General features: G+C 36.9%; 5 protein-coding genes and 1 long non-coding RNA gene across 6 annotated transcripts; 3 read left to right on the top strand and 3 right to left on the bottom strand.

Moving 5' to 3' along the window:
* Positions 1-2131: 2131 nt before the first annotated feature.
* LOC113324029 (F-box/kelch-repeat protein At3g23880-like) lies at positions 2132-3343 on the bottom strand. Its single transcript, XM_026572369.1, has 2 exons — positions 2501-3343; positions 2132-2212 (listed from the first exon to the last, which is right to left on the bottom strand). The coding sequence occupies exons 1-2, from the start codon at positions 3341-3343 to the stop codon at positions 2132-2134; spliced, it is 924 nt and encodes a 307-aa protein (XP_026428154.1).
* Positions 3344-19474: 16131 nt separating this feature from the next.
* Positions 19475-20341, bottom strand: LOC113324028 (F-box protein At3g07870-like). Its single transcript, XM_026572368.1, has one exon. It carries the CDS (start codon positions 20339-20341, stop codon positions 19475-19477), a length of 867 nt encoding a protein of 288 aa, XP_026428153.1.
* Positions 20342-20966: 625 nt separating this feature from the next.
* Positions 20967-21662, top strand: LOC113321136. Its single transcript, XR_003346489.1, has 2 exons — positions 20967-21225; positions 21306-21662. It is a non-coding gene; the product is annotated as an uncharacterized LOC113321136 (long non-coding RNA).
* A 12846-nt stretch (positions 21663-34508) lies between these two features.
* On the top strand, positions 34509-37708 carry LOC113324027. Its single transcript, XM_026572367.1, has 3 exons — positions 34509-35685; positions 37103-37372; positions 37509-37708. The coding sequence occupies exons 1-3, from the start codon at positions 34509-34511 to the stop codon at positions 37706-37708; spliced, it is 1647 nt and encodes a 548-aa protein (XP_026428152.1).
* Positions 37709-42628: 4920 nt separating this feature from the next.
* On the top strand, positions 42629-44515 carry LOC113322643 (PAN domain-containing protein At5g03700-like). Its single transcript, XM_026570771.1, has one exon. It carries the CDS (start codon positions 42741-42743, stop codon positions 44217-44219), a length of 1479 nt encoding a protein of 492 aa, XP_026426556.1. The 5' UTR covers positions 42629-42740; the 3' UTR covers positions 44220-44515.
* Positions 44516-47885: 3370 nt separating this feature from the next.
* On the bottom strand, positions 47886-48693 carry LOC113322644. Its single transcript, XM_026570772.1, has one exon. The coding sequence runs from the start codon at positions 48595-48597 to the stop codon at positions 48175-48177; it is 423 nt and encodes a 140-aa protein (XP_026426557.1). The 5' UTR covers positions 48598-48693; the 3' UTR covers positions 47886-48174.
* Between the last annotated feature and the right edge of the window lie 23396 nt (positions 48694-72089).

Genomic DNA, 72089 nt, shown 5'->3' with positions numbered 1-72089 from the left:
AAGGAATGGTTATGCACCAACTCTCATTCCAAAAGCTTATATTAGCTAGGTGCTAATATATACAGTTGGAACTTCGATGTCAGATGCAGTGTAGTTTTTCTCGCACCACCATCGAATAGGACATAACATATAACTATATCATTTTTATCCATATCATCATTAAAAGTTTTCAACCGAACTGTTAAGTTCACATTTGACAATAAATCATGATGTGATGGAGTCAGATCATTCCACTCCAACAAAAACGAAAGTACACAGAAGAATAGGTTTTTAATCACTTATGTTATCAATTGTGCTGTCATTTGACACATTAAAATGCCAGTATATTATATAAAATCAGAGCCAACCATTGGTTAAAAAAAAAGATAAAAAATAATAAAATATATTAGAGAGATTAACGGTTGTTTGCATCGAAGAATGCAAGAGAATTTCAAAAATTCGTGAATATTTACGTTCTTCAATGCAAGCAACCATTTTCTGAAATATTTTATTATTTTTTACCCTTTCTATATTAATGATTAGTTCTTGATTTATGTATGGGTGCACATGATAACAACGTACTTTTTACATACATACATAGACTTTTGAAGTTACTGTATTTTTCTTTCATTGGCGATGATGTAGATTTTTTTTCTTTGCCCTCGTACCTTCAATCGTGAGCCCACCATGGTCCTTCGGGTGAGGCCATTTCATAATTTCATTCATCGAGCTCACCTAAAAGTATCATTTTCAGAAAGGAAAAGTAAACATATAGCCATCTTTTAGTAGCATCTTAGAAAAATGATCGACTTTACAATGTCTAAGTACCAGCAGCTCATTTACAATGCGTAACACCTGAAAACGGATCCTAACTTTTCCATTTTTTTATTATATTTTAAAAGATTGAAAGTAGAGGAAATTGGCTGCTATTTTTAAAGTTACAGACGAATTTGGACAAATCATCTCCAGTTTGAATCTAATGCGAGGTTCTAGTTTTATACTTGCTCAATATCTCCAAGTGGGAAGCTAGTGGGAGTTTTACTAAATCCTCGTTCTGCATGTTGTCTACATGCTGCATAATCTCTTTCGTTCTCAAAATAAATTAAAAAACACTTCTTCAAACCCATAATGCTGTTCTCAACGATGAAAGTTGCAGGGTTAATGGGGTTGCGCCAAGGTATCTGTTAGTGGTCAAGGTCCCCTATAAAGTTCCATGGTTCCAAGTTCAAACCAAGGCAATAAGGGTGCCCTAATCCATAACACACACAAAAAGTGTAATATTTTACTGTTAAATAAGAACGAGATTCAACATTTGATGTAAAAACTTTTGTTGGATGCCTTGGCGGCAATGGTGCCACAGCCACATTGTAATTTGCATAGTGCAAGTGAATTCATTTGGAGTGATGTGTAGCTCCAATAGATGTAAGCACAAAATTTACTTGTAATAATGAAGTTCATCAGAGCAATACTTAAGAATTCGAACCAACCAAACCTACAAATACTAAAATTGACTATTTCAAGTCCATATAAGCAGAGGATACCCTAAAATAATGGTAAAACTTGCATTCATTTATGTTGCTCCTAGGTTTCATCGTATCTTGAAGGCATTGATTCAGTATTATACTCGCAAAATAGTACAACATTTTTGTGAGTATTTTTTAACCATCATAACCAAAAACTTCGTAGAGAGAACCTTGGAATATCAGTTGGCTTGGGTTTAGAGGTTTCAACAAGAACAAGTATGTTTTAGTGTGCTCCTAAATTGCTACCAGATAACCCATCTCTATGAATCAGTGATGGTGGAAATAATTACTTCTAGTACGCAAAATGATGCTATTCAAACTTCAATAGACAATGTCAAAATTCAAATGTAAAAACAAATTCATAATTTTGATTAGCCGGACTTGTCTTCAAGCTAGATAACTTATAGATATTGCAATATACGACGCAAAACGAAACATAAAAGAAATCACGATCTTACTTGTTATGGATGTATAACGATTCTTCATTCTTTTTGCACCTCTTGAACCGGTCCGAAGGTTTGTTTTCTCCTTCATAGTAAACCTTAGTTGTTCCGGTTGAAGGTATATTATGTTGTGATGTTCCTAACAGTCTTTTCACCCAAACCATTTCAACTAACTTGTAACATTAGTTACTCCAAATCCTTCAAAAAAGTAACGTTAGTTTCTCCCAAATCTTTCAAAGAAAGAGAGGTCTGAATGTGAGGAATTGCCTGGATGTAAATACAATTCATATCCATTACCTTACTATAATCCCAAAGATTTTTTGAGATTGAAGTTTTAGGGTCATAGCAATAGAGCATTAAGCCAAAATCGTGGTGGAACCACAATAGAACTTCGTTGTTCCTTGTGATTCCGAATGGCATAAAATATTTATACAACACTTTTGACTGTATGCTAAACTCCTTAATCCAGGGTAACCAGCTGTGGTAGTTTTGTTTCAGATGACACTCTTTCGTTGCGCAATAAGTACCAGAGAAGATATTATTTCTATTATATACCCATATGTCAGTGCGATAAGATACATAGTCTGTAATTGTATAACACAAATACAAATTATTCTTTCCTCCAAGCAACTTTGGTGGAGGTTGATCTGAAAGTGGCAATGCGATGTAACGAAACCTCTCACTCTCCATATCAAGGGCCACAATCTGCCTTTCTTGTCCATAAGGATCACTTTTGTGCAACCAATGAAGTGCTCCATTTGCATAGATGCCTGTAGAACAATCAACTGCATTAGAACTATGGTTGAAACGGCGGATAGATCCAATATATCTCCACTTACCTCCAATGGTATATACTTGAAAATGTCCCTTGTGATTATTCTGATTACAATGTAATGTAACAACTTTGTATTTATTAGTCGAAGGAGAATAACCAAACCCATTTGATACATGACCCTGAGGATACTTAGAGTAACTATAATCGGGAAGAAAGACAGATTCTCTTGTTAGCGGGTTACAGATTAAAGAAGGAAGTAGACCTAGCGCATCTCTATTATATTTGCCAATCAAAACCAAACCATTGCAAGACCCAACCATGATATCCCTCGGGGAGGATTTCATAATGCATTTACCGTGTTGTATCTTTGAAAGTGTCCTGTCAGAGTAATAGTGGTTTATGTTTGCATGATCATAATGATCATACTCATCTCCATAGAATAGTTGTTTCCTAACCTTATTATTACTTTCAGCGTGAAAGAAAGCGAAAAGAAAACCTGACCTTTCAGTTTTCTTACGGAGGATTTCTCTCCAAGTTGTGCATACACGTTTGGCATGAAGAGCTTCCTTAGTAGGTAATCGAGAAAGTATGTTTTCCAAGAAATCACTGTGAAGATTCTCCATATTGCAGCTGTTGCTGTTGATTACGTTCCAACCAATTGTGTCTACTAAATTCTTCTCCTCCGGTATAAATTCTCACTTCTTGTAACCCTGATTAAAACTTCTTCGTAACTTCAGCACAGAGGACCCAATCCCATTGTAAAGCAAGATATTACACTAACCCATCAATATTAGGTAGGCATTTGTTAATAGGTAATACGACTCAATCAACATTCTAGAAAATCAGTCTAGATCATACACTGATACACCTACGTTACTAGCTTAGAAGTCTTTGCCATCCTTATCATCCATATACATTTAATTTCTCCTTGACCTTTCTTGAAATATGGAATTTCCGCAAAAGCTACATGAAATTTCCACAAAAGCTACAAACTCTCAAGCTATTCAATGGAAAAGGGCCGGGATTACATGTATTAGACAAAGATAAATCTAACAAAACCGAAAAGAAAAATAAATATGAAGAAATCATCGTTTACAGATGTATTATGTATTTTGTTGTTTCATGTTACTCGTAATAGTAGGGATTTCGATGATGCATAATAATCATTTTTTCGGTTATGGAGCAGAAGACAACGGAGAGGTCCTCTACAGTCACCACTATCCATCGGCAAGTTACATCCAAGGTATATATGTGTGTATTATTGAGGAAACACAGTTTTAATTGCATTCCTCAATTAGTAATCGATAATTTATTTGCAGTGAAACAATACTTGGACATGCGCTCAAGAAAATTGATTGCCGATAGGCGAAAATTAGGACGGGGGCGATTTGGAGGCGCGCCTTCCCCACCACGTTATAATCCGCCAACACCATACAGCTCCCGCGGGTGAGTGCTCTCGGGTGACTCTCCCATGACTTGTACTATTGATAATCTTCAAAGTTAAATTCACAGTTGTAATAACTCTAGTCTTGGGTGTACTCGATACAGTCCAGAGGCATGCTTGTTGGATGACGCAAAGTGAGCTTTTGAATTTTAATAAAAGCATGCACGTACTCATTAGCTGCTTTTAAATTTTACAACTAGTCTCTGGATCTTCCAGTTATTCAAAAATCTCCATCATTGAGTTTCAACTTTCAAACAGTTCAATACTCGATTTGAATATACCCGTTAGCGTCTGCTGGGGTATGTAGATTTTTCCTAAATCTGCATACCTGCAACAGTTTGTTTTTGTTAAAAAATACTAATGGCGACAAAAAGAAACATCTTCACCCAATCCTGTCATCAGGTTATTTGCAATAATTCGAATCCTTATAGAAATTCTAACATCGATAAAGATAAACAATTTGTTCGGCAAAAGAAGTAGCATGTGATATCTTGTCAGGTATACATACTGATGCTATCGGCTAAGTCTCTGTAAAAGACAAAGATTAACGAAAGACGGCCGAGATTGAGAAATTCTAAAAAGAAAAGGAAAAAGTGACGTACATGAGTGATGTTTTCAGAAATGTTCCTGGATAACTTGAATCTTATCTGAGTGAAAAGTTAGTGAACACAATCAATTTGCTGGTAAACAGTCATAGAAAAGAAAAAAAATATCACCCAGAAACATGAATCCAGAAACATGATAGATTGGCATAAAACAAAATCAGATCCACTAATTATGTCATTCGTATCACTAGAAAATAATATTGCAATAGAATTCCATGTTTACGTTATTACAAGGTTTCCTCAACTATATCGACTTTTTAGTATAAGTAAAATATGTTTAGGGAATATTGATAAAATGCCCCACTTTCAATTTCGGTTTATTAAATTGCCCACGTTTTTTTCAACTTTTCAAAATTGCCCCCACTGTTAACTTTTCCATCTTATTTAGTTTTCCATCCAATTTTTTACTTATTTACCCTTTACTTGTCACGTTTATCTTCTACTTAGTTTTTTCAGGTTCGTCGAGCTCGGTTCACGGATTTAGGGTTCAGGGTTAGGGGTTTAAGGTTCAGGGTTCAAAGTTCATGGTTCTGGGTTCATGATTCACGATATAGTTCAGGGTTCAGGATTAGGGTTCATAGTTCAGGCTTCGTTGTTCATGGTTCATGGTTCACGATATAGTTCAGGGTTAGGGGTTTAGGGTTCATGGTTAGGGTTCATAGTTCTCGACATAGTTGAGGGGTAAATATGACTTTTTAACAGGTGGGATAACTGCCACCTTGCATTTAACGAGATGGAAAGCGTTATTTGAAAAAAAACGGGACAATTTAGAAAGTGGAAAAAAACGGGGACACTTCTTTTAACCCTAATTCAAAACTGGGTCACTTTATCAAAATTCCCATATATTTACTAGAGGAACACCATGCAAATTAACATGTGGCATCATCTCAGCCAAAACATTAATAATAACTACTTAATATTGCAATAGAATGTGATAAAATAATATTATCACGTCTGGAAGAATAATAATTGAGAGCATGCACCTTGAGTAGTCGATTGTCGAGGACTCGCAACGAAACATGAAAGCAATCACGATCTTGCTTGTTACGGATGTTTAACGATTTTCAGTCTTATAGCACCTTTTGATCTGGTCGGCCGGTTTGTTTTCTCCTTTATAGTATACCTTTGCTGTTTCGATGGTGGGTATTATTTTCCTTTATATATGTAACTTATATCGACCGTTACACCAAAACCATTTGAATTAACTTGTAACTTGAGTTCCTCCAAATCCTTCAAAGAACTAATATTATTTTCTCCCAAATATTTCAACGAAACAACACTTAGGATGTGCCCGGATGTAAATACATTTCATACCCCTAACCGTATTAAGATCCCAAAGTTTGTTGAAGGTTGAAGTATTAGGCTTATAACAATGGAGCATTAAGCCAATATCGTAGTGCAACCACAATAGAACTTGATTGTTCCTTGTGACTGCGAATGGTGTAATATGTTTATATAACGGATCTCCCGACTCTATGCTAAACTCCTTAATCCAGGGTGACGAAATTTTACCGCGATTTTTCCTTTCCTGATTACATTCCTTCGTGATCTTGTATTTCTTATATACCCATATGTCAGTGCGAGGAGTTTTATTTCCTGTAACCAAATACAAATTATTGTTCCCTCCAAGCAACTTTAGTGGAGGATTGTAGAAAATCTGATATCAAAGACTTAATGAACACAATTCGTAACTCAAACAAATCTCTTCTATTGATGTAAATAAACTCATGGCTTAACAGCCTATTTATAGTTTAACAAACTTGACTCTCAAGCAAAGACTTTTTCCTAACAAATCAAATTCTAAAACAAGACTCTTCTAGAATATTCTAAGCTCTATATGTAAAATGCTATACCTAACCAAACTTTAAAACTGGCGAACTTGTTTCTCAAGTATACTACACGTTCTCAATAACGCGTAATATCTCCTACTGATTGTTTTCATAGATGACACCAACTTCCACTGGTTGCTTTCACTCAGACAGTAACAACTCCACCTAGTTGCTTCCACAATATCATGTCAACTTCTCTAAGTTGCTTCCACAAACTATATCTTGGTTTAATCTTCAACATCCTCCCTTAAAACAAGATATTCTTTACTAATCATTCCAAGTTTTCCACGCAAATAGATGAAGGTATTAGACTTCAAAGACTTGGTAAAAATATCAGCCACTTGATCTTTACTTTCACAAAATTCAACATCAATCTCCTTATTGCTGACAAGCTCTCTAATGTAATGATATTTGATATCAATGTGTTTACTCCTTCCATGAAACACGGGATTCTTTGTTAATGAAATTGAGGACTTGTTATCACATATTATTGTTGTAGGTGTAATCTGCTCATTGAAAAGAGACTTCAGCATCATCCTTAGCCATACAACTTGTGTAGCATAATTTCCAGTAGCTATGTATTCAGCTTCTGTTGTAGACAAGGCAACAACGTGTTGTTTCTTTGATGACCAAGAAAAGAATCATGTTCCTAAATGAAATGCATAACCAGATGTACTCTTCCTTCCTTCTATGTATCCATCCCAATCACTATCTATATAACCAACCAATTTTGGATCTTCAAAAATTGTATAAAGTATTCCCAAACTAATTGTTCCTTTGACATACTTCAAAATCCTCTTTGCAGCTTGTAGATGTGATTATCTTGGTAACTCTATAAACCTACTAACTAATCCAACTGCATACATAATGTATGGTCTTGTAGCAGTTAAATATCTCAGACATCCAACAAGACTCTTAAAATCTGTTGAGTTCACCAGTTCTCCTTATTCATCTTTTGTTAGCTTCAACCTTTCTTCAGTTGGTGTTAAAATTGGATTACAATTAACTATCTTGAAACGCTTAAGTATTCCTTCTGCATATCTCTGTTGATTAATAAAGATACCTCTTTCTGTTTGTTGTACTTCAATGCCAAGAAAGTATGACATTAATCCAAGATCTGTCATCCCAAATTCTTTCACCATATCCTCCTTGGCTTCCTTGATCATCTCTGAGTTATTGCCAGTAAAAATAAGATCATCCACATACAAACAAACTATAATATGATTGCCAAATGAATCATCTTTCAAATAAAGTGTATACTCATGTGGACATCTTGTAAAACCTTTCTCAATGAAGTATGAATCTATTCTTGTATACCAAACACGTGGTGCTTGTTTTAAACCATACAAATCCTTTTTTAGCTTGTACACTTGATTCTCCTTCCCCTCCATAACATAACCTGTTGGTTGCTCAACATATACTTCTTCTTCTAGTACAACATTCAAGAATGCACTCTTTACATCCATCTAAAATATCTTCTATTGCTTCTGATCAGCTAGAGCAATGATCATTCTAATTGTATCAAGTCTTGGAATTGGTGCAAAGACTTCAGAATAGTCTATTCCTTTTTTTTGTTTATATCTTTTAGCAACTAACATTTCTTTCAATTTACCAACTTCACCATATGATTTGTACTTTGTCTTGTAAACCCATTTGACTCATATTGCTTTCTTTCCTTCTGGAAGTTCTGTAAGTTCCCAAGTATTATTCTTCTTTATTGAGTTTATCTCAGCTTCTATTGCTTGTACCCATCCATTATCTTTAGAGGATTCTTCATAAACAAGAGGATCACAATCTCCATATAAAGCAAAATTAATCTCCTCTTTTCATCAGTATCATCATCTTTTGTTATCACATAATCTTTCATTCTTGCTGGTATAACGTATTTTCTTCTTGGTCTTGCAGTCTCTTGTTGTGGTATCACATTAGTTCTTACCTCTTCAGTTGTTGCTTCTTCAGTTATTCTTTCTTCTTGTTGTTCAATAACTTCATCTTGAGTATTTATTTGTTCTTCAACTGCTATTGGAACTGTTCTGATATTTTCTCTTGTTGAGATGGTTGCATTCCAATTCCACTGAGAGTCTTCATCAAAGATTACATCTCTACTAATAACTATTTTCCCTGTTATAAGATTGAAAAGTTTATATCCTTTGGTTACTGAACTATAACCAACAAGAATACACTTTTCACTCTTATCATCTAGCTTCTTTCTAAGTTCTTTAGGTACATGTGCATAAGAAATGCACCCAAAAACTCTCAGATGTCTTACACCTCTCTAAGCTTCTTCTGGTGTTTTATTATTCAAACTATTTGTTGGACATCTATTAAGTAAATACACTGCTGTATCAACTGCATAACTCCAGAAGTTCTTTGGTAAATCTTTTGTTCTTCTTATAGTTCTTGCCATCTCCATTATTGTTCTATTCTTTCTTTCTGCAACACCATTCTGTTGAGGTGTATATCTAGATGTTAATTGATGTAGAATGTCATGTTCTTCCATAAAACTATCAATAACTGTATATTCTGTTCCTCTATCAGTTCTTAGTATCTTGATATTCTTTCCAATCTGCTTCTCAGCATATGCTTTAAAGCTTCTAAAAGCATGAAAAGCATCACTTTTCTGTCTAAGCAGATATACCCAAGATTTTCTACTAAAATCATCAATGAAAGTTATGAAATAATTATTACCTCCATGTGTTGTTACTTTAATAGGACCACACAGATCACTGTGTACAATCTCCAACTATTGTTCTGCTCTTCTAGCTTTGTTCACTGAGAATGGATCTCTGTGTTGTTTTCCAAAGATACCATTTTCACACCTTGACTCTGGAAACTCTACAATGGGTAGACCTGTCACCATCTCCTTCTTAGACAAAGCTTATAAACTGTTAAAGTTTACATGACCCATTCTCTTGTGCCACAACCAACTTTGGTTTCTTTCATATGTACCATAACATCTTGCACTTTGATATTGAATATTCAAAGGAAACAATATGTTCTTAGTCATCTGTACTCTTGTAATGAGTCTTCTATATCTATCTCTTATTGAACACACTCCATTGAATATGTTCATAGAATAACCTCTTTCTGATAATTGTCCCATACTCAACAAGTTCTGATGTAAACCTGGTACATAGAATATATCCATGATATATGTTTTTGTACCATTCTTAGGAACTATTCCAATTCTTCCTTTTCCCATAACTGGAATGGTAGAATTATTACCAAACTTAACAGTTGATCTTATGGATTCATCAAGGTTATCAAATAGATCTTTTCTTCCACACATTGATTACTGCATCCTGTATCTAAATACCACTTATGATGAAGTTGTTCTTCAGCTGTGTGACAAGCTAGCAACATATTCTCATCTTTCACTTCATCTTCTTCTTTTTCTTCTTCTTCTAATATATTTGCCTTGAAGTTTGATTTATAATTATTAGCAGTTTTCCTTCTAGATTTTGTACATGTAGTTGCAAAGTGTCCAAAAATTCCACAATTATAATACTGCACCTTTGATAAATCTATTGGTTTTCTTCCTTGATAACCTCCATTATTAGGTCTTCCTCCAGTATTTTTTCTTCCTTGAGAACCTCCATTGTTAGGTCTTCCTCCAGAACTTGAGTTTCCTTGTTTGTTATTCCATGTGACTTGACTTTGTAGAGATTCTTCTACTGGTTTTGCAACAGCTATTTTTTCACATAATCTCTGCTCATAAGCATGTAATGAACCTAATAACTCATTGAATGACATAGTTGCATCAATGTTTCACTCCTCAATAGCAGTTACTTTTGCTTCAAATTTCTCAGGTAAGCTTCTTAAAATCTTTTCAACAATTGCTGAATCTTCAATAGTATCACCATTAACTTTCATCTCATTTACAAGATTTAATGACTTTGTCAGAACCTTTGTAATAGTTTACCAATCCATCCCATGCTTCTTTAGCTTGCTTAATATAGATAACTCTATCCATGAGAGATTCATGAACTCCTTGATGAAGAATATAAGTTGCTTTAGAATTGTTCTTCCTATTAAAACGGTTTGTTGTTCTTCCGTTAAAACAGCTCCTTCTGCTAGTTCAGCGTAACCATCTTTTACAATATCCCATACTTCTTGATATATGAAAATATTTTCCATCTGTAACCTCCAGTGTTCAAATTTTTTTTATTCAAACACCGGCACCTTTGAACTTAAACTTGATGTCATCTTCTTAATCAACAACTCATACCCACATCCCTAGAATCTGATACCAGTGCTCTTATACCAGATGTAGAAAATCTGATATCAAATACTTAATGAACATAATTTGTAACTCAAACAAATCTCTTCTATTGATGTAAATAAACTCATGGCTTAACAGCCTATCTATAGTTTAACAAACTTGACTCTCAAGCAAAGACTCTTTCCTAACAAATCAAATTCTAAAACAAGACTCTTCTAGAATATTCTAAACTCTATACATAAAATACTATATGTAACCAAACTTTTAAACTGGCAAACTTGTTTCTCAAGTATACTACACGTTCACAATAACGCGTAATATCTGTTGCGTCTGTAAAAATAAAACACTCAAGAAAGATGTTAGAAAGATGTAAGAATAAAAGGATTAATTTCTGGAAAGTAAATACACACTCAATTGGACTGCAATCAGATGACAGAGTCACGTGTTCAACACGCTGTCCTTAACACGATATTTGACCGGTACGCCTCAAGAATGAGTGATGCCTATACCCTGTGGTCAAGTTCGTATCCAGGATAAAAATGCCCGTTGCAAGCACTGTTAGCACTACAGTACTTGCCCACTCTTACGACCTCAACAACAATTGCGCACGGAAATAAAAATAAAGGACCACACAGGGGGAGAAGACGAAAATAAGAGGATAGTACCTCTTCTGGACACAAAACGAAATGAGAGAAAGTGATCGCTTTATATAGGGGAGAATAGAGAGAGGTCTCATAAACGCGCATTAAAACAATTTCAATTAATTCAGATTCTTTCCAACGGTTTGAAACGTTCACGCGTCGTTATGTTTGATATAAAACGTTCATGCAAATTTAAATTTGAAATAAAAACGTTCATGCAAATTTAAGTTTGATATAAAACGTTCATGCAAATTAATGTTGATATAACGTTCATGCATAGACATAAAGTCGCCCAAAGATTTATTTTGTTTGAAATCTTTTAAGTATTAATTCAAAAATTCAAAAGAAGTTTTGCCAAAAAAGATAAGTCTTGACCCACACCCACACCCACACCCGAACCCGAGCCTGGCCCGGCCCGCCCGCCCGCCCGCACGGACGGACGGCGGCGGCGGCGTGCGTGCTTTGGTGCGAAGCACCGCGCGTGTGTGAAAATGTGTGATTTCACCAACTAGCCCATTGCCTAAGTCCTCTCCCTCGCACAAAAGTGCTAATGACCCAAGGGCCACTCTAATATCAAAATTTTCAATACTTATGGAGAGGTATCATCTTTAGTTTTCCATATGTGGGACTAAAGGTTCATTCACAAATAGTGCAAATGATCTAGTGTCCTTAGTGACCAATAGATCCTAAGTTCCAATCCCACCAAGACCAAAAACCAAACTATTTTATAAACTCATTTTCTCTAACAATCCACCACATGAATGAAATACCGATAAAAAATCAGAAAACGGAAAGCGAGAAATACCACTTAGGCAAGAGGTGTCCATGAGGTCTTGAACCTTTGCTTAGTGAGAAATTGTCGGAACTACTTGATGGACAGTGAACGCGATGTCTTGAACTACCATCGTTTGGTGTAATCCGCGATAATAACCACGCGTGATATCTCTCTAGGTGCTGTCGAGTTCGTGCCGTTGTGTCCTTTTTGGCCCTGGACAAATCCCGTTTCTCCGAATGCTCTAGAGAATCAGCTCTCTTCTCATAGGAAGCGACCCTCTTCCACATTCAGATAGGTGAGTTCTATCAAGAGTGTTTACTGCTACACCCCACTTCAATCTAAAATTGAAACTATAAAACTCATTGAGACTTAATAGAAAGTCATCCTCACATGCAGTCACACTATCACGTCTACATCATAGGGAAGGGGCAAAGAATGAATTCTATGATAGTGTTTACCTTGACCAGCCACAAATTAGTTTCTCATTCGAAACCTTGATCTTGGGATCTCCAGTCAGCAAGGTTGAGTATCCTTCATGGCAAGTTTATTTAATGAGCCTAAGCCCCATCCCCTTAGATGCATTACTAATTATCTCCTTGGACAAACCTTTCATCAAAGGGTCCGCGATATTCTCCTTGGAATTAACCCAATCAATGGAAATAACGCCTTTTGAGATTAGTTGTTTTAGGGTATCGTGTCTTCTTTTTATATGTATAGACTTCCCATTATAGTAGCTATTTTTAGCTTTAGCTATGGCAGCTTGATTATCACAATGTATAGATATGCCAGAGAGGAATGTCTTCTAAAAAGCATCTTAGCCAAGCGGGTTCCTCTCCTGCTTTATCTAGCGCAATAAACTCAGATTCCATAGTGGATCGAGCTATGCAGGTCTGTTTGGAACTCTTCCAAGAAACATCCCCACATGCTAGAGTGAAAACATATCCACTCGTAGACTTAGACTCCTCTGAGTCTGATATCCAGTTTGCATCACAAAATCCCTCAAGGACGGCAGGATACCTTTAATAATTCAAACAAAGGTTCAACGTGTATTTCAAATACCTCAACACTCTAAAAAGTGCATCCCAGTGTTCCTGCCCTGGATTACAAGTATACCTACTTAACCTACTCATAGCATAAGCAATGTCTGGCCTAGTACAGTTCATCAAATACATCAGACTTCCTATAACTCGTGAGTATTCAAGTTGTGATACTCCATTACCTATGTTCTTTTTGAGTTTACAACAAGGATCATACGGAGTATAAGCAGGTTTACAATCAAAATGATTGAATTTTATAAGCACAGATTCAACATAATGAGATTGACTAAGACTATAACCGTTAGAATTTATCCTAATTTTCATCCCTAAGATCACATCTGCAGGGCCTAAGTCTTTCATGTCAAAGTTCTCATTCAGCATGTTCTTAGTGGAATTAATTACATCCATGTTTGTACCAAGTATAAGCATATCATCAACATACAAGCATACAATCACACATGCATCATTTACAAGCTTAGTATATACACACTTGTCAGATTCATTGATTCTAAAACCACTAGAAAACATTACATGATCAAATTTTTCATGTCATTGTTTAGGTGCTTGTTTCAATCCATACAAAGTTTTTTTTCAGTTTGCAAACTTTGTTTTCACAACCTTTCACTACAAAGCCCTCAGGTTGTTCCATGTAAATTTCTTCATCTAATTCACCATGTAGAAAAGCTGTCTTTACATCCATTTGATGTATTTCTAGGTTATGAACCGCGGCTATAGAAATTAACATCCTAATGGAATTAATTCTCGTAACGGGTGAGTGAGTATCAAAGAAATCTACACCTTCCTTTTGTTTGTATCCTTTTGACTACTAACCTAGCCTTGTATTTTTGAATAGTTCCATCTATGTTACGTTTCCTCCTGAAGATCCATTTACATCCTATGGCCTTACACCCTGGAGGTAAATCTACTATCTCCCATGTATCATTTTCTTTGATGGATTCCATTTCACTAATAGAAGACTCTTTCCACCACGGAGCTTCAGAAAAAGTCATGGCTTCTCTATAAGTCTGAGGATCATACTCTGCTAGTGTTATGAAGTCAGGTCCAAAAGAGGTTTTGGTTCTAGCCCTTTTACTCCTCCTAAGATCAAATTCTACTTCATCTTACACTAAAGGTAAGGTCTGACTGGTTGAAGGAACATCTAGGGGATCAACACCTCTCTTACGAGAGTCAGATTTTAAAGGAAAAACATTTTCAAAAAACAGAGCATCCCTAGACTCCATAATAGTATTTACACCAATTTCAGAAACATCAGAATTCACAACCATAAATCTATATGCAGGTGTATGCTCAGGATACCCTATGAAGAGACAGTCAACATTTTTGGATCCTATCTTGGTTGCTTTAGGTTTAGGGATCTGAACCTTAGCCAAACACCCCCACACTTTAAAGTATTCTAAAGAAGGTTGTCTACCTTTCCACAATTCATATGGAGTTTTATCTGATCCTTTAAAAGGTACTCTGTTCAGGATATAGCAGGCTGAGAGGACAGCTTCCCCCCACAAGTTCGAAGGTAATGCTGAACTAATTAACATGGCATTCATCATCTCCTTAAGGGTGCGGTTCTTACATTCAGCTACTCCATTCGACTGAGGTGAATAAGGAGGGGTAACCTCGTGTATTATGCCATGTTCTACACAGAAATCTCCTATAGGAGTTATGTACTCACCACCACGGTCAGACCTAATGGTTTTAATGGTAGTATTCAATTGGTTTTCAACTTATAGTTTATACCTCTTAAATGCTTCTAAGGCATCATCCTTACCTCTAAGCAAATAAATATGACAGTACCTAGTACAGTCGTCTATAAAAGTAACAAACCATTTCTTACCGCCTCTAGTTTGAACTGATTTCATGTCAACTAGGTCTGAGTGAATTAATTATAAGGGTTTAGAATTTCTATGAACATTTTTGCTAAAAGGTTTTCTAGCATACTTTGATTCTACGCATATTTCACATTTGTGTTCCTTTTCCAAACTAAATTTGGGTATGCAGCCCACATTGGCTAGTTTAAGCATTGATGTATAATTTACATGTCCAAGTCTACCATGCCAAACGTTCAAAGACTCACAAACATAAGCAGAAGAATCATTATTATTCATTACAGCAGAGTTTACATTAAGCTTATACATACCCTCAGTCTTATAACCCTGCCCCACATAATCCTTACCCTTAGTTACAACACATTTCCCAGATTCTATTACAATTTTAAAACCCTTATCATCTTAAACAGCACACGAAGCAAGATTTTTGCAGATGTCCGGAACATGAAGAACTTCATTCAAAGTGAGAGTCTTGCCAGAAGTGAGCTTGAGCCCAACTTTGCCTTTTCCTACAACCGCAGCTGCAGATGAGTTACCCATATAGAGTTTCTCTCCTTCCCCTACCTTACTGTAGGAGGTGAACATTTCTTTGTTCCCACATACATGTTTGGTAGCCCCAGAGTCTACCCACCAGTCTCTCACATTTGTTACCAAATTTACTTCAGATACCGTGCCAGAAAATTCATCTTTGTTGTTTTGAACCAAGTTAGCATTATTTTTCTTTTTAAGGTCCTTACGGTTTCTACAGTGAACCGCCATATGTCCAGGATTTCCGCAAGCATAGCAATCACCCTTAATTTTATTAATGCTAGATTTAGGTTTCTGAAACATACCTTTCTTGCCTGGAGGTTTCTTGGAGTTGTTTCGGTTCTTATCAGCATTGGAACCTTTGTGTTCAGTCACATGAGCTTTGTAAGACATGTCCCTTGAAGAAGATACATTTTTGTCCTTGGAGCACAACAATTCTTCAACTTGAATTTTCTTACCCAGTTCAACCATAGTAACTTCAGCAGTTTCATGTCTCAGTTTCTTCTTGTACTCGGACCAGGAAGTAGGCAATTTCTCGATAGCAGTAGACACTTGAAAGTTTCATCAATCACCATACCTTCGACAAGAATTTCATTCATAATTTGATGGAGTTCAAGGAATTGATCAACCACAGATTTTTCATTCACCATTTTATACTCATAAAGCCTAGCTACCAAGAATTTCTTACTTCCGGCAGTTTCAGCTTGGTATTTCGCCTCCAAAGCAGCCCATAAATCAAAAGCATAGAAGTTTTCTTTAGCATTGTAAAAATCATACAAAGCATCCTCCAAGCAATTCAGAATATGATTTTTAGACATGTAATTGTTCCTCTTCCATTCTTCTAAAGAAGACTCATGACCAGCATCATTCAGTGATTCATCAAAAGGTTTCAGAACATATGAATCGAACTCATGGTAACTTAGAAAGAATAACATTTTTTACTGCCACCTCTTAAAGTCTTTTCCAGAAAACTTTGCAGGCTTTTCACCATCGTTATTACCCATTGTTACAGACAGAAAACAGAAATATCGTGTTAAGATTGTTGCGTCTGTAACAATAAAACACTCAAGAAAGATGTTAGAAAGATGTAAGAATAAAATGATTAATTTCTGGAAAGTAAATAGACACTCAATTGGACTGCAAACAGAGGATAAAGTCACGTGTTCAACACGCTGTCCTTAACACGATATTTGACCGGTACGCCTCAAGAATGAGTGATGCCTATACCCTGTGGTCAAGTTCGTATCCAGGATAAAACTGCCCGTTGCAAGCACTGTTAGCACTACAGTACTTGCCCACTCTTACGACCTCAACAACAATTGCGCACGGAAAAAAAAATAAAGGACCACACAGGGGGAGAAGACGAAAAGAAGAGGATAGTAGCTCTTCTGGACACAAAACGAAATGAGAGAAAGTGATCGCTTTATATAGGGGAGAATAGAGAGAGGTCTCATAAACGCGCATTAAAACAATTTCAATTAAACGGTTTGAAACGTTCATGCGTCATTATGTTTGATATAAAATGTTCATGCAAATTTAAATTTGAAATAAAAACGTTCATGCAAATTTGAGTTTGATATAAAACGTTCATGCAAATTAATGTTGATATAACGTTCATGCATAGAATGAAGTGCTCCATTTGTATAGATGCCTCTTGGATCATCAAAATCGTAATGGTTGAAACGGCTGATACATCCAATGTATCTCCACTTACCACCGCCAACGGTATAGACTTGAACTTGTCCCCTTTGTTCCTTTTGATGATAATGTACTGTTACAGCCTTGTATTTATTACTTGAAGGACAATAACCAAACCCACTTGATAAGCTACCACCAGGAAATTTAGAGTAATTATATTCGGGTAGAATAACAGATTCTCCTGTCAACGGGTTACAAATCAGAAAAGGAACTTCGCCTAGAACATCTCTATTATCTTTTCCAAAACAAACCAATCCATTGCAGGACCCAACCATGATATTGTTTATCATGGATCTCGTAATAAATCTGCAGTGTTCCATCTTCAAAAGTGTCTTTTCAGAGTAGTAATAGTTTATTTTTGCATGATCATAATGATTATACTCATCTCCATAGAAAAGTTGTTTCCTAGCCTTGTCATCGATATTAGCATTAATCCCAGCATGAGAAAAAGCGAAAAGAAAACCTGACCTTTGGAGGATTGCTCTATAGAAAAGTTTTGCATACACGCTTGGCCTGTAAACCTACTTGAATAGGTAATCGACAAAGTATGTTTTCTAAGATATCACTGTGAAAATTCTGCATGATGATGTAGTTGTTGATTGATTTCTAACCAATTCTATCTACAAGATTCTTCTGCTACGTTTTTGTTACTTTGCTACACGGTGAGGCGAGAGAAGCAACCAATTTAACCCTAAAACTACTGTGAGGTCGAGGCCCTAAATAAATGCGTAATATAGGGCACCTTTTTGCGGGAGGCCCCACGGGGAAAATATCTGAGAAAAATACCCTTTCTGGGGCATTAGTATCACATGACAGCCATTGGATCTGGCCACAAGATTTTCCACGATCAATCGGGAATTAGTGGAGGAGTGTAGCAGCTGTTGCTTGCACATTGTAACCAACTTAGTGAACAACAAGTGATGTTGCCTGTCAGCCTGTGTCAGTTGGCTCATTTCCAGACTCCAGCAATCATTCACAATAGTATATGGTGACAGTTAATATACAAATTGTGCACTCATGTCTTGGGTGTACTTACTAGAATCCGGAGGCATGCGCACACTAAAATGGATCTTAGTTTATTCTCAGTTCTCAAGTGATTTAATTTTTTTGCTTCTAAAACGAGACTTATTGGCATTGGAAATGTTCCTGATTTACTAAACTGGGCAAATCTTCTTGGGTGTGCTATAGATCAGCTTCCATTCTCATATCTCGGCATGCCATTAGGAGCTAAGCAGGGTCTAAAGCTTTATGGGATCCTATCATAAAAAAATAAGCTTTATGGGATCCTATCTTCAAAAAATTTGATACTACATTGTCTTCTTGGAATCAATGTATATTTACTTTCTAAAAGAGGTAAACTAGTGCTTCTCAAGTGCATTCTCTCGTCCTTGCCACTTTACTTCTTTTCCATTTTAAGACTCCTGCCGCAGTTACAAAGATTTTATTAAAGAAGATGAATTGAAAAACAGTGTGTTCACCTAAAAGCAATTTAGAAATGAAAGACAGTGATTATAAGCTAGATCAGTAGTAAATATTCCAATAGAAAACATTAATATTATCACTGGAAATTTAAAGTTTTTTTTTAGAGCATTCACTTAAAGTAAATGTCGGGACGAACTCCGAAACATAAAAGCAATCATGATCTTACTTTTTTGAATGTTTAACAATTCTTCAAACTTTTGGAATCTCTTAATCTGCATGTTCTTCTTCGTGGGATCCGTTCGCCATGATCGTTAACATTATAAGCTTGAAATATTGGTCTCCACGAATCCTTCAAAGAAGTAACATTAATTTCTCCCAAATCTTTTAAACATACAACGCTCTGAATGTGAGGAATTACTTCAATGTAAACACATCCTGCACCATATTCCCGACGTTCCCAAAGTTTGTTTAAGGTTGAAGCATTGGGGTCATAGCAACAGAGTCTTAAGCCTAAAGGTGCCTTGAATTGTCCATACAAGGGAAAAGTTGTGAAGTTTTTTTCATCCCATCACAGAACTTCATTGTTCCTCGTGATTGTAAATAGTGTAACATTTGACTCTTCATACGAATCATACCGTATGCTGAACTCCTTAATCCAGCCTGCCGAACTATTGTTGTGTTCGTTTTGTTTCCGGTTACACACTTTCATGGCTTAACCAGTACCGGAGTTCTTGTATACCCATATGTCGATGCAAGAAGATTCACAGTTTGTATAGACCAGATACAAATTATTGTTCCCTCCAAGTAATTTATCTGGAGAACCAGAATCTGGCAATTCAATGTGACGGAGCGTCTCCCCTTCTAAATAAAAGGCCACAATCTGACTTTGTTCTTCTTCTTGTAAACGACCACTAACGCATTCGTGCAACCAGTAAAGCGCTCCATTTGCATAGACACCGGAAGAATAATCATATCCGTCACGATCGAAGCAGCTGATAAATCCAACATATCTCCACTTACATCCCCCAACGGTATATACTTGAATATGTCCTTCTTGATTCATATGATTAAAATGTATCGTAACAACCTTGTATTTATTAGTCTTAGGGAAATAACCAAACCCATTTGACACGCTACCACCAGGATATTTAGAAGTGTTATACTGGGGAAGAAAGACACATTCTCCAGTTAACGGATTGCAGATTTGAGAAGGCACTGGACCTAGGTCAACAGCTTTGCCAAAACAAACCAAATAATTGCAAGACCCGACAATGATATCTTTTGGATGGAATGTCGACGTAAAAAATATGCCATGTTCTATCTCCGAACGTGTCTTGTCAGAGTGGTAATAGTTTATCTTTGCGTGATCATAATGATCATACTCATCTTCATAGAAAAGTTGTCTCCTAACCCTAACTTTACTTTCGGCATGAGAAAAACGGAAAAGAAAACCAGACCTTTCAGTTTTCTTACGAAGGATTGCTCTCCAAGTTGTGCATACACGTTTGGCATGTAAAGCTGGCTCCGTAGGTAATCGAGAAAGTATGTTTTCCAAGAGATCACTGTGCAGATTCTCCATAATGCATGCAGGTGTCGTTGTCAGTTATGTCCTGACCAATTGTGTCCACTAAATTTTTCTCCTCCGGTATACATTAGTAAATTACATATTTCTTGTAACCCTAATTAAAACTTCTTCAAAACTTCAGGACAGGGACCCAAGCGGCCAAGGTGATGCTGCTAACACATGCTCCTCAAGGAGAACCGAGAAAAATCCAATGAATCTACACGACAGCCATGAGATTGTAGACTTATATTAAGTACAAAAGCTTACAGTAAAGTTCCGGAAGTCCATTTGACTATCCATGACCAGACCTGAAGCCTCTTGGATTGTTTGAATATGACCCAAACTGCGTAACTTGAAAACTGCCCGGCCCTTGAAGTATCTGGATTCCGGATGGAAGACTCTTTCACATCATTGCAAGTGCTGGCTTGATTGTTACTTAAACGTATTCTAATTCATTTTTGTATATAAATCAACTCTCTAAATTAAATGAACCAATCAATGTTGTGCATTTGCTGATACGACTCAATCAACATTCTAGAAAATCATTCTAGAATATGTAACTAGTTTAAAAGTCTTTGCCATCCTTATCATCCATATACAATTTCTCCTTGACCTTCCTTGAATGAAATTTCCGATGAAAGTTACAAACTCCTAAGCTATTAATGGATGAGGATATTACATGTACTAGATAAAAGCGAACATAAACTGAAGGAAAGCCAAAAGAAGATAAATGAAGAAATCATCGTTTAGGGATGTATTGTCTGTTTGCTGTTTCGTGGTACTAGTAATAGTAGAGATATCGATGATGCATAATAATCATTTCTTTGGTTATGGAGTAGCAGACAACTGCGCCGAGGTCCTCTCCACTTACCACCGTCCATCGGCAAGTTTCATCCAAGGTATGTGTATATGTATGATTTAGGAAACACATGCATATTTTTAATTGCAATCGCCAATTTAACTTGTTAATAATAACCAGTGAAACAATACTTGGACATCCGCTCAAGAAAGCTGATTAGTGGCAGAAGGAAGTTAGTGGAACCGCCGAAGACAGGAGACCCACCTCCCCGTTCTAATCCGCCAGGGCCCGTGAGTGCTCCCGTGGACAGGTGAACTCTCCCATGATTAGTCTTGAGTGTATTATGTACATGTCGGTCTCTTGGGGTGCAAATTACTAGAAACCAGAGGCATGCACACCTAATAATGCTTGTTAGATTGAATAGAGTGGGCTTTCAATTTTACAGAAAAGCATGCGCGTACCCATTTTTAACATTGTATCCAAGTACTTAGTTGTTGCTTTATTTATTTTTGCATGTTGAATTGTTTCATTTTCTAATTGTAAGCATCAACTTCAGTTGTTGAGGCTTCTTGGAAACTAAAATTCAGTACCCCTCAAACTTGGCCCAACAACTAAAATCCTTATTCTCGGATTTATTTCATTGGAATTACGAAGTTTTCGGTAATATCCACAAAAATATAAAAAAATTGATTACCAGGATAGAGAATATTCACAATTCGGGAAATATTTCTACCAAGATAACAATTCTCAAGGATTTACAAGAGGAGCTTGGGAAATGGTATGAAATTAAAAATAATTATTACCACCAGCTCTCTCGTGATAAATTTTTCAAGGAATACGATCAAAATACTGAGTATTTCCATGCTTCAGCTTCCAGTAGGAAAAAAATCAATGCAATCCACACCCTCAGAGAACCCTCAGGTCTTTGGATCTCAAATAGAGAACAACTAAATTCCCTTCTTATAAACCATTTCACCCAGATTGGAACCTCGAATATGAGTAATTTATAATGTCGTTTTGTCGGAAATAATTAAACCTTGTATCTCCAATGAAGAAAACTTTACCTTAACTCAAATCCCATCTCGAGAAGAAATTTGGTCTACTCTATTCAATATGAATCCTTGGGTTGCTCCTTTCCCGGATGGTTTTCAACCGGGCTTTTTAAAAGCAAATTGGGAAATTTTAGGGCATGATATCACCTACACGATCCAGGAGTTTTTTAATACAGGAGTTTTTTAAAACATGAGTTTTTGACCAGGATTTAAATCACTCTTTCATTACCCTTATCCCAAAAACCACCACTCCTCAAACTCCGAGCGACTTTAGACCCATCAGCCTCAGTAATACGGTCTACAAACTTATCTCAAAAATTCTCGCAAATAGATTAAAGCCCATTTTAAACAAAATCATTTCCCCAAACCAATCCTCTTTTCTTCCAGGAAGACAAATCACCAACAACATCATCATTGCTCATGAGCTAATTCACTCGATGAAAACATCAAAGAAAAAGAATGGTTTCTTAGCGCTAAAATTAGATCTTTCTAAAGCGTTTGATAGGGTTGAGTGGCCACTTATAAAAAAGGCGCTATCCTCGTTCGGGTTTAGCGATACCTGGGTCAACCTAATTTCTCAATGCATCTCCACTACTTCGTTTGCAATCCTCCTAAATGGCTTCCCAGGTCCAATTTTCAATACCTCAAGAGGTCTCAGACAAGGGGACCCTCTATCCACCTATCTTTTCCTCATTAGCATGGAGATCCTCTCCAGAATTTTAGAAAAGGCTACCTTAGAGAAAAAATAATCAGCGCTAAAAATAAACAAAAATGCACCAACCATCTCGCACCTTTTCTTTGCCGATGATTGTTTCTTCTTCACCAAAGCCGACCTGGGAGAAGCAAAAAATCTTCTAGATATCCTATCCTCATTCGGGGAGAAATGGTAAACCTCCAAATGGTAAACCTCCAAAAATCCGGAATTTACTTCAGCCCAAAAATCCATCCCAAACATGGGAAAATAATAGAAAAAATTCTAAAAGTTCCCCTGATGACGAAAAAAGATAGATACCTTGGAACCCCCTTTATTTTCGATAGAAATAGAAAAGATAATTTTGAACCTCTCCTACAAAGATATTACAACACCCTTCAAGGTTGGAAGGCAAAATTGCTATCTCAAGCGGGAAGAACAGTTTTAGTACAAGCTACTCTTCAATCTTACCCCACTTACCAAATGCAAATGTTAGCTCTTCTCAAAGAAACTTTGGATAAACTAGACAGAATTCAGAGAGATTTTTTGTGGAAAAAAGGCGATTCCAAGAAGAAAGGTGGATATATATAAGGGCGTGGAATAATATGTGTAGACCTAAATCTCAGGGAGGATTGGGCATCAAGAAACCACACAAGTTTAATATAGCTCTGCTCACAAAGCTAGCCAGTAGATTATTAATTGAAAAAGACCAATTATGGGTAAAACTTTTAGCAGCGAAATACTTCGATAACGGAAACCCAATGGAACCAACTAGAAACTATGAACTTTCTTGGATATGGACAAGCATTCAAAAAGGTCTGAATATTATCAAAGGAAATTACACTTGGCAAGTGAAAAATGGAGACCAGGTGAAGATTTGGGAAGACAATTGGATACCCAATAAAGATATCGTGAACCAACCAATTGATAAAGAAGAATCCTTACCACAGAAAGTCAAAGAGCTATTAAATGCAAAAGGAGAGTGGAACTGTGATTTAGTAACTAACTTATTCACCCCCGAAATAAAGGAAAAGGTTCTGACAATTCCCCCTAGAATAGAAGATTCGGATAAAATTAGATGGAAACACCATGATTCAGAGGTCTTCTCGGCAAAAAATGTATACAATTTTTTGATAAATCAAGCCCAGGATAATGAGAACGACAAGGATTTCCCCTGGAGATCTTTATGGAAAATACAAATTATCCCAAGAATTAGACTATTCATCTAGAAGTTAATTCAAAAGGCCTTACCCACAAAAAGTAGACTGGCAGCACACAATTCGGAAATCTCGCCAATTTTCCCCATGTGCAATTCTCAAAAGGTGGAAACGGAAATACATCTTTTCAAAAATTTCCCCTTTGCGAGGGCCATATGGTTTGGGTGTTCTCTAGATGCAGCAAATACGCAAATTTTCACAGCTTCGATTGAGGAATGGGTTAAAACTTGGATTGAAGACCCAAATTTCTCACAGTTCAAGGAAAAATATCTACTATTATGTGGTTTATTTGGAAATACATATGTGAGGTAGTTTTTCAACAAACAAACCCATATCCCATAAGACTGATCGAAAAAATCAAAAATTATATGAAAGAGGCAAACACAAACGACAGTCCTTTAACTAAAAAAGGAAATAAGACTAATAGATCATCTTGGTCGGACTTCAATTCAGATTGGATAATATTTGTTGATGCTGCTTTTAAAAAGGAGGATCTTTCTATGGGGTACGCTTTCATACGTTACTCAACTGACCAAGAAGCGTTCATGCATATATCAGTGGGTTCAGAGTTGGATTTAACAGCCGTCCATGCAGAAGTAAAGGCGCTCCTACGAGCTTTGAAATGGTTAGAAGAAAATCTCCTCTCAAGTGTTACAATAGCTACAAATTGCAAAATCTTGGCTGATTCTATCAACAAATCCGGTGAGGTCACTTCTTGGGTTACTGAGAATACTGTTGAAGAGATTATGCAAATTCTAAAAAGACTTCCTCAAGCAAAAATCAGGCAAATAATTAGGGACCATAATGCTGCGGCGGACTCGATAGCTAAAGAAACGAGGATTTCGGGATCCCAACATAAGACTAGCCACATTCACTAGAAAGTCAAAAAGGAGAGTATCATCTCCAATATATTTGCAAAAAATGAAATTGTAGAATTATTGTACAATATCTTTTAGTCTTTATATAATTTCGTTTTCCATCAAAAAAAAAATAATTGTAAGCATCAGCATTGTACCAAATTGTGCCCTTATATACCCCAAAATCTACCAAGGTACAACCTAAAATTAGCCACATCCAATGATCGATAGTTAAGAATATGAGATTAAGATCCAAAATTTGTCCTCTCCATATGGCCCATAAAATTGACTTGTACCCAAAGTTTTCCAAATAATCCAAAATCTGCCATGCCGCCGCTTGACCTAAAATTCACTAGGAACCAACGATTTGATTACTCGATACGAACCAAAATCTGCCACACAAATTACACAAAACTTGCGAACAAAAAATTGTTCAAAAGAACTGAAATTTTTTTGGCGGCTTAATATTTCTAAAAATTTTCTCAGTGGCTTTGTGATGTCAAACCAATACCATGACCAAAGTTTTTCCTGTGACGTCAAACCAACACGGTAATTAAGCCAGGTTTTCCTCTCTAACATAAATTACCATGAAATAGCTCAGAATTATCCCTGTGATCTATGTTTGTACCCATAAATAATTCCGACCTCTAAACACGATGATTTTATGATGTTGAGGAAAACAGGGTTAATGACATGAAACAAGCATGAAGATGAGAGTCAAGAATTTTACGTGGTTCGGCAAGTTTTGCCTACATCCACGGACGAATTTTCCTAGGGAGAGATATTTTATTGGTCTGATTACAATTGGTTTTTGATCCCTTTTAGGGTTTGTCCTCTATCTTTTTTCCCCCACTTCTATTAGGATTATAATTCCCCTTATTTACACAGTTGTGAATTCGGGTCTCCCCTTAAATGCCAGGTAGGCATAAATTGTATTAAGTTTCCCTTCATGCCTCCGGGCCATACCATGCATGCTTCCTGCATTAAATTGTATTAACCTACCCTGCATGCCTCCTGGCATAAATTGCATCAACTTTCCATGCATGCCTCCTTGTATTAATTCTGCATGTCTCCTTTCTGTTGTTTGACTGCGACTGTCAAGCTTTGAATGGTGTGACCTGCTGGCAGACTGGCTTAACTGTTTGACAAGTATAACGAGGGCTGGAAGTATGGATGGAGGATTCCGCCTATGTACATGGCTGAGCAACATGGACGAGGGACATGCCCGGGGGAGATGGCCGAGGACATGGCCGGGGGACATTCCAGGGGAGATGGCCGGGAACTGGTTGGCAGCATCGCTGGTAACATGGACTAAAACTGGCAAGAAGCGCGACTGGAATTTCGGTTTCGATGGTTGACTGACGGCTGAATTTTTCCATTGACCGTATTTTGACTTTGTCCACTGACCGGTCGTTGACTTTACGAAACGCTTGGACTAGCTGGTAGCTACGTCGGTTGGCTGGATAGCAGGCTTGGATGACGGACAGAAGGTGATTCAAGTAGCAATTTGTCCCATTATGTGGAATTTTTACTCAGGTACAAACATCGCCCCCTCTTAACCTCCAACTTGTTGGGGGTTAAGAAAATTTCGTTTTCCTTGTTCAATGACAAAATTCTCCCCCAAGTGTGGATTATTGCTACTGAAGTGAGTCTATTGTGATTGGAAGATCGGCGGGGAACAGTTGAGCATGAACCATTGTTGTATGTAAAAAATAGAACGAAGCGTTAACTGGTCTGCAACGGAAACGTGATACTGGAGCGGAGTAGTGTTGAAAGTGAGTTGTAGTTGTTGATGTAAAACTAAATTGTGGCAGTTGCGTAGAACTAGACTGGTGATAGTTGTTGGAAAAGACGAGCTATATTTGAATTCAATCAGCTGGAATCTGTGTCAGCTGTTGTTGTAAGCGAAACTTGAATTTGCATATTGTCAGTAATTTCCGACCAAACTGGGTAGCAGTAGCTGTTGATACTAAACTGCTGGAAGCTACAGGCTGAGATGCGACAATCACGAACGAAAAGGAAGCAGCCATTAGTGATACCCTTCAATCATTAGGATGGTAAAATAATTTGTGCGCCGCTAGACCTTCTAGCGATCTTGGATTTGCTATCGGCTTTGACAGCGATCTTCATATGTCGTTAATAGTTAAATGAATCAGGATAGCAGTGATGTAAAACTAGACCACAACAGTTGATGTAGAACTGGAATGCAATGACTGTTGTAAAATGGACTGCGACAACCATATAAAATTTCTCTGCATCAGTAATGAGAAAAACAGGATTGCAACATCTTCGAGCAAAGTTGGACTGCAATATCTATGATCAACTGGACTGTAGGAGATGTGGCTAAGTTGCACAACGACAGCTGTGATCAGCTGGACTGCAGGAGCTACGAACAATGATGGAATGTAGCAGCTTCGATCATCTGGAATACAACAGCAAAGAGAAAAGATGGAGTGTAGCAGCTTTGATCTGATGGACTGCATCATCAATGAGCAAAGCTGAACTGCACAAGTTGCGGGCAACGCGACACTATATCAGCTAGACAACAGGAGCTGCGAACAAAGCTGGACTGCAGCAGCTTCGATCAGCTAGACTGCAGCAGCAACGAGCAATGATGTTGTGCATCATCTTTAATCAGATGGACTTCATCATTAATGAGAAAAGCTGCACTGCAGAAGCTGCTATAATCTAGACTGCAGGATTTGCGAGTAAAACTGGACTATATGAGTTGCGTCCAACTGAGTGCAGCAGTTGCGAGCAAAATTGGACTACATCAGTTGCGTGCAACTGAGTGCAGCAGTTTCCAGCAAAAATGGACTACAGCAGCTTGATCAACTGGACTGTAGCAGTTGCGGGCAACGCGGCACTGCAGCAGCAGGAACTTAGGAATTGGACTACAACAGCTTGATCAACTGGACTGTAGCAGTTATTAACGTTTCTGTTTGCGATAATTTCATCAAAATATTAGGGTGTATGGTCGCCCCCTCTTAATCATGTAACTCGTTGAAGGATTAAGAAGTTTGGGTTACCTTTTATTTCGATTTCCAGCAGCTGAATTTCGCATCGCATTTACGTGCTACATAACTCTCCCCCAAGTGTGTGGAGTAATACGCATCTCGCTTCAGAAGAGTTACTTTAGACCATGAAGTGTTACATATCTCGCCCCCAAGTGATGGTCAGTCACGTTGAAGTGACATGCAACTCACCCTCAGAAGATAGTGATTATCATGCTGCGCAATGCTCGCACAAGGGTGCACTTCCTTGCTGCATCTCGCTCGCGCATGAAATTTTGAAGCTGTCTGCTATCTGTAATTCGCACGGGGGCCAATCCCACTATTCCAGATGCGCGTAGAATTGAGATGTGTGCACCTCCTCGTGATAAAATTCTCGCCATATTATAGGTGTCCCATTGAATAAAAGTATGAATGATTAGATGGAAAGATGCAAAAATATGTAAATTGTATACGCACCATATTAAAAGTGTTATTGCGACTTCATTTATGAGGTGATTAGGATTTCCACTGGCTATGTTGATGTTTTCCAGCGACGATGACTAGTGCAGTTGGCTTAGCGTCTTGGCTTGTTGATGAAGGATTATGGTTTGCGTCATAGCTTGACTCAGCAACTAGATTTGTCTGCGGGACTGGAATGCACCACTTGAATTAAAACTGGATTGAAGAAAGTTTCCATGGAAATGTATTTCAGCATCTACGATCAGCTGAACTATAACAGTTATAGGTAAAAATGGACTGAAGCAGTTGCTGAGAAACTGGACTACAAAAGTTCGATCAAATGGACTGTAGCAGTTGTGAGGAAAACTGGAGTGAAACCGAATAATGGCTTCATTTGGTGATTAAATACGTCATCTTCGATGTCTCCGCCCCAATCTCAAAACATAAGTGTTCTGTAATCGTTGAAATTTCACCCTCATGATGTTGGAAATTTATATGCGATTTCAACGAGACGAAAATCGCTCAATTTGGACGTACGATAAAGAAGTTATCGAACAAACAAAATTGCATGTGGAGTAAGTCGGGTTGAATAGATTGTTGTCGGGGCAGGATTGGTGCAACTTCTACTGACATGGCGGTAAGTTGCTAATGTGGAAACTTGTATGGAAAGAAGTTAGATGACGTGGCACCCGGTTGACGATGTGGTACTAACATGTTGATGATGTGATCCGTTTTTTAATGGATTTGCTCGGTGAGCACATTGCTCCAAAAATGTTAATGATGTAGTTGCTCCAAAAATATTCTCCCTTAATTATAGAAATTTTACCTTCTTGATGTAGGATATTGAAATACGATCGCAACGAGCCAAAATCATCCAATTCGGACGTCATATGAAGGAGATATCAAATAAACAAGATTGATGACCAAGCCCAAAAATGGGTATAGTTGGATAAGCCCATGAAGTGCGGCCGAAAAATCCTCAAGCCAACTAAACTGGGCTGACAAATCCATCGCGTCAATAGCTCGAATCGGCTGGTGGATCAGTTTGACTGGCTCGCTTGGGTGTAAATATCCAACAGTGCAAAGTGGTGGGGCTGAAATATCATAGGGCTACTGAAGTAAGCTACCTCGCGAAGCACAAGATTTGTGATGCCGGAATGAGATGGTCAGACGGAGAGTAGGTCGCCGGGTCGAGCCGCCGGTGTTGGCCGCGGACGATACCGCTGGGGCGAGCTGCCGGAAAATTCCGCCGAAAATTGTCGTCATTTGACTGTTGTTGTTCACGTTGTCGGAGAAGTGGACCGGAGCCGGAGAAGATGACGGAACCGGGGTTGTTGACGGCGTTGGAGCTCTAGTAGATAGCATCAACGTCTGCTGATGTCATGGTGATGCTGGCCCAATGACTTCATGATGAAGTAGTTAACGGCGTCATTACAACGTTAATAAATATGTGACGACGTTATGTAAGTAACGGTATATGCTGACGTCGTTGAGAATATACTGACGTTAACGGAAGTGAGTGATCGAAACTTCCAACGTGGGTGAACAGGCCTCTGAAGTGGGTTAAAGCAACTTAATGTGGGTGAAAAACACCGTTGATAGAAATTGGATGTGGGTGTACGGAACCTCTAACGTGGGTGAACAGCAAAGCTGCCGAATTTGTCTGCTCGGGCATGGCTGCCGGCTTTTTCTGATTTTTTTTTTTTTTTGAAACTTTCCGCGACGTATTTTTAGAACTGTGGTCTTTGCCTTCGGATTTGTTGTTACAAATTTTGGGAAATGTTATCTTTTCCATCAAAGCTTCTTGCAACGGTGTTCTACTTGAACTTTCAACAACAGTTTTCTGTGTCTGTTACTATCTCTCACGAATCTTTCTTTGGACTTTTAGCAACGGTTCTGGACACTGTTGTCGTTTCTCATGAACTCTTCCGCCACTGTTTTTACTATACTTTTGTTACTATTTCTGGAACTTTTTTAGATTCTTTTCCGGGGATCTTCCTTAGGGTTTTCCGCTCCCATATCTGTCGTACATGCAGATGGCGTTATTGATGTAGATAGGCGATGCATGCGGATAGAGATGTAGGTATATAGACATCCTTGCGAACATGGTAATAGTGATTTCAACAAACTTCACACTCGAGCATGTTACCGCTACATTACCTGGCAATCGATTTCTTCAAACTTTTGACTTGTACATGTTGCAGATCGAACATCCTGGCAACAATTTTGATGATGCTTTCACTCAATCTTTTCTACGTACCAAGCGTCCTGGATACAGTTTCATCGAACTTTGTAGTGATGCAGTTTTGGTAATAGTTACAGCAAACTTCGAACCGCGAATTAGGACTGCAGCAGTTGCGATCAATTAGACTGCAGTAACTGCGATTTACTGGATAGCAGCAGCTGCGATCAGCTGGACTGCAACAATTTCAATCAAACTGTACTGCAGCAGTTACGATCAACTGGACTATAACAACGATTTTTGACGACGTTCAAACTGCTTTTTCACAGACACGATTTAGAAGCTTTCTGTACTACTTTTCTCAACGGGAAAACATGATTCCTTTTATCGTAAACCCCTTAGTCGGCGCCAATGTTTGTACCCAGAAATAATTTCGGGCACTAAACACGATGATGGTGAGGAAAACAGGGTTAATGACATGAAACAAACACGAAGATGAGAGACAAGAATTTTACGTGGTTTTTTTAGCCGGGGACATGGCCGGGGGAGATGGTCGGGGGACATGGCCAGGGGACAATGCCTGGGGGAGATGGCCAGGGACATGACCGGGGGACATTCCCGGGGGATATGGCCGGGAACTGGTTGGCAGCATCGCTGGAAACATAGACAAAAACTGGCTAGAAGCGCGAATGGAATTTCGGTTTCGATGGTTGACTGACGGTTGACTTTTTCCATTGACCGGATTTTGACTTTGTCCACTGACCGGTCGTTGGCTTTACGAAATGCTTGGACTAGCTGGTAGATACGTCGGTTGGCTGGATGACAGGCTTGGATGAGAACCAGAAGGTTATTCAAGTAGCAATTTGGCCCATTACGTAGAATTTTTACTCATGGTACAAACAATCTAAAATCTGGCTCATAACTAAAGTGCATATCTATACCATGAAAGATGTACATAACTTCCTTGAGTGTATCCTGAGCAAATGCTACGGAATAGAACTATTTTCATACATACGTGCGAATATTTACATTATCCATTGGCGAATATTTGGAGCATATCCCATTGATTAGTTCATGGCAACTTAATCAGATGCCCATAACGGCTAGAAGGCTAGAGAGGATTATAGAAGTAGTGAAAAAAATACAGTATGATTTTAGATAATGGATTAGGTTAATTTAGCTACCAAAACATTAAGTAATACTAACTAGGGGCGGTTCTTCTTGTCCTTTTCCATTCATCTTGTCTGAGATGTCTGCCGTTTAACTAGACCCCTTGTTTAGTAGGTCGTTTGTTTAACTAGCTCTTGATTAATTCAACATTACACTAAAATCGAAACTAATAACGAAGTTTTAATCATTTTCAAAGATAGGTTTATTCTTTCCTCTTTTTCAAGATCTATTTTTTTCTTCTTTTGAGGTCTTTTTAAATCGGTATGTCCAGATTCCAGCATTGTTCTATAAATTAATTTAGGATGAGGGGATCTTAATTCCACGTAAATTAGGTTATCAAGTCTTGGATTTCAATTTTTTAAGTAGAATATCTTTTAAAGAAGGTCTAAGAAGTTCTCTCTTTCTCCTTCTCCCTCACCTTCACAGATGAAAAATCTAACAACCACGAATGGATCTTTGCTAAGATGATGGAAATGAATTATCATATATATACTTTTTCTTCAGATTCTCGTGTTTTTCTTAATCTTCTCAGTTTTAATTGATCATGATTAATTATTAGTCATGTTTTCTCTTCTTAGATGAACTTTGTTTTGCATATATCATCTAACCATACTCCTTTGATAATAGTCTTAAACTTATAGTTCCTTTTCTGTGTCACTCTTTTTGGTCACTACTCACTATTCTTCTCTTGTTTGTTTCTTGTTTCACATTCCTTATGGAGTGATTTCTTACAGGGCCTCTTTTATTCATCACATCATGAGGGTCATCCATTTTTGGACTTCAATCTCGATAATACTCCTTCTTCTTTCAGTATGGTGATCTTTGAGTGAAGTTTCGTCAATCCAGTATGCAGCAGTATTGCCAAACATCTTAACAAAGATGGAGAATTATAGTATGTACCAGTATTATGTTCTTTATCATGTTTATGATTTAAATGATAACTTCAAATACAACCTACTTCAAAATCCGATTCAAAACCAATGTGTTAACCCAGTTCGCCCAAAATTCAAATCTCTAAACTTTCCCTCTTTGAAGGTCAGTTACAGCCGGATTATTAGTCTCAAGCCGAAATTAGCTCCTTTGAGAATCCATTCTTGGTCAAATCCCCCGGATACTGAGTCTAGTAGAATAATCTCCTTAGTCTATTCACAGAAACTACATTATCCGATAATAACTACTATACTCCATTTTAACAGAAAGTACCCCTATAAAGTTATTATCCTAACTTCATTCTCAAACCCTATATTTCACCACCAACCGATAATGGTTATTATTCTTCCAACAACTAAATCACTACTATACTGGCAAGATGCAAAACACCCAAATCAGAGACATTGCTGCTAGGAACTTTAGAAAAACTGTAGGTTCCAAAACTTCTATCTCCAAAGCTAAAGATGAATGGAATACTACTCCTATTGGGAAAGTTTTTGCGAAAGATCCTATGGAAACTGATACAGTAAGAAAAGAAGTTATTATTCTCTGGAACAGATTCAGAGTCAAAGATGTCCGCGATGTTGATAGAAATCTCATCTTATTCAAGTTTTTTACTGAAGACACGATGAATCACATCCTAATTAAGGGTCCTTGGAATGTCAACAAAAGTCATCTTTGTCTCCACAAATATGATGCTGCTATCCCTATCAAAGACTAGGTGTTCAGGCATCAAGAGTGGGACATCCAATTCAAAAATCTTCTTCCAGAACGCCACTCCATTGAAGTTGTCAGTGAAGCAATTGAGGAATTGGGTATTAAAATCTCAACAGACCCTGTAGATTGCAAGACTAAATCTGGATCTCAAATTAATGCTAGAGTCAGAATAGATCTCACCAAGACACTACATAGAGGAGGATGGTGGAACACTACTGCTGGTGGAGTTACCTGGGTTAAATTTCATTGGGAAAGACCACCACATAATCTTTGACCAAATTTTTATGTAATATACCATGATGAAAACGAATGTGCTAATGCATCTCATGATTTGATGTTAAGAGGCTTCACTAATGAACAATACATTAAATACTTTCATGAACTAGCTGCTTCCTATGAAGTAGAAATCTGTGAAGACTTTGATACCCTGTTGGAAAAAATTTGTGAAGCTACCCGTAAAAAAAGAAGAAGAGGATGCTGAAAAAGTTAAAAATATGGAAGAGGAGGAATATAGGAATGCCAAAGGTCTAGAACTGAAAACCTTACTGAAGTTATCATGGAACGCAATACTGGTAACATGCAACCTGCTAATAACACCGATGAAATGGAGCATGATCTTATAGAAGGAGTAACAGGAGATGGAGAGAACCCCCATGAGATGAATGAGGCCCATAACAACTCGGTATATTTTCGAAATCACTACTCTTTCATAAATTATTTTCTAAACCCTAAAAACAACATTTATTGCTGTGTTTTCCATAATTTTTCTTTAGACATCCGTACTGCATGGTTCTCCTACGTAGATATATTTAGATTTAACTTGATATCTAAGCTAAGTAAATCCTACATAGCTATAGTCATGAAAACTCTAAGCTGGAATAGTCATGGTATTTTAAGCAAAGACACTAAGGATTATTTGAATCATATAAATATCACTCATTCTCCTGATATAATATTTGATGGAAACCAAAATTAACGATGATAGGATTTTGGTTATCACCAATTTCCTCCAGATGCCTAATAAGTGTTTTGTCCCATCAGTAGGTCAGGCAGGTGGTATCATCTTGCTTTGGAAAGATGGCTTTACTGTAGAAATTTGAAATACCTCAACCAACATGATACATGCTCTAGTTAAAAATGATCCTAGTAAAGAAGAATGGTTTCTTTCTTGTGTTTATGGAACCCCTTATAAAAATGATCAGCCATCCCAGTGGAGATACATCCAAAGATTAAGTACTTCAGTGAATGTCCCTTGGGCACTCTTAGGAGATTTAAATATTACCATGAATGCTGCTGAAAGAAATACTTATTCTGAACCTTCCTCTACTGAAATTCTAGAGTACATCAAGTATTCTGACCTTCATGATCTAGGATATAGTGGAAACATGTTCACATGGATTAGTAATAGCCATGGAACAGGTAAAATAAAATCCAGACTAGATAGATCTCTAGTTAATAGTGAATGGATGTTATCCTACCCTAATACTACTCATCTTCCTATTAAAGGTTCAGATCATGCTCCCATCTTGTTAACTATGTATAGTAACTCTAGAAATTCTAGAAAATGTTGGAAATTTTTTGAGCATTGGCTTCAAAATGATGCTTGTAAGAATGAAATCTTGTCTTCCTGGAAAACTAACCTTTCAGGTTCTACATCATTCCTCTTAATTGATAAGCTCTCAAATACAAGATGTATTCTTTCTAAATGGAGTAAGGCAACTTATCGAAACATTCAGGCTAAGATTACTTTACTTCAAGAAGAATTGCCACTTCTTCAAGCTTCAGATATACAGGGCAACAATACTGAACAAGTTAAAAACTTGGAAATTGAAATAGATAAGCTTAATGAAATCCAAGCTAGTTCAAATATGCAGAAGTCAAAAGATCATTTTTACAATCATATGGACAGGAATTCTAAGTATTTTCATACAAGAGTTAATCACAGAAGAGACAAAAACAAGATAGATTCTCTACTTGCTCTAGATGGCTCTTGGTATCAACATAGAGCTTCTATAGAGAGTCTTCTCATCACACATTTCAAAAACATAAGTACTACCTCTCAACCAACTGATTGTTATCAATTCTTTCAATATATTTCTTCATGTATTACAGACCAAGATAATGAAATGCTGGCTAGGATTTCAGAAGATGTTGAAATTTATGATGCTCTTATGAAAATGAAACCTTGGACCAGTCCAGGGCCTGATGGATTCCCACCTGGCTTTTACCAAACTCAGTGGCAGATTGTGAAGGATGATGTTTGCAAGATGGTGAAGTCTTTTTTCAGCTCAGGTTATTTGCTCAAGAAAATAAATAATACAAGAATCATACTCATTCCCAAAGCTAGTGGATCTCACAAACCTGAGGATTTCAGACTTATTTCTCTCTGTAATACAATCTACAAGTTGATATCAAAATTTATACACTAGTAGAAAAATGATGATCCGTAACAGTTAAAAACTGTTACTGTATTATTTCCGTAACAGTTTTAGTTTTTTCTGCGGTGTTACTAAAGCCCCTGTTACGGAAAGTTTATAAAAGCTGTTACGGAAAGGCTATTGAAAAATGACTCATAAATTCTAAAACTATTATTGTTGGTAGTTTTCAGTAACACTTTATCAAATATATGTTACTGAATAATTTCTACTGTAACTATTTTACATAAAACCGTTACCGTTAGAAGTTTATTGTAACATGTTTGGGAACAAACTGTTGCTATTGTTTGAGTAACCGTAACAGTTTTTATTGAAACTGTCATAAAAACTGACAGTTTTTACTGACTACCATTACCTCCTCCACTAGCGCCACCACTACCTCCACCACCAGCACTGCAACAACCATCAACACTAGCATCTCCACAACCGTCACCACCATGTCCGCCGCGTCCACTACCATGAGTTGGTCTTCTTGGACATGAAATATAAACTCCATAAAAGTACACTTCACAAGATTCTACCTTGAGACCTATTGCATTAATTATAACTCTTGAACCACTCTTCCATGTTTTCCTTTTGTTTAATGTTATCCAAATAAAATATTTACTCTCATAAGACAGTAAACTATACCTCCACCACATTCGTCGTCACACCACGCAACTACAACACAATTTATATTTTTAATATTCCTACATATTTTTACAACTTGTTTATTATTTTGTGTTATATTCGATTTTTTCTCAAACCTTAGATAACAATCAATATGAGCCATGGCTAGCTCTCGTGCTTAGAACTTAATCAAGATGTTAAATTAATGTCAGTCCATAAGTAGTTATTTTTTTGAACCGGATACCCAAAAACTAGTTATACAAATAAATAATTTACATAAATATCACGATAATGTCAACTATGGTAACATATTAAACATGTTGCAGTAACATAGATATATAGTAACATTTAGTTTAAAAAACGTTACGATAATGCCAACTACGGTGACATATTAAATATGTTACGGTAGCAAAGGTATATAATAACAGTTGGTTTAAAGAACTGTAATGGAAATGGCGACATACGAAATATGTTACAGTAACATGGGTATATAGTAATACTTACTATAAAAACAGTTACAGTATACAACCTGGATGACATTATGTAACAGTTCTTACGAAAAGTGTTACTGTTATATTTAACTATCTAACATTTAGTAACAGGCATTTTACGAACTGTTACTTTATAAAAGTTTGAACTGTTACTAAATGTCACTTTTCTACTAGTGATAGCTCTCAGACTCAAGCAACACATGGTACAAATTATTTCTCCAATGCAGTCTGCATATGTGCCAGGTAGACTAATATCTGAAAATATTTGTCTTGTTCAAGAACTAGTAAAAGCAATGAAGAAAAAAGGAGGTAGAATTGGTCCTTTACCCTTAAAAATGGATATGTCTAAAGCCTTTGACAGGCTAGAATGGGTTTTTCTTGATGGGGTGTTAAAACAATTTGGTTTCTGCGATAAATTATGTCATCTCATTCATCAGTGCATCAGTACTACCTCAATTGAGATTATGATTAGTGAATCACTTTTTTCATCTTTCATTCCCACAAGGGGTATCAGTCAGGGAGATCCACTCTCTCAAGATTTCAAGATCTTCTCCCAAGATAAATCACCTTCTTTTTGCAGATGATTGCTTATTGTTCTGCAAAGCTAATCTGGTTCAAACAAACAAGTTGCTTCAAGTTATTGAAGACTTAAGTGCTTGTTCTGGTCAGCTTATTAACTTCCACAAATCAGTTTTCTTCTTCAATAAGAATACAAGTACTTCAAGTGCTCAGATTAGCAGTGGAAACCTACAAGTTAGACAGCTGAGTATCAGTGAATAAAAATACCTGGGATTACCTTTCTTTGCTGGTAGAAATAAGAGAATCCCTTTCTCTAATATGCAAGATAACATGGAAAATAGGTTGTCCAGGTGGGTGTCTGTCAATGTTTCTGAGGCAGGTAGGTTTGTTATGATCAAGAATGTGACAAATGCAATTACAGTGCACCACATGATCATCTTTAAACTGCCAGATACTACAATCAATTGTTTAAACTCTTCTCAACATAAATTTTGGAGGAATAAGAAAACAAACAAAGGAAATCCTGCAATTTCTTGGAAAAAGGTAAGTAAACCTAAAGAAGAAGGTGGTTGGAGATTTAGAGATCTCAAACTTTTTAACAGATCTTTACTGTCTAAATCTTCTTGGAAATTATGCACACATGATACCTCTATGTGTGCATTGTCTCTTAAAGCTAAATATTTCCCAGATGGGAAAGTTTTCAACATTAAAGAGAATCCTAATTCTACCTGGTCTTGGAGGAGTATAATCTCTGAGCTTATGTTTATCAAAAAATACAGCTGCTGGAGTATTGGGAATGGTCATAAGATAATGATATGGAGCTATAGATAGATCCCAGATCTACCTGATCCACCAACCCCCAAAGATGGTGCAGTTAACTATCAAAGTTGTACTTATCTTCATCAGTTGTTCACTGATTCTGGAGATGGAATTACTCTCTGATTTTCTCTTTATTTGAAGATACAACAGCCAGGTTGATTCTCAAGTTATCAATACACCCACAACATGAAGATAGGCTTGTTTGGACTTTAGAAAGAAGTGGGAAGTTCACAGTGAAATCTGCATATAGAAGAATGTTTGAAGATCAAAATGTTGGACAATCTCTAGATCAAAGGATGAAGAATATTTTCAAAAGAATGTGGAAACTCCCTATTCTCCCAAGAATAACTCAATTTTTCTGGAAATGTCTTCTAGATATCTTGCAGACAAGAGATAAGTTGTTTTATGAAATTCAGGATGGGAATTATGATTGCCCAATGTGTTCTCAAACCCTGGAGACATCTTCACATAGTATCCTGCATTGCAATGTTTCAAGAGAAGTTTGGTTTGCTGTTCTTGGCATTCATATTCAAGGAGATGCTAATTTGGTTACCTGGTGCACCAGCTGGTTTGATAAACTATCAGCTAATCTAATTCAGCAAGAAGACATCTGCAAAATATCCATAGTATCCTAGTGTTTATGGAACATAAGATGTGACACTCTGTTCAAGGGTTTGAAGATTTCTTTAGATTCAATCATTCACAAGTGCAAGCTGGAGATTGAGTTGTTTCAGAAGAAATCTGCAAAACTTCCTTCACAATCATCTAAACAGTGTAGAATTAATCTACACTGGAGTCCTACCCCTTTAGATTCCTTTAAAATAAATGTTGATGGTTCCTTTAATTATGATACTAAAAATGGTGGCATTGGACTTATATTGCGTGATTTTGCAGGTGAACATAGGGGATCCAAATGCATTTACTTAGAATCGGCATGGAGTCCAAAGCATGTAGAATGTAAAGGTCTCTAGGAAATTGTCAAGTGGACTGAAGATATGCAACTAGTGAAAGTTTACTTTGAACTGGACTCTCAAGTTGTAGCAGAAGCAGTTAACAAAGACAACAACAATGTGGACTGGAGGATTCGAAATATGCTTTTGGATATCAAAGCTTTCTTCTCTAGAAATAATTCTTGGCAGTGCAATTATGTACCCAAAAAAAATAAATAAGATAGCAGACATATTAGCTAAATTTGCTAGAATTTCTTTCATCAGTAGTGTGTGGTTAACATCTTCCCCTGATGCATGATGCATCCCACTGGCACCCAAACAACATCACTGGAAGCCGATATATCACCTAATCTTACAGACGACCTTATATCAGTTACATCCAAGTGATCCCATCACTACCTATTCTTTAAAAATTACTCCCACAGTCCCACTCCCTGAAATAGACTTGTGAGATTTTTCCACATGGATTGAGAAAAAACAAGTAACCATAGGTTACATGGCGAATGCTACAGGAATACGGTTACTAGCGCAGGAGCACCGCACACTTTACACTCTTATGGGCATTGTCATATATTTTACACCCGACCACCCACTACTCGCCAAACAAAATATCCAACTTTTATAAAGCTAGGGAGATGCGGTTGGATAATGGGCACTTTTAAATATTTTACAAAGTGCACGAGCAAACTTTCCCATCAAAAAACGTCACGGCTTACGTGAAACATAAACAAAGCACTTATTAGATTATTCTTCTCCTTTCCCTAAAGAATCGCCAATAAGCAATAAATACAAGAATGTGAATCATGATACATACATATTCAAGGTGGTTAGAGAGCCGCGACGCGATAAGGTTGGTTTTGGTTGTTTGGTCGGATGCAGCATCCAACAAAGTTAAAGTCAAACCCATATGCATCTAAATCTCATCAAGCCTAAAGCAATAACTACTATCCTATTCATTTGCCCAAAAGAGCCTAAAGGGGACAAACTCATGTACTATTTGATTAATACCCAACTTGGACTTAAATACATTCATTCAAGGCAAGTCAAAATGATCTATCTAGACTAGAGACACTTCCAATATAATAAGTCAAAATCATTTATAATAAGGAAAAAAGAAACAACGAAACTAAATTTTTAATTTCATTTTCAAGCAATTGAATTACAAAGGGAAAAAAAATGGCTGGAAATTTATAACACAATCAAAGTGAGACAAGAAGTCAACTAAATTCAGCTGCAACCACCAAGGATCTTCTGGATTTGGAGAGTCAATTGTATTGAAAAATTGGAGCCCCTAACAATTAAGTTCTGATGCATAAGTACTAGTAACTTGAGTTCCCATTGGTTAGGTGGTGTATAATAGACCAATAAAACCTTCATTTTCCTCTTCCATGAAGGTAGGATTTAAGTTGAAAATTCAGAAGAAAACATATAAGATTTGAATTTTTGCATTTTTAGTTTCAAATGGAGACTAAGTATGATATAAGTCTGTAAAAGTTACTTTTAAAAGTCTAAATTAGCTGATAAGATTTGTAATTTTGTTCCACAAAGGTAACCAAAACGCAAGAAGTAAAACAGGTTATGTTATTTATTAAGGTTTGACATTTCTCATTGCATGGTAGACATATTAGTAAACTGATTATACAGTTAAATGAAGTACAAAATATCTATATAGCTTAATTAATGCATGTAGTACGACTAAAAGTGAAAGCCGAAAGGGATTGTCATTGTACTACAAATCTTTTAATTGCCTTTAAATTCCAAAAAGGAAAAGTTGCACAACTAGAATTAGAATGGAATCAAATGCGATATTGTCTATCATTTTCAATTACAGTAAAGGTAGCAAAAACGGATATGGAGCATGCATATTACTACTTTTTACCTAATTTATTCTTGCCATCCCGCTATAGTTTTTAGACAGAAAGTTGGGTGGGAAGTGACCTGTCACATGTACAGTGCCCAGGTCGGTATTTCTGTGATAGAGTGCATACTGCTCCTTTTATGTGAGCATCCTAATCATCTTTGATGGGAAATTTGTCTGACTAATATTGATTTACCAAAGAAATAACTTTAGAAAATACGCCACCCTGCTGCCAATAAGTTAAGATGTGTATTTTCCAGTATCAGTTTTGCTAATCCCATTCACGAAGTGAATTGGGATCTCTAAAATGTCAGATGTTGATTTACCAATGATTGTCGGCTTACTTGATTTTGATAGTGATAACATGGATTAAGAATGACGTCGTGTATAAGAGTCACCCTTAGCCAACCTAGATCACTGTATATCTTAAAGCATGCAACAGTGCGAGTGTCCGACTACTTTGACCAAATTTCTCACAAACCCATGAATCAAGAAAGTAAATTACATTATTAAAATAAAATTACGAGCAAATCTAGATTGATTTTCAGGTATTACGAATATCTCATTCTTCTAACCATCAAACAAAAGAAAAGAAACTTTCTAACCAGAGACTACAATAAGTTTTCTTTGTTTTCTTTGAGCAGATCAATACGAAGATCCAGCTCTCAAGAATTTTAATAATTCTTCCAAGGAATGTAGTACTGGTAAATCAAAAAGTGACTACATATCCCCCTCTAGGTGGTAGTAAATGTGAAGAAGAAAATTTTCTCAAAACCCAAACCCAAAAGAATCAACAGTCCTCCTTAAACATGATAAGTACTGTCGGTTAGTTATAAAAAGTACATAAGTACGGTGATTTAAATGTTCGAAGAACGGAAGAAGGTTCCGTTGATCACATACATAAAAATAAAATGAAGTTTCTGGTACTATATTTGGGAACTCACATAGAACTGAATCATAGTTTTAATTTCTTAATGATAATAGTTTTAGTTTTTTATCATGTAGATCATTAATTACATTGTTTCTATTTTACACTGAATATGAACATAACAAATACTAGGTGAGGTACCACTTGATTTACGAAAGGACCTGGGATAATAAGATTACCGTCTATGGCCCTCTTTGGTATGGCCTGTAAATTTTCACATTTACAGGTCCATCGGATTTCAGCTTTCGGTAAGTTCAAAGTTTGCTGCTAGTTTATTTTATTTTTTTCAGTAATTGCGAAAACTCAGAAAAACAAGTTACAAAATAACTGTGAGTTTACTAATAAAATTTATCACATACCAAGCAATATGCGTCGAAATTTAATGGCTTTCGTATGATTCATCGTTATAACAGGATTCACTATCTCTGGATCAAGAGTTTATAGTATATAAGCCTAATGGTCGGTCTGTATTTGGACTAACAGACGTAGGTGGTCAATGAACCCTATGGTCTCTACCCTCTTTGGTTTCTATCTTATTTGAATTGTTTTGTTTTTTATCTTCAACCTTTAAAAAAGGTTCTAAACACTTGAAGTAAGAGAAACTATATTTTTCCTCTTTAAATATTGCCCATAGCCACATAAACAAATGTCTCTATCTCCTCTTCTCAAGTGCATCATCGTCTTCTTATACTATTACATTTCTTATCTGGTTGCTCATAGTTCTTAATCCGTTCCACCATGAAAACACTCACTAGCTCCTCCGGTCAAATTCATCTTCATCTTCTTCTTATCACTATTCTTCTCTCTTTGAACATAGTCATACAAGTAAGATCAGAAACCCCACAAGAACTACTCAAAGGTTTCACAGCAACACCAGACTCATCCATAACTTCATTCCAACAACTTCTTAATGATCCAACAGGTGATTTCTCACTTGGGTTTCTTAGAATTGAGGACTCCAAACTGGCTCTTGCTATATTACATGTACCTTCTTCTGAACCCATTTGGTTAGCTAATACAACTGGTTCACTAAGATGGCATAAAGCTACCCAACTTTCCTTTAATGGAAGTCTAGTTTTGTCTGATTCACATTCAAATATATTTTGGTCAACTGGAAGTGTTGGTGATAGAGTTCTACTTATGCATGATTCAAATCTTCAAGTGCAAAAGCTTTCAGGCAAGAATGAGCAATCAATTGTTTGGCAAAGTTATGACTTTCCATTTGATACACTTATTGAGAGTCAGAATTTTACAGTGTCCATGTCTCTTGTTTCTAGAAATGGGTTGTATTCTATGACATTAGGAGATACTTATTTTGGTTTATACTCGAAAGTTAATACGAATTCGACACAGCTGTATTGGAAACATGGAGCTATGGAAGCAAAGGCAGAGATTGTTGTAGGAAACGGTCCAATTTATGCAAGAATTAGCTCAAATGGATATCTGGGTATGTATCAAACTTTAAAAGCTCCAGTAGATATTCTTCCTTTCGACAGTTTCCAAAGACCGGTACCGGGAATTCGAAAACTAAAGCTAGAATCAGATGGCAATCTCAGAGGTTATTACTGGAGTGGAACAACTTGGGTGTTGGATTTTAAAGCAATTTCTGACGTCTGTGAGCTTCCGAATGCTTGTGGTTCTTATGGTCTTTGTCAACCGGGTAAAGGTTGTTCATGTCTGGATAACAAGACTCAGTACAATTCAGGAGAGTGTTTTCCACATAAAGCTGGGGATTTCTGTAGCAAAAATGAAGTGTTAGGGAAAGGATACTGGATTTTAAGAAGGAAAGGTGTTGAAGTGCCTTACAAAGAATGGATGGGGTTTGAAAAGATGGAAACATTAAATGATTGTGAGGATTCTTGTGAAAGAAACTGTAGTTGTTGGGGAGCTGTTTATAATAATGCAACCAAGTTTTGTTACAAGATTCAGTACCCAATTAATAGTTTAGTTAGTGATGGAGATGAAGGTAAATCAGGGTTCTTTAAAGTGAAGAATGAAGAGAAGAAAAGAGTTGTTAGCGTTGCAGTTGGTCTTGGTTTGATAATTGGAGCAATAATAGTTTTAGTTCTAGTTATTGGGTTTGTAATTTTCAGTATTTGGAGAAGAAGAAAGAACCATAGTGATAGATTATTGGAAGATGGATTATCTCCTGGTTCTTACAAAGGTTTAGATTCTGAGAGTTTTCGATCGGTGGAGCTCAGTCAACAGCGGAGCTAGTGCAACCGCTATCTCACACTCGATCAGATTCTAGGAAGTTCATCGGAGATGATTTTTTCTTCTTCATATCAAAACATCTCAAAATGGAAAGACTGTTGCATTAAACATCTGTGATCTGATGTATACTTTTACCTGCTCGAATTAGTAGACATCTTAATTGGGTAAACTAATCTTTAAATGATGTATACAATGAATGCAACAGCATGTTTTGATTTAGACAATACAAATATACTAATCCTGATTACTGTTTCATTATCAGTGCGACTTGATTATAAATTTATGACACATTAAACTAATTGTTCTGGTTTCGTACGTCAACGTTGTTCCTACATTCATTGAGGATAGTCCTCGGTTTTTACAGGCTCTATACATTTGACTCCAAAGGCTTGACAAAACTACAGGGGAGGAGGGCCCTGTTCTCCCAACTTCCAAGTATGAAATTTCAAACCAAAGATAAATTTGGTTGAGAACTTGGATTCTGTCCTGCTCATGAAATGAGTTACATATAAGTATAATCAGTCCAACTCAAAGTGCTGGAGTTTATTAATTACAAGTTGTCTATAAATATTCACTACACTGATGTTTGTGATCTGAAAAATAGGATAAATAAGAATAACAAACACCTGCGGAGTGTTCCCTTGATCGGGTTCAGAGATAGATCTCTGATCTATGCTGCAGAACTTGTCTTGTGATGCAAAAAGAAAACCAGCCAGCACGGTCAATCAACAAACGAGTACATTTCAGATTTACATATCTTTCTAAGGGAGACAGAATCTACAAGGTACTGTACTATAGAGCAAACCAGTTCAAGAATTTAGCAATTGAAAAGTACTGTACTATAGGGCTGAAATAAATAACTGGAAGAAATGACAGGAAATAACTGGAAGGACATTGACAGAATTATCTAGATATCATTTGGAAACACCAAAACCAATTCTTCGAGGGAACATTATCTACTGTTAAAATCAATGATAGAAGAAATTTACACTGCACATAGAATAAGAAAGTTTTCAACACATGAAAAGGAAAGATCTCAGCTGCGAACTTTTCCATGTCTAACAGTATGGTGTATATTCTACCAGCAGATAAAACAAAGAAACAAAACCACACATGCTTTATGGATTGGCAATCTATTTTCAAAGAGCACCTCCAAAAATTTAATCCGTTTGATACTTCAAATTTATAATTACAACATAGTCCCTAAAATTTCCTTTGCAATCAACAACTAGGGAACTGATTCAGTAAGGACTTTATTGCCATTGTTGAAGCCAGAAAGCTAAATCCTTTAAAGTATCTCACAGTTGTTGATATTTCAGACATGGGTTTACTGAAACCGACACTAGGAGACACTTTGAGTAGCTTACATGCTTTACACTAAGTGTTATATTTCTCTAGAGTCTCTTTACAGCTTTACATTTTCAAGGTTGCATCCCTCTTTTCTCCTATTCCTCTTTTTGAATTCTTCGTCTAGCAGAAATTTCTCCCCTTAAAATGTATCAACCAGCACACTTTTGTGGACTAGATATCCTTTCTACACAGGAAACTCTTAAAGAAAATTCAAAACCATTGTATATTGGGAATTCTATTTAATGTATGATTCTGGAATAGAACCCCAGACGACTCTAATTTTCCCCTTAGGAATAGAATCCTATATCTAAGATGACTTGGAATAAAATCCAAGACAGATCAAGCTATTGGGTCTTTCGAGGGACCCATACCTGAAAACAGACCAGGGTATCAGTTATTTCTAATCAAATCTTGCTGCCGTTGACAAGCTGGACAAAGAGATTACTTAGCAGTTTTATTTGTCTGAGACTTTAGACAATCAATAGTTTAGTCAATGTTAATATGAAACTATTGATTGTCTAAAGTCTGGTCAAACTTGAGTAAAGCAGGTAGAGTCACTACATCTACTGGTAAAGGTATCTCACCATTTCCCTAGCATTAGATGCAGCAACCGTAAGCTAGCACAAGTAAGCATGAACATATATTGAAGGAAGAAACACGAGGTGGAGAATGACGGTTAGGCTAGTTAGCATATTAGCTATTTATCTCAGCAAATTTTGCAACACATGGAAATACCTGGCAGTTAATACCACTTCGTCAAAAGACTATCGGTCTCTACAAAAGTGTAATCTAACCCCATCCGGTGCACAACCATCGCCACTTTTAAATCTGTATGAAACACTCAAAACAGAGTTTAGGTACAATAGTGAAATGATCCTGCAGAAAGGTACATCCAATAACGTAAGACCAATGCAGGCACGAATTCATATCAAACACAATTACAAACAATACTGCTCAAGTTAAATACATCCAAAATCCAGATCTGAATAAGTTTTCCCCTTTTGTCTTTCTAGTCTTCATTGTGGAGTTGTGGTACTAAATAAAAAGCTCAAAAAATGATCATACATTTCCTTAAACACAAACTCTTTATGTGAAAAGATAGCCAATGGGACTGACTTTACAAGTAACAAGATGACCGACAGAACTTGCATGTACACAAAAGAAGAGAAAAAAAGGCAAACTTTGAAGAACACAGAAAACAAAAGCACCATAAAAATATGATAATCCACTCATCATAACAGACTGATAATCCCTGGATACTCCAAATGGCACCTGAGTGTTAATCTAAATGAACCTTATCTTGCAGGGAACAACAAACTTAAAATCCTATGTTTACTTGACTCCCTTCTTTGTTTGAAAGACAAAGAGAACCTTCTATGAGTAGTGCACATGTAAACTTGAATGCGTATCGGTTATTTCCATCAGACCTCAATCCTATTGAGATTGCGCGAAAGCTAGGGAAACACAAGGTGAACAATGACAGATACCCTATCTCAGGTATTCATCTCAGCAATGGTGTAATACGTGAAACTACCTCGCTGTCTTAGCAGGTTTAAACAGGTATCCTTAAATTTTCTTCTCATTTATCTCATCCAAGTACATCACTACCAGTCTACCACCCCTTCATACATACATGTTCTATGTTTAAAGAATAAGATGATACTATCTAAATGGTAAGCACCTCTTCTCCCATTACTTAAACCGAAGGAACAATTTCATACCAAACACAAATAAACAAACAATACCACAGTTTCTAATCAATTGCATCAAAGTTTCAGCCCCAGATGAAATTTTCCCCAAATTCGTGTCACTAAATTAAAATAACAACTGATGATATCACCCAAATCCTTGACACGAAAAGATATTCAATGTTTCTGAATTTACATAAACTAACAAATAACTGAATAAGATTTTCACATACAACAATAACATCAATGAAACTAAAAAGGAACTAATCAGAACATATATAAAACATCGAAACTACAGTCACAAAAGAGTAATGAGAATGAAAATAAGAAGACAAAGAGAACCTTCTATGAGTAGTGAACATGTAAACTTGAATGTGTATCGTTTATTTCCATCAGACCTCAATCCTATTGAGATTGAGCGAATGCTAGAGAAACACAAGGTGAACAATCTCAGGTATTCATCTCAGCAATGCTGTAATATGTGAAATTACCTCGCTGTCTTAGCAATTGGTTCGAACAGGTCTCCTTGAATTTTCTTCTCTTTATCACTACCAGTCTACCACCCCTTCATATATACATGTTCTACGATTAAAGAATAAAATGATACTATCTAAATGGTAAGCACGCCTTCTCCCATAACTTAAACCGAACCAATAATTTCATACCAAATACAAATAAACAAACAATACTATAGTTTCTAATCAATTGCATCAAAATTTCAGCCGTGTTAAAATTTCCCCCAAATTCGTGTCCCTAAATTAAAATTACAACTGATGAAGTCACCCAAATCCTTGACCGCAAAGATATTCAATGTATCTGAATTTACATAAACTAACAAATAAGATTTTCATATACACCAATAACATCAATGAATCTAAAAAGGAACTAATAAAAACATATATAGAACATGGAAACTACATTCACAAAAGAGTAATGAGAATGAAAATAAGAAGAGCAGCAATAAAGGAATACTTGAGAGCAGCAACAAGGATAGCAAAAGAGATGAACAAAAGCTGCCCAAGAACTTGAACACTAGCCCATGTTAGTAAACCAGTTAATGCAATTGCTGCAAAATTCTCTGGATTTGGGTCTAACAAATCTTTCCAATTGAAATCGGAGAAAGGGTTTTTCTCTTCTTTCCCATTATTGCCATTTTCTTTCTCATCTGAGTTTAACCCATTGATTCCTTCTGCAAAAACCACAAATCTTTTTGGGTTTCTAGGGTTTCGAATTGGGATTCTGACGCAGGTGGGTTGAGGGATTAGTGGTGTAGTGAAAAGTGGAGGGAGTGGTTTGGTTATGGATTGCATTAGCGGATGAAATACTGCAGAGAAGATTACCATGTTGCTCTCCTCTCTCGCCGTCCAGAGTGAATGAAATATTTTGTGGCCGTGACCAAACGGTTGAGTCTCCGTTTTGCGTAAAGATACAACAAGGGTGAAAATGACCGTAACCACGGCAAAATCAATTCTTTTACCAAAGGCACGCTGCTAACCTACTTGCTTCATTTGGGGCACTGAAATGAGAGAATTCAATAGTGGTTTGGGAGTGATTCTAGTCTCTATCAGAAAAGATTTGAAGTGAGCCTCATTTCTTGTCTTATGCAATGAGTTCCTCGGACAAATCCTTCGGCCAACCTAGTATTTTCCATTTATTAGTGCAATATTTGTTTAGTCATAGTTGATTAGATTTCTATAGGATTTGATCATTTACTGTCTTTGTATATCTTTTTTATTTTATTTTTTAGCAAAGAAAGTTGAAATTGAGAGGAAATAAGTTCCAAAAACCTCAAAATAAGATCGGTGGAAACCTACTAATTAAAACCTTTAGCTAATTAAAATCCATTGTATTTACTGTTTTATTTTCTTTTTAAACAATTAAAAAAATACAACATTCTAAATAGGTATAGAAAATAAAAACAATAACAAAGAATCACTCCAGACTCCTTCATAAAAAAGATTTGAAAAGGAACATTAAATAAATTAGAAGTCAGGTATATCGCTTTCCATTGAGTTACTGATTCGTGAAATGAAATTTTCCTAAACTATTTCAAGGTAAAAAAGTAAGTTGTTTGTTTCATTAATATTGTTTCTGCTTCGATTAATGGCATATAACAATAGTGAACACATATTGCTTCTTCAATTTCTGCTTGTTATACACATTTTCTCTTATTATTTGCCATGTTGATCATCTCCACTACATGATTTAGCTAATTAATCTGATGAGTATTTTCCATTTAGCTAAAGAAATATTGCATTTTTATACTAAAAGGATTTTATTGATCATCTGTTATGAATGATTACATAGTCCTCTTCCATCCATTTAACAATGTCACGAGGATAGTTTGCAGCATTACAAAAATTAGTTGCTCCAATTCTAGCTTTTCTTTTTTTGCTAGATTATGAACAATATTGTTTTCTAGCATGTTGACCAACTTGCAAAACTAGAGATTATTACTAATAAACTTGTTCTTTCTAAGAAGAATTAAGTTCTGATTGAACCAATGAAATTGTGACTCATCTCTGTGAAGAGAATTGAACACATTTCCAGAGTCCATCTCAAAGATGACTTTATTGATACTTAAGGATTCCATCCACTCTATCGTCAATTCGAAAGCTTTGCATTCAAAGTATTCCACTCCAAACTCATCATCCACCTCTTCCTCCAAATTGATTACTTTGACTCCTAGGGAGTGACCTTCATAATGACGCACAATCAGATCAATACTGCCTCTTTTTAAGTCAGACATATAAGAAGCATCCATATTGATTTTAACATATCTACTATCAGGTAGAATCCATTCCTTTATCTGCATATTGTGATTTCTGTTTATATTGGTATTAACTATAGAAACATTACACAATTGAGCTAAATTTTGAATTCTTATAATAATTCCTTGAGCATTTGGTTTAATCCTTTGAAAAACCAAGTTGCACTTGTCCTTCCAAATGTGACAGCTAATACACATAAGCCTGCAAACATGACTTTCTGAATAAATATCATTCTCAGCCATATATACTTCACTGTTAGTGAACCAACTTACCACCCAATCCTGGAATGGATTAAACTCTTTTAAAATCAAAGAAATATTGACATTCATGCCCATCGATCCAAAATGATCTAGCATAAGCACAACCCCCTAACAGATGATTTCTAGTTTCCACACTATTATTATAAAAAATATATTGCAGGTCATTTTTATAATCTGCAATTTTCTCTTTGGTAGGAACAATGTCTTTTAGGCATTCCCACGCAAAAAGTTGAACTCTACGAGACACCTTAATATGCCAAAGTTGTTTCCAAACATCTATAGGAATCATGTCACTACTTATAATATTGTTGACATAATCAGTACACAAAGTATTATAAGCACTTTTAACGGAAAACTAACTTACCTTTCATATCTGGCTTCCAGATGAGATAATCCTCACCTGTAGTTGAGGCATTCATTCTAAAAATAGCATTAACAGTATCGTAATTAAACGGGTTATTAATTAACTTATTATTCCAAATTCTAGTTCCTGGTAGGAAAAGCTCACAAACAAATTCATAAAAAACAAGTATAGAAAGACCCAAAATTGGGATAAGTGGATTATTATATCCCATAATTTAAAAATCTAGCAAAATATTAATTTTAGTTCCACACTTAACAGCCCACATAGAATTTTGTTAAACTATCTCAAGACCAGAATATATACTCCTCCATAGCCAAGAACAATCATCTTTGAGCTTATCTAAGTGAAGTAAACTTCCATGTTTTCCATATTTTGCTCTAACAATTTGCATGCAGAGAGAATCATTACCACTATAAGCTTTCCAGGAAATTTTGGTCAGTAAAGCAGTATTAAAGTGCTCAAGATTTCAAAATCCAAGACCTCCCAAAGCCTTAGGAATATTAAGTTTATTTCATCCTATCAAACAAAGACCCTTACTATTTTGATGTGCCCACCAAAATTTTCTCTGAATTGAGTCCATTTTATCAATCATAGTCTTAGGAATTCTAAAACCACCCGTCTGGTGAGTTAGCGGAGCATTCAGAACATGCTTAACCATGGTAGACATAGCTGATTGGTTCATGGTTTTACCTTTCCAAGTTTAGAGTTTAGAACCAAAAGAGTGGATAATTAGGTTGAAATCTTTTTTTTTGTTTCTACCAATCAAAAGAGTAATCCCAAGATCTTTATCAATGTCTTTCATCTCAGACATTTTCAGTTCACTAGTTAGATCATATTTGGCACTATGACTAAGATTATGGCTGAAATAAACACTAGACTTATCTAAATTTAGCAGTGGCCAGAAACTTTACCAAAGTTATCTAAAACATTCATGATACCAACAATATTATGCATATCAGCCTCAGTGAAAAAATGTGCATGTCATCAGCAAACATTAGGTGAGTAATATATCTGGTGCATTCCTGGCAACCTTAACACCTGAAATTAAATGATTAGTTTTTGTATTCAAAAGAAGTCTAGACAGATATTCTATACAAATTATGAACAAATAAGGTGACAGAGGGTCACCTTATCTTATACCTTTTGTTAAAAGGATAAAAATGTGGAGGAGGAACTAGCCCTAATCACAGCAAGTACTCCTAAGAGAATGAGAGGTTAAGAAAGATAAGATAGATTAATTATATCCTCTAAGTATACTTTCTTTCTCCTTTTATAATAATCTTTCCTTTACCCTCTTATGGATAAATACCCATATGACTAATATATTACAATGTTGTCATTTTCTTCTTATCCAAGTAATTAAGGATTGAGGAGAAGGGCCTTTCTCCTTTGTCCTAGGATAAAGCCCGACTAACTTAAGACTTTCTTTCTTGACTAGGCCTAACCGATAATCATATGGGTTAGGCCTAGTCCCCTTATCCCTTAAATGGAGATCCTTGATAGATTATGGGGCTACCACCTTTTGGATTGGTTATTTTCATGTATCAACATTAGTTCCCTGATTGTTGACTGGTCGCAGACCATGTCAACAGTCATATGTTGATGTGCCCCTTAATGGTTAAGGATGACGAGATTCCTATGTAGTTACAGTCACGACCCTTGGGATATAGCGGTTACCAAACCTTTTGGTAATTGTATTTGCCTTTTTACCCCTCTATAAATAGGAGAGGTCTCGCTTCTTTATTTTTCATATACTCTCTATGTTTCTTTCCTTTATCCTACTCTTTTCTTTTAGACAATATAAACACCATCTGCCTGACAGGCCTTCTTATACACTTGATGAGATGAGGGGGAGTCAATGGCTTAAGAATCTCCTTCGGTCGCCTACAAAAGAGGATGGCTCCATCTTTTTCCCGACGGATGACTACTGGTTCCTCGCATGTTAAACCCCCATCCCTTATCTTCATCCTTTTCCGATGGTTGGATCATTCGTTCCCAGGCGGATGTGTCTCCAATTTCCGCTTCAGAGGAAATACCTCGCCTAGCGACTCATATGGGGAATACGTTTTTCCTTATATCGTTCTTCGTTCGTCTGCTGAGTCCCCTGCCTATTGGGATCCGTATGTGGAATATATTTTCTCCAATCCAAATCATAGGAGCACTCTCCGCTCCTTGGGTATAGAGGCTGCTATTGAAGCTTCTAAGTATAGGCATGTTTGTCGAGACCAATAGAGATTATCGCGTTTGTTTGCTCGCTGGATGATTGATCCTCATACGTTTTTATTTTCTTGGGGTGAGGCAACCCCAGTCTTAGAGGACGTGGTTGCGTTTACTGGACTTCCCATTCATGGGTATACTTCCTTTGCTGATTGTTGCGTTTTCAACGATATATATGAACCCAAGTGATAAGGTTCTTCGCGACCATCTAATTTTAGCCAAGATGGAATCAATAAATTTTCAGTTTCCGTATGAGGTCAAACTCGAAGCTCCGGAAGAAAAGGATGACGAGGTGGCGTCGATGTCCAATAAGAAAGGTAAAGCTGCCATGACTGCTGCGCATGGTTCCTCTGATAATAATTCATCCTCGCGTAAACTCATGGCATCCGCTATCAAAGATTAATCGAAGGGGGCTATGACTGAGAAGTTTGACGACGTGCAATAAGTAGAAGGGGATAAAAGTAGTCATAAATCTAGGTCCGGGAAACATCGTTCTTCATTCTCATGCTGGATAAAGTATTGGGTCCTATGACTTCTGGCGAGCGGAAGGGTGTTCCTCCGCATTAAGAGGAAACAGATCGGGCAGAATTGGCGGCTTTTCTTCTTTTCTGGATATCTCATGATGTGTTCAAGTACAGTTCCCAATACACTATTAAGAATGAGTTGATTCCTTTGGCGGTGTTGATGTCTCGTATTGTTTCGTTTCCACTCTCCCCTATGTTTTTGGGTCGTTTATATCGTTATTTGGACTTAATGGCGCGTGACATTCGTCCTTTGGATGGGGTTCATGAGGTAGAAACCTTTATTCCTGCTAATTTCATTCAGGCGTGAGTTTGGGAGCGTTTCCCTCTATACGAGCTGAAAAAGCGGGGGTCTAACAACCACACCCAATATTTCGATTAGCAATCTGTATGGACTAATTCCAATATACTTTCAAGAGAATCAACTAGACACAATCTTGATAAAGTATATCAAAGAGTTATATCTCCCTTTATCGATTCAATTCTTGCTCAAGCAAATAGAAATCTGCAAGTCTAATTGTGTCATGTCCCAGTTATGGGATAACCATCTGGATGGGTGCCCTTATAACTAGTCATTAACTGTGTCCGTAATTATTATTATTATTTTATCGTTATTAGTTGAGACGTGTGTTTCGCACACTGGCCAGGTGAATACTACCCTTATATTACTTTATGGTTGTGAGTAGAGAGGATATTGAATAATTGATTATCAATCTAATCTTCTTCGTCTAGCTCTCTATCTTCCTTCCTTCTTCTGTCAAACCCTAACTTCACCTCTTATTCTTCTTCTTATGCTCCTATCATCTTCATTCTTGTTCTAAGAGTTGTTTATGCTTAACCATTGTATTAGTAATTAGTACAACTGGTATTAGAGCACTCAGTTCTGAGTGACCCAAACCATGGTGAGAAAAGCTGAATTTGAAGCCTTAACAAAGCAGTTAACATCGGTTCTGCAAGCTAATGAGAACTTAGCTAAGGAAGTGTTGGAAATTAAAGCTAAGCAAGATTCACCTTCTCCGCTGCTGATGTCTACTATGATGGAGCTGTTCAGAACAGAATCGAAAAAGTTGTTAGAAGAATTTCGAGACCAAACTGCTAGATCTGGTGATGGAATACTCGAAATTCCCATAGTGCCTAGCCGTAATGATCGATTCAGTGGTAATAATTTTGCATCTGGTGAGAGTTCTAATTTTGCTCATACTCATAAGTTTAAAGTTGATTTTCCTAAATTTGATGGGGTTAATCCTAGATCGTGGGTTAGAAAATAAATGATGAGAAAAGATACATGTTGCTTCCATGTATTTAGAAGGAAGAGCTGATGTATGGTTCCAAGATTATCATGTGGGTAATGAGTATATTCCGTGGGATGTATTCATTAAAGATCTATGTTCACGCTTTCAAGAGCTAGGACATGATAATATAGTTGGGGAATTTAACAAATTGATTCAAGTGGGAACTGTATTAGAATATCAAGAGGTTTTTGAACAATTGAAAGCATTGATGTTGGCTAAGAACAGACACCTTACCGAAGAATACTTCAATTCCAGTTTTATCAGTGGACTAAAGGAAGAGTTAAAGATTGTTGTTCAAATGTTTTCACCAGTCACACTAGAGAAGGCCATTTACTTAGCCAGAATGCAAGAAATCCTCATTGATAGCACAACTAAGAAGCTCAGGACTAACAGATTACCCTCATTATTCATTCCTCGGGTGCATAGAAATCTGGTCACCAGCCCAAAGTCTACTTCACCATCACCAAGAGGGAATGTCTCCACCATCCCAAGACTGCCTCCAATTAGAAGACTTACTTATGCTTAAATGAAGGCTAGGAAGGATAAAGGGTTATGCTACAATTGTGATGAAGAATTCAAGGCTGGTCATAAATGCATCAAGCAGCAGTTATTTATGTTGGTAGATGAGGAAGAAGAGCCAGTTTTCCTTGAAGAAGATTCACCTTCTAGCTCTCCAATAATACAAGAAGTGACTGATGAGGAGGTAGGAATTTCAGTTCATGCATTATCAGGTAACATATCCCCAAGTACAATTAGAATTCATGGCAAAACTCAGAATAAGCATCCTATCACTATTCTAGTAGATAGTGGCAGCACACATAGTTTTATAGATCCTGAAATAGCCAAACTCGGTGGGTGTTGTATTGAACCTACTGCTCCCTTTCAAGTAGCTGTTGTTGATGGAAACAAGTTAGTTAGTCCAGCTAAGTGTTCAAGTTTCCAATGGGGAATGCAGGGGAATAAGTTTTAGTTTGATATGAGGATATTAGCTCTTGGAGGCTGTGACATGGTACTTGGAGTAGATTGGATGAAGGGAATAATTCCTCTGCAATTTGGCTTCAATAAGTTAACAATTTCTTAAAAGGAACGGGCAGAAGGTGTTGTTGCAGGGCATTACTGAGTCTACTGGTATATCTCTAATAACAAGAGATGCGTGTGACAAGTATATGAGGAAACACAAGCATGGGATTGTAGGCTATTTGTTTTCCATCACTGGTGAAGAGAAACAAACCATAACACCTCCTGACCTCCAACCACTTTTGAACTCTTTTCAGTCCATATTTAAAGAACCTACCACCCTTCCTCCCACTAGGAATCATGATCACCATATTCCATTACAACCCCTATCAACTCCACCAAATCAGAGGCCCTATAAAATCCCTTACATTCAAAAAGATGTAGTAGAAAAGTTGGTGCACGGGATGTTAACTTCTGGAGTTATTAGACCAAGCCATAGCCCATTTTCATCTCCAATACTACTAGTTAAGAAAAAAGATGGGAGTTGGAGGTTTTGTGTTGATTATAGAAGGTTAAATGAAATCACAGTCAAATATAAGTATCCAATACCAGTCATTTATGAGCTTCTAGATGGGCTAAAGGGTGTTAAGGTATTTACTAAAATAGACTTGAGAGCTGGCTATCATCAGATAAGGGTTTTTCCAGCTGATATCCACAAGACAGTCTTCAAGACACACCAGGGACATTATGAGTTATTGGGAGTGTCATTTGGGATTACAAATGCTCCAGCAAGCTTCCAAGCTTTAATAAATGATATTTTCCAGCCTTACTTGAGAAAATTTATACTGGTATTCTTTGATGACATACTCATATACAGCCTAGACATGGAAACCCATATCCAACACCTAACCATAACTTTGGAGTTGATTAAAGAGCATTATCTCTTTGCTAAGCTTAGAAAGTGCTCTTTTGGTCAATCACAGATTGACTACTTAGGACACATTATTTCTGGAGATGGTGTTGTTGTTGATCCTGAGAAGGTCTTGTATGGTTAATTGGCCAGTTCCAGCTACATTAAGAGATCTCAGGGGGTTCTTGGGACTCACTGGATACTACAGAAAGTTTGTTAAGGGTTATGGCCTTATCTAGAAACCTCTAATTGAGCTACTTAAGAAGAACAAGTTCCAATGGAGTGATGAAGCTCAAACAACATTTCAACTACTAAAGGAGGTTGTTACTAATACTCCTGTCCTGGCACTTCCAGACTTCAATAAACCCTTTGAAGTATCCACTGATGCTTGTGATGTTGGGGTTGGAGCAGCCTTAATGCAAGAAAAGAGGCCAACATCCTTCTTCATCAAAGGTATGGGCTCTAGATTCTTAGCCTTGTCCACTTATGAAAAAGATATGATGGTTGTTGTACTAGCAGTAACTAAATGGAGAACTTACTTATTGGGCAACAAGTTCACTATATACACTGACCATCAAAGTATCAAGCATTTCATGGACCATAGAATTTATTCAATGCTACAACAGAAATGGCTTGCTAAACTGTTGGATTATAATTATGAAATCAAGTATAGGAAGGGAGCTGATAACCTAGTAACAAATGCCTTATCTAGAGTTAAATGGGATGAAGAAGAAGCTTGTCAAGAAATTACTCAAATTCTTCCCTCCTGGCTTCAAGAGGTTCAAGACAGCTATATCAATGATTCCATGGCTCAGAAGTTAATTTCTGAATTAGCATTCACTAACAAGGAGGTGGATGGATTCTCTTACCAACAAGGTGTTCTAAGATATAAGCAGAGATTGCATGTTTTCCAGAGTGGAGATATCAGAAAAACAGTTATAGATGTTATTCACTATTCTCCAATTGGGGGTCATTCAGGAGGGAAAGCAACTTATCAAAAGGCTAAACTATACTTTCACTGGAAGGGCATGAAGAAGCACATACTAACCTATGTCAAGGAGTATGATGTCTGCCAACAACATAAGGGTTTCAATGCATCTCCAGCTGGTTTTCTACAACCCTTACCAATTCCAAATCAAGCTTGGGAACACATTTGTATGGACTTCATCACAGGGCTTCCCAAATCTGAAGGGAAAGAAGTGATTCTAGTGGTGGTGGATAGGCTTACCAAGTACAGCCATTTTATTTCTTAAGTCATCCATACACAACAACTTCAGTTGCTAAAAGATTCATAGATACAGTTTTTAAACTGCATGGCATGACAAAGTCCATTGTGTATGATAGAGATAGCATTTTCATCAGCAACTTTTGGCAGGTGTTGTTTGCTAAGGTGGGCACTTCACTACATCTCAACACTTCCTATCACCCCCAAACAGATGGACAAACAGAAAGGGTGAATGCTTATTTAGAATCCTATCTGAGATGTATGACAAGTTATAGGCCTTCAAAATGGGTCACCTGGATGCCTTTGGCTGAATGGTGGTTCAATACTTCTTATCACACCAGCTTAAAGCTCACCCCATTTGAAGCCTTATATGGCTATGCTCCTCCACAATTTGGGATCCTCTCTTCTCAAGAAGGAATTCATGCTGCAGCTGAAGATTATTTACAGCAGAGACAAGAAATGGGAAAATTACTCAAAGAATCCTTGGAATCAGCTCAACACAGAATTAAGAAGCAAGCAGACAAGGGGAGGACTAAAAGGTCATTCAATGTTGGAGACTGGGTATACTTGAGATTGTATCCCTATAGACAGTCCACTGTGCAACTAAGGAGGAATCTGAAGTTAGCTTCCAATTGTTTTGGGCCTTATCAAGTGATTGCTAAGGTTGGAGCAGTAGCATACAGGCTGAAGTTACCAGTAGCCTCCAAAATCCAATCCACCTTTCATGTATCACAGCTCAAGCCAAAACTAAGAGATGGGGTGGTACCTCAGACACTTCTACCTGCAACTGACAGCAATGGGCTATTACAGATGATCCCCAAAGGAAGTTTTGGCTACTAGAAGTATCATGAAGAACCAACAGGTGATAGTTCAGGTGTTGGTGAAATGGGAGGGCATGACTGCTTCTAAAGCTACTTGGGAGGACATGAATCTTATGAAGACACAATTTCCAAAACTAATCATTGAGGACAAGGATCTGGTGGATTATAGGGAATTTGTCATGTCCCAATTATGGGCTAACCATCTGGATGGGTGCCCTTATAACTAGTCATTAACTGTGTCCATAATAATTATTATTATTTTACCGTTATTAGTTGAGACGTGTGCTTCACACACTGGCCAGGTGAATACTACCCTTATATCCTCTTATGGTTGTGAGTAGAGAGGATATTGAATAATTGATTATCAATCTAATCTTCTTCGTCTAGCTCTATCTCTTCCTTCCATCTTCTGTCAAACCCTAACTTCACCTCTTATTCTTCTCTTATACTCCTATCATCTTCATTTTTATTCTAAGAGTTGTTTCTGCTTAACCATTGTAGTAGTAATCACTACAAATTGAATACAAGAGAAATCACTTGAACGGTACCAAAGACCAATGTTCAAGGATCAATCAATTTCAATAAACAACCAAAGGTCGGATTTCCAATTGATTGATTCAAACGCACAACCTGTGATGTTTCAATTATATAACAAAATATAATGTGGAAAACAAATAACACAGACACCAGAAGTTTTGTTAACGAGGAAACCACAAATGCAGAAAAACCCCGGGACCTAGTCCAGATTGAACACACACTATATTAAGCCGCTACAGACACTAGCCTACTACAAACTAACTTCGGACTGAAATGTAGTTGAACCCCAATCAATCTCACACTGATCCAAGGTACAGTTTCTCTGCTTATGTCTCTGATCCCAGCAGGATACTACGCACTTGATTCCCTTAGCTGATCTCACCCACAATTAAGAGTTTCTACGACCCAAAGTCGAAGACTTTAATAAACAAATATGTATCACATAAAAAAGTCTATAGTAATAGATAAATATGTCTCCCACAGAAATACCTACGAGTTTTGTTCCGTATTTTGATAAATCAAGGTGAATAGGAACCAATTGATAACTCAGACTTATATTCCCTAAGAACAGCCTAGTATTATCAATCACCTCATAATAATCTTAATCGACGCGGTGAAAGAAGATATCGTGGAATCACAAACGATGAGACGAAGATGTTTGTGATTACTTTTATACCTTGCCTATCGGAGATATCAATCTCAAGCCAATCGTTACGATTGTACTCAATACGATAGAAACAACAAGATAAGATCACACAACTACAAGAAAGTAGTATCGGTCTGGCTTCACAATCCCAATGAAGTCTTCAAGTCGTTAACCCACAGGGTCTCGCTAGAAAACTAAGGTTAAATGAGAATCGACTCTAGCTAATAAAACTAGTATCACACATGAGGTGTGGGGATTAGGTTTCCCAGTTGCTAGAGTTCTCCCTTATATAGTCATTCAAATCATGGTTTGCAATCAATGTTAGCTTAGTAACAAAGCATTCAATATTCACCGTTATATGAAAACCTGATTAGATTCAAGCTAATATGTTTCAACCATTAGATCGAAAACTTAGATTGTTACACACAAATGAAATGCACGTTCTAGGTTTGTGTAACCGTACCCAAACATGTACAATTGTTGGTTCAACAATAGTTAACCAAATGGTTAGCTATATGAGCACTTTCATATCAACCATATTCTTATTCACCATAACTAGTTCAAATGACTCAAATGAACTAGTTAGAGAGTTGTTCAATTGCTTAGATATTATGGAAGTATACAAGACACAATCGAAGCAAAAATGATTTGATTCACTCAAATCGATTCATGAACTTTATAGCCATGGTTTGCAAACTTGCATTCTTTAGTTAATATAAGTATAAGTTCACGAATAATCGTTTTTAGAATATAACCAACCTAAGTACGCGGACTAGGTACGCGGACTTAAGTACCCGGAATAAGTTTGTAAAAGTTTACAAACTCCAGCAGATTTTCTCGGGAAGGGAACCAATTGAATCAGTAATGAAGAATTCGAAAAGATCGGGAAGAATACAAAGATGGAATGTACAAGTAGGCTACTTTGGGATCAAGTATGAAATACTATCTTCACCAAAATCACAAGTTATCGCAGATTTCTTGGAATAATTTCCATTAGAAGAAGACGAAAATGTATAAGAGATCGATGATGGATATAGATGAAGAACAAGGAAATCCTAAAGACTTGCTAACAGATCGTAACTCAAATAGATGGGAGGTACTAGTGGATGGATCATCAAATGGAGAAGGAAACGGAATTGGAATAATATTCATTTCACCAAAAAGAGCAGGAATGGCTTACTCATTTAGGTTGGAGTTCGCATCCACAAATAATGAAACCGAATATGAAACAGTGGTGTGCGAATTACAAATAGAAATTGAAATGAAGCTAGAAGACGCTAGAATAACCAGTGATTCACAATTGGTAATACGTCAAATAAAAGGAGTGTATAGTACAAATGAGCCATCTTTACAGAAGTAACAGAAGCTCGTTGAAAAGCTATCAGCAAAAATTCCAATCATAAGTTGGAGGCACATATGTAGGAAAGATAACCGATTCACAGACGCACTGGCTTTCATTTATTCTATGTTAATAGATCCAACCGCAAGGTATATAAAGATACATACGCTCTCTTCGTCGTCAATCAAAAAAGAATAAGAAGATGACGCAGACGTAATGATAGTGGATGACGCGGAAGAGGAGCATGCAGGTAAAGACGCGGAAGAGGAGCATGCAGGTAAAGACGCAGATTGGAGAGCCCAACTTCATCTATATTTTGAAAAATAATAAGTACCGGGGAACAGATTGGAGGCACATAAGTTAAAAAGTCGAGCGACAAATTATGAACTAAGAGAAGGCGTACTCTATTGAAGGTCATTCCTTGGACCATCACTCAGATGTCTAACGCGAAAGGAAGGAATGGAAATCTTAAAGGAAATACACTATGGAGACGGTGGGAACCATAGTGGTGGTAGATCCTTAGCCCACAAAACAAATATGCAAGGGTACTACTGGCCTTACATGCATGAGGATGCGAAAGAGGTATCAAGACAGTGCGAAGAATGCCAACGTCACGGGAAAAGGATACATGAACCAGGAGCGGCGCTAAAATCATCAATAAGTGTGTGGCCATTTGCAAAATGGGGCCTATACATTGTATGTCCATTCATACCAGGAACGGGGCAGAGGAAATATCTAATAGTTGCAACAGACTACTTTACAAAGTGGGCAGAGGTGAAAGAAGTCCAACATATTCGAGATTGAGATATCTTCACTTTCATATTTTAAAATATCATTTGCAGATTTGGAATCCCTGTACAATTAGTCTCTGATAATGGAAAGCAATTTGAGGGCGAAAACATAGAAATGCTGCTTAACGCGTTCAAGATACAAAGAGGAAAATAAACTCCTTTATATCCGCAGAGTAATGGGCAGGTTGAGGCAACTAATAAAACAATTGTAGATATATTGACGAAAAAGCTTGAAGGACACAATAAAGGATGGTGCGAACAAGTCCATAACGCAGTATGGGCGTAAAGAACAACGCGGAGAGAAGCTACAGGAATCTCACCCTTCTGTTTAACATACGTAGTCGAAGCGGTTCTACCAACTGAAATCATCATACCCATAACGAAGAAATAAACATGGGAAAAAAAACTTAAACACAGATTTAAACTTGGCAAAGCTTGATGATTTAGAAGAAAATAGAGAAATTGCCTCTACAACATATGGATAATTAACACAAGAGACTAGCCTGAGAGTATAACAAGCGCGTCAAAGAAAGAGACTTCCAACCAGGAGAACTAGTTTTAAGTGAAATACCGCCTTATCAGGAAGGAGGAGATGGAAAACTAGAGAAGACATATGATGTACCTTATATAATCAAAAGAGTTGTTGGAAATGGAGCATATGAATTAATGGATCCTGAAGGGAGTAACACAGGACGAAGACTTGAACACCCTTGGAACAGAACTTACCATAAGTCATGCACAAAAGATGAAAATACTTAGAGAGCGTAATTAATGATGCACAAAGAAGGACAGAGTTGAACGAGTCGTGCGGTCTTTGGTCCTAATTAGTTATTGTATCAGCGAATAAATGAAGAAAGAAGACATCCGAATTGTACTAATCAAACGTATAAATGAAAATGAAAAATTCTTCTTCTTTACATATATTACATATGAGAAAAAGGAAAAAAAATACTTTATAATAAGACCTTAACAAAAGGCATCAGAAGTAAGACCTCAAACAATTGAGCTCAGGCATCCAATTGTGGCGTGCACCTAGTTCGCATAATAGCAAGAGGCAAAAATAAGACCTAACGCACGTCATAATTGGGGAAAACCCTAATTAGAATGACCCAGGTGAAAGCTACATCGACCCTGGAGCCTGAGTCATGGAGATAAGGGGTGAAATAAAAGCCCATCAAGTAGAGCGCCTTTAGTCGAAAGACTAAGGTAAGAAGCTCTCTACTAAGGAGTGCAGAAACTCGATCAGGGCGCCGAGGTACACGATTGAGTCAAGAGTACCTGGGACGTCTGGAGCGTACCTGGCCGCTCTTGACAAGTGCCGACTATGATGCACTCGGTCCTCAAGAAACCCCACTTAGGGTGCGGTCTCGTAACCAAAATCCATATCAGCGGAGGGGTAAGAGGTCGCAAAAAAAACTGATTGTTGCATCACTGGATGGGAAGAGCCCACCCTAACCCGGTAGGGGTAATATTCCTTGAAGGGGAATTCAGGGGGAATATAAGAACGGCACCCTCCATTAGGGAGCTGAATTGTGTCAAAGACGTTAATATTATGAGGCTTTTACTCAAGGGAGTAATAAGACTCAACGTATTAACACATAAATACATCCTGCAGAGGAAAAAATACAATAAGTGATAAGTTAAGATCAATGGGTCGTTACTCGAAAGGGTAATGAGCACCTGCGATTTTGCCGCATAAAAATATTTTAAGACAAAAATGAGAGAGAGGATGATTATACCTCTAACTAGATGGGCTTTGTAAAACCTCAATATAAAACCCTAAAATTATTTCAAAATATAATGATTTCTATTTTGCAGGTAAGAAAATCACAAAGAAGCGATGAAATATAGAAAAATACTTAAAGATTCATTAACGCACGGATATAACCGCATGATGAGGGAATAAGTAATATCTCTAAAAAGCAGAATAATAGAAGCAAGTATGAGAATTACCATAAGAAAGGTATTATCCTCCTTGTTAGAGACAATCTTACATAAAAGTAGAAGAAATAGAAGTGTACTTCAAAAATACATATCCAAAACTCCATAATCAACCGAACAGAAGACTAGAGGAAAAGAAAAGCTAAGCATTATTAGAAGGCGCGTTTTGATTTAGTGCAGATACTTCGACATCAACCTCGTTGTTGGGGTTAACATCAGAGATTGGATCTTTGGAAAGACAACCACCAGATCCGTCCTTTTTAGGCTGATCCTCTTGAAGGAGATCTTGTTCGTCTTCATCATCATCGCTCACATAATCATAGTCACCATCAGGCTCAGGAAGCTTCTCATCCGCATCCACATCAAGAGGTTCCACATCCACTAGAGGAAGTGAGTTGTCAACACAAACTCGATTTGCGAGAATTTGAGCCTTAACAAGAGCTTCTCGAGCGGCACTCTTCTTAGTGTTCTCTATGGCAACCTCCATTAAGTTTCCAAGATACAAACACCTCCTATTCGCTCTCTCTCGAGAAGAGGTAAGTGCTATTGATAGTCTCGTGCGCTCTATGAGCCTTGGGCAGATCATATCTCAACTTGGAGATGGTAGATTGATGTGATGTCTCAGATTCTGCAAAAAAGATATCTTATTATTAACAGAATGACGATTTCGCGGCCACAAGATATGAAAAATTAAAAAAAAACACAAGTAAACAGAGGAATTCATCTCAACGTGACTACCTTCCCTCTGAGAAATGAGATATTGAAATAAAGCGAGACCACTATTTTTCATATTTTCCATAACCTTATCAAAATCATCACCAATTAAACCTTGAAGACGAGATCGAATCTTCTTTTCATCTTGAGAGAGAGAATACTTTTCCTTCACAAGGACATCATGAGACCCCTTTAGATGCGTATTCTCTTCTCGAAGTTTATTCATCTTCACGGTCAAATTTATCTTGCTCTGGTTGATCTTCTCATTCTCCAAAGTTACTTTCTTCATAGAATCATCATGCTGATTTCTTAACGTGCGAAGGGATTCCTCTTTATCATCACAAACCTTCTGGAGAATAAGACATTGACGCGTAAACATTTCCTATTTCTTTAAGAAAGACTGTGTAAAGACCCTCAAGGTCTTCAATGTTATTAGACCAGTCAAATGACGAATTAGTTGATAGTAACTCGATTAGTTTAACACGAACGTTAATAAATAGGAATTAATCTAACAACGATATATATACGACATTAGTACCGTTGAATAAATTTCGAAAAGTTACGTAGAATGGACTATTCGAACGTGTCAATCAGATATCAGACGAAGAAGATATCATTGGTTTAGTATAAAGGGTAAAATCATCATTTTATGGAAAATGCAATTGATGTGGCACAGACACGTCGTGGATGCCCTTTCAAAGCAAGTGCGTGTCTAAATGTTTCCTTTAGGATTTATCTTCACCAAATCGGACAGAGAGAATCATTATCTCTTATTTCTTCTTCCTTCTTTCTTCCTCTTTTCTGCTTCTCTCTGTCAAATTTCTTATCGATGAAGTCAGCGTGTTTTGATGTGAGTGATTTGTAGAAGTGTGTTAAGTTGATGAATCGAAGGGGTAAGTGATGAACTGTGGTTGATTGAACCGGAAAAATATAATTGATGTTGCTGTAAGATTGAATCTAGAGTTTCTTTGTGAAAGAAGTAATTGAACTAATTGTTGATTTATGTTTGGGAAGGTGGATTTTAGATTGTGATGAAGATGTTAAATGTTAGTTTTGTGTGTGTTTGTGTTGTATGTATCTTGATTTGGAAGTTGTGTCTGGAGAACTGAAATTACAGGGTTAGATATTGGTGGTGGTATTGTAATGGTGGATGTAGATGGATGCTTAGAATTTTACAGAATTTGACTAGCTCAGTTGGTGGCAGTGGATTGAGCCTGATGGTAATGCAGTTGAGCTGATAAGAATGCATTATTAAGTTCATGTTCGATTTAATGCTTGAGATGAGTATGTAATGGAACTGTGATTGTTTTTATGAAAATGGTGTTGAATAGTGAACCATTTCTGCGGGTATGGTTGAATTCTCAGAGGTGATTGTACTGAGTTACAAGTTTTGTAGTGGTGTTGTTTAGTGCTTAATGAGAGTTATGTAGAATCAGTAGGTTGTATTGGAGATAGTATGCTGGTGCATATGAGATTTAATGTATGGGTGTAGGAACTGGGAGTGCTATGGTTTGGTAATGATTATGATGTTGCTATTGGGATTCAAGTTGAGGGTGCAGATTTGCCTGAACTGGTAGAATGCGATCTATTGATTTAGGAGAAGGTTTAAGAAGATGGCGGTGTTGTTGTTGAAGAATGATACTGTGTTTGGTGTATGGGAATTTGTGTTGAGTTGGGAATGTAGAAATTATTGTGGAAGTGGTAGTTGTAGAATCACTTATGGTAGCCTCTTTGAAGCCTGCTGCTACTGCATTTGCAGGTAATCATAATTTTTATTGAAAATGAAGTTTGAAGTTATTTAGAACGAATAAATGAATTGCTTTTGAATAATTAAAGTTGAACTGGGGTTAGAGTTTTGATGTGTACTGAAGCTGTAATAGAGTTTACATATGTTAGTCATCCCAGTCAGTTGAACCTGACTTAACCCTTTATCTGATTCAGTCAATCTGAATGAGTTGAGTTGGCCTTGTTAACCGAGTCGAATAAACTTGACTCAGTGAGTCACTAGACCTGAATCAATGACCTTAACTATTGACCTTGACCTTCGGATGGACTACGTTGACTGTTAGTTGACCTTTGACCGTTATTGACTGTTATGTGACTCAGAGGACCAGGCCTTAGTACATGTATTCTTAGTGGACTTGGGCTTAGTACATGTATTCTTAGTTTGATATTTTGGACCTCTCATGGTCTTAATAAGCCTTTGGCTTCTTCTATAAGGATGTAAAAACTCATAAGACTTATTAAATAAACTATAGAACCAATCTAATGAAATTAGTAAACCTTAGATTTGCTAAAGATAGATAAATAAAATATGTAGAACCTTAAACGGGCCTAGAATCATTAGAAAGATTTGTATGATTCTTGTGTGAGCCTTTTGGCTAAATTCTTAGACTGCTTGTATGATTAACAGTTAGTCTAGTAACAACGATCGATTCAAAGGAAGAACCCGTGGATCGTGGATCTCGTGGTAGGAGTGGCTTGTCATCAAAATAGGTGGGAATACATTTGACTCTTTTGTAACCATTATTGTTTTATTAAAAGTTTATGCTTAACAAACTCATGCATTGTCTGACCGTGCATTCCATGCTTTATTTAAATTGCATTATGATAATTTTGTTGATTCTGTGAATCTTTCCACGATTTTGAAAGGACTTGTAATGTTTTGTTTTTCATTATGAATTGTTATGGGAAATGAGAATTTCCACTTGTGGTATATAGGATACCCTCCTTCATATTTATATCTACATGAATTCAGCTTTTATTGCTTAGAGTGGGTCATCATGGTCTTGGTGATATCAATATCTAATGAGTGTGGTTAGCACGAATATTATACATTGTTTGAATAAGGAGTTTGTCCATATACATGTTTGTTTATTTCATTCAGTGACTTGGTCACTTTTTAATGTTTGGGAAAACATTATTGTTTTCCAAATCTTGCCATGATTACTTGAAAGTTAAATTTTATTCCTGCGGGGCACCCCTTTTAGGGATGATGTGCTCACCCATTCCCACTTTCAGTTTCAGAGACAGATCAGAGTTCCGCAGCGAAAGCTTCAATAGTTGGATAACTTCTACTATGTTTATTATATTGTTTATTGATGGGGTTTTTGATTGTTGTCGTTGTAGTAATAAAGATTCGAACTCTGAGACTTGTGAAGATTAAATTTAAAGGTTTAAATAATAAACAAAGGCGAGAGTTACCGGGACTAGGATTCCACCTAATTCATATCATCAGACTCAATTATTTATTCTCAACAATTATCGCTCAACAAATAAAACAACATCAACTCTGGTTTTGTCAAGGTAGACTCTCAAAATATTAGTTATAAATCGTAAGCATAGGACATCAAACATGTAAGCAAGAATGACCCATCAAATAAAATAATAATTAATTTATTCAAACCATAATTCTTTTTTACTTAGTGCAAAAGTCATATAGAAAATAAAATAAATTCACCCATGTATGAAGTTCGGTTTCCTCCGTCGAGCCAATATTGGGGTTTAGCTTCTCATGATAAAAACACACTCAAAAATATATTTCATAGCTCAAATAGTGTTTTTATTGAAGAAAACTAATAATACAATGAATCTGCAACGGCGTATTGGCGTTACAGAAGTCACCGTTACAAGAAATTGTTGCAAATTAAAAACAAGTGTGCCAAACTGACTGTTGCGAGTACTGTTAATAAACGACAGTTCTCTGCGACAGTCAGCAGGCGTCAAATGTTCTTCTTCTTCTTCTTCTGCGACTGACCTAGGAAGTCCGTTCTTTTTCTTCTTCCCTGAAAATGCAGAACTCGTCTGCAACTTCTTTTATGAACCAGAACTTCACCCCTAACTCTCCATATCCTTTCTCCATGCTCCCACATGCCTTTATATACTCAACGGGTACGAGAAATCCCAGCAATTACTACCAAAAGTTCTCTTTTACTCTCCGTCAAGTACGAGATTTTCTTTCCATTTTTTTCTTTCTCACGCGTCTGCAGCTAGTATATTATCCTTTTTCTTAACTCCTTTGCGTATCTGTTGATGTCGACACACTCAAAAAATCTTCATTCCTTATCCTTATTAACGTTAATCATGCAGCAGCCACGAGCATTTCTTCCATAAATATAACCTATAGAATCTCAATATATTTTCTTCCCTGTATTCTTCCAAGTCAATAAAATTCCCGGTAAATTTTCTTCTCTGTTCGACACTTCCACACGTCTCTGAGTTTGGATAATTCAGAGAATAAAATCGCATCCCATGCAATACGTATCCTCCAAATAAAAGAACGAATATCCGATGCCATGTTTATCGAAATCTCGTAAAATCCTACCCTTTTTCCAATTTTAATTCTATTACCAACCCTGTTTAGGTAAGAAGCCTCAATACAAACCAATTTTCGTGAAAGATTCAACTCAAAATCCGATTAAATCTTCACCAGAAAACTTAGCCTATAGCTGCTCAGTTTCCCGCCAAAACCGAATTTTGAATTGTTGAAGATGAGGTGCCCTGATCCAAAACATGGGCGCCTTTAACAACTGGGACGCCTGGGGGTGCCCTTATCCAAAATGAGGGTGTCTTTAACGCCTTTTCTGGGGTACCTTTAACACTTTTTCCGGGGGGTCCAAAAACCACTTTTCGAGCAACTTTTTCCATAAGAGTTTATTTGCCAAAAATACCTACAAACAAGTTTATTAGTGATAAAATGAGTCTCATCTAATGTATTTATGGGTGAAAATCCGTCACACTTGCGTACTCATCATTTATTGTATCTGTAAACCAAATGACTAATGTATATGTATTATTTGAGAGAACTTCTTGTATATATATATATATATATGTTTCAGAGAGGGTTAGTCTTGGGTTAAGTTTTGCATCACATTTCTTAGTTGAATGCTTAAATATTTGATTTATATTTCTAGTGCCTCTATTTTTTAGTTAGTCTCTTGGATTAGTCAGCTGCTAGCTTAGGGGGCGCTACAGACCGCTTCTCTGCGGCCAAGACCTGATTCCCATCTGATAAAGTTTGGTATCTTAAATCAGCGCTACACAACATTCTAGAAAGATGGGTTACTTGGGAGTCCAGAAATTCACTCTGATTAACTAAACAAAGATTCTCATTTTTTAGGTTCTCAATCTGATCAAGCGAATATGAATGATTATCAATTAAATGATTTATTTGATTATGTAATTTCTCATTGTCCACACGAGCATCTTCAGCAGAATATTGATAGCTAAATCTCTCCATAACACGCTTCTGATTTAAGTCTTAACATACGCACGAAGAAACTCAAGACATGAATACAAGTACAAGTTTCTTTTAAGTGATTGACAAAATAAAGATAAACATACCCTTAAGTTCTTGATTCTTAGTGCAAAGATTTTCTGACGCAAGAGATTCAGCTTGAAGAGAACTTAGCATTTTGACGGTGAAGCTCTTGGATGGTGTTTCTAGACTCAGAAAACCCCTCAGCTTGGACTAAGCGACGACGAGAATCCTAAAAGAGGAAATAATTTAGATGTAAATATGAAAGAGCGATCAATTAAAACATAAAGAAAGTTACGAGCAAAAGAATATTTACCAGAAGATCAAAATCAAGGTTAACACTTGAATCCAGTTGTGAGAAGATTTCGCTCCTAGCAGACTTATCTGGAGGAGAGTTATCTAATAGCTTGATAAGAGCATCACAAATGCGAACTTGAGAAGGATCATTAACAGATGAGCGAGCGACGTTAATGATTTTCAGAAGAGGCTTGGTATCGGAAGGAGAAGAAGAGACCACTGAATGAGAAGGAGCGGTCATTACACCATCTGCAGAGGAATTGGTAGTAGTACCCTCCGAAACAAGTACGGCTGTATCTTCCATTGATGCGGTAAAATATACCGAGGCAGGAAAATTCACAAAAGTGGAAACGGTTGAATCTACTATTGGTGTGGTCACATTCTCAGAAGAAGAAACACCCGCATGATCATCTAAAGCAGCTTCCTTAGGAGCGGAGATTTCCTTCGAAGACGCAGAAACATCCAAAGAAGCTGAGGCAACGAAGCCATGTAAGGGAGCGTCAACATTGACATTAGGAGAGACCTCAGTACCCTTCTTCTTATAGTTTAATTCCGGCATGACAAGAGAAGTATTCATCATGAGGGATCTGCGAACTTTAATAACATTTTTCTTCTTCTCGCCATCAATATCGCTCTCAGTATCCTACGAAGAACAACACATATAAGAAACAGAGACAACAATATTGTTTTAAAGAAAAGAGAGTATTTCTACTACTTTGTTATGCGAAGGCTTCCTCTTGCGATACTCATCATCTTTGAAACTCGAAGAAGATTTAAAATTTGGAACTGTAATACGAATATTACCAGAAGAAGAATTCTTGCTGCAACAAAACCAGTATGGGAATATGAAGAATAGTAACAGAACAATAACAGCAAGACAGTAGCAAATCAACAATAGCAAAGTGAAAATTCAAGGGAAAGAAATATAAAATAGTATCGAAAGCAGAATATACTAACCTCGAATGAGAATCCATAAAGCTCAGAAGAACAGCACTGGGTAAATCTTTTTGAAGAAAGAACGAAGACCTCGAGAAGATAAAGATCGAATAATTGTAGAGAAGATGAAGGTTGAATAAAGAAAGCAACAGATTATCTTACCTCACTCCAGTTATTAAATAGGGAAAGGAAACAACCGGTTAACTCAAGACGTGCCGGTTAAAAGGGGAAAGAGTCAATACGTGTAGACGGTTAAACCCAAATAACAGAAACACGTCGGTTAAGAAGAATGTGAAGAGACGAACAGGTGTGACACAATAACAAATTGGAATTTCTCATACCGCCCTCTCTACCAAAAGAACGATATGAGAAGAGGCAAAATGTGGATACAAAATACCGCACACTCGATTAGTATGTGAGGTAACTCCTTAAGTGGTAAGCGAATACGACCGCATACACCATATTCAAGATGACGAACCAGATGACATAACCAGACCACGAGAAAGGCATGAACTTCTATGTGGTAGTAAAGAAACCATGCGGCCATGGTAAACTCCTATGCGACATTGACGCACGTCAGATCCGAAATTAGGGGATTTATTAGCTGTCCTCCACTATGTAAACTCCTATATAAGGAGCAGAGTGCCTTTGTAAGAGAGAGAGAGAGATCTTTTTAGAGATATTAAACAATATATTAAGGAGAGATAAAGATTATTCGCTTCCGAAGTTAGGGTTTTCTCATATCTTTGTACTTGTTCTAAGATTTTAATAAAAGTTCTTAAGATTCTTATGATGATTTCTTAGATCGTTTCATAGATTTTACTAAGGGTTTAGTTGTGAGATTTCTCGCATCTACACGAGTTTGTGTCATGGGAGGATTTCTTACTTTATTTTATAATGTTTACATTAATCGAACATAAATTCGGGTGATAAAGGACTACAAAGGAACAGATTATTGGACCCAACATTGCATCGTGAACTTACAAACATGTTTGAGGGTGAAAACGGTTTCCGATGGTTTTGGTAAATTCGTGTGTGT

Source organism: Papaver somniferum, chromosome 11 (genome assembly GCF_003573695.1).
Source record: "Papaver somniferum cultivar HN1 chromosome 11, ASM357369v1, whole genome shotgun sequence".
NCBI lineage: Eukaryota > Viridiplantae > Streptophyta > Magnoliopsida > Ranunculales > Papaveraceae > Papaver > Papaver somniferum.
This window is presented reverse-complemented; position numbering and strand designations above follow the sequence as displayed.

What these genes read in the sequence shown, in the direction of transcription:
- LOC113324029 (XM_026572369.1), bottom strand. Translation starts at nt 3,343, where the DNA reads ATGGAGAATCTTCACAGTGATTTCTTGGAAAACATACTTTCTCGATTA. An exon ending in CTTATCGCACTGACATATGG is followed by an intron (nt 2,213 to 2,500) that starts GTATATAATAGA and finishes ATTTACATCCAG; the next exon opens with GCAATTCCTCACATTCAGAC.
- LOC113324028 (XM_026572368.1), bottom strand. Translation starts at nt 20,341, where the DNA reads ATGGAGAATCTGCACAGTGATCTCTTGGAAAACATACTTTCTCGATTA.
- LOC113324027 (XM_026572367.1), top strand. Translation starts at nt 34,509, where the DNA reads ATGATACATGCTCTAGTTAAAAATGATCCTAGTAAAGAAGAATGGTTT. An exon ending in GAAGTCTTTTTTCAGCTCAG is followed by an intron (nt 35,686 to 37,102) that starts GTTATTTGCTCA and finishes CTTTTCTACTAG; the next exon opens with TGATAGCTCTCAGACTCAAG. An exon ending in TCTCATTCATCAGTGCATCA is followed by an intron (nt 37,373 to 37,508) that starts GTACTACCTCAA and finishes TTCTTTTTGCAG; the next exon opens with ATGATTGCTTATTGTTCTGC.
- LOC113322643 (XM_026570771.1), top strand. Translation starts at nt 42,741, where the DNA reads ATGAAAACACTCACTAGCTCCTCCGGTCAAATTCATCTTCATCTTCTT.
- LOC113322644 (XM_026570772.1), bottom strand. Translation starts at nt 48,597, where the DNA reads ATGGTAATCTTCTCTGCAGTATTTCATCCGCTAATGCAATCCATAACC.